The sequence below is a fragment of the Telmatherina bonti genome (genome assembly GCF_933228915.1).
Source record: "Telmatherina bonti genome assembly, chromosome: 23".
Taxonomy (NCBI): Eukaryota; Metazoa; Chordata; class Actinopteri; order Atheriniformes; family Telmatherinidae; genus Telmatherina; species Telmatherina bonti.
Genome location: NC_136632.1, coordinates 5286863 through 5358951, shown reverse-complemented (window position 1 = coordinate 5358951; position 72089 = coordinate 5286863).

Below are 72089 nucleotides of genomic sequence, written 5' to 3'. Positions count from 1 at the left end.
CATGCAGCACAGACACATACAATAAGTCACATGTACCACAGACACATACAATAAGTAACATGTACCACAGACACATACAATAAGTCACATGTACCACAGACACATACAATAAGTCACATGTACCACAGACACATACAATAAGTAACATGTACCACAGACACATACAATAAGTCACATGTACCACAGACACATACAATAATTCACATGTACCACAGACACATACAATAAGTCACATGTACCACAGACACATACAATAATTCACATGTACCACAGACACATACAATAAGTCACATGTACCACAGACACATACAATAATTCACATGTACCACAGACACATACAATAATTCACATGTACCACAGACACATACAATAAGTAACATGTACCACAGACACATACAATAATTCACATGTACCACAGACACATACAATAAGTTCCTATACCATGGACATATACAATAACTGCACAGTGTGAATCATGAACATCATGACGTCATCCTCGTGGACGTGATTTTGGGGATTTTCTGTGGCTTGTTCTCCACATACAAAGCCAAAATGTCTTCTTGTCAGGCTGGGAGACGGATTCTGTAATTGTTGTGGTATCTTTTATTTATTTATTTTTTCTTCCGGTATCTAAAGTGGGTGTGGTTAACATGGAACCGTTTTCAGCAGACAGTTGTTGCGTCTGATGCGATGTGCTGTTGCGAAGTCAAACAGAGAGCTTTAATGAACGTCCGATTCAGGTGGTGAGAAAGTGAGAACATTTAGACAATACCTGGCATATAAAGACACAGACTCATGTTGAGTGCACATCCTGCCCTGCTGCGGATGAAGTTTCTCATTAAACATGAAATAACCAGGTCAGATGTTCAGTGCACATAAAACCATGGAAAATCCTTGGACTAAAACACATTGTGCACTCATAGCTCGCAGGTCAAACACATTGCTCCCACCGTGGGTTCGGGAGGCAGACTCCCTCCACACCTTTAAGATCAAGCTGAAAACCTTCCTTTTCCATGATTCTTATAGTTAGGATATGAGCATCTCCTGAGTTGGAGTCTGCATGTACGGGACCCAACTGTCCAGGTTCTGCTCTTTGCTCTTATAGTTATGGGTAGTCTAGCCAACCATTACTTATGTAGCAATGGGGATGTTACCTGATGCACTGAGAAGTACCTCGCTTTATTTCTCTCATATATCAATGTATAAATATATGACAATACTGCCGTCTCTAACTTATTTCTCCTTTTCTCTGCAAGTCTTCCTGAATAAGTGCAGTTGTACATGTTGATCTGTCTTTCCTGTCCTCTCCACCCCAACCAGTCGAGGCAGATGGCTGCCCTCCCTGAGCCGGGTTCTGCTGGAGGTTTTCTTCCTGTTAAAGGGGAGTTTTTTCCTTCCCACTGTCGCCGCGTGCAGCTCAGGATGGAGGATTGGATCCAAGTCATGACTCGATGCAATCAGTTGGTTTCTCTTATAGGATATGTATGAATTGGCTTGAAATGATGTGTATGTTGATTCGTGTATGTGGCACTATACAAATAAAGTTGAATTGAAATGTTTGCAACCATCGCCTCTGTCAGTGATTCCTTCAGCTTTGTCTTTGCTAATAATGGCCATAATGCATCTCCAGGTTTTCCAACAACTTCTTCAACAGTTTTCGCCTGAATTCCATGCATCTGCAGCAAATTGCCAGCAGACAAAAGCCCAGGTGTGGGTGGAGGGAGTGGCATGGTAAGGTAGCTTCTACTCAGTACAAACTGCATTATACCTTGTGTAGTTTGTGACACCTCAGTGCAGATTTTGCCTTCTTTTTTCTTGACCCAGCATTTTCATTAGCATTGCTGCTTCACACATCAAATCCTCTGTTAAAGTTTAAACTTTGATAAGTGATTGACAGGTGATGTCATCAGGTATGAGTCAGAAAGTGCAAAAAAAAATCCCAGTAAGGAGGTGATATGGGTTTTAGTATGATGGATTTAACTGGAATTTAAATCTTCATTTTAGTTCATAAACATATTGGATTTAATGGGAAATTGTGTCCAAACCTTTGACCGGTACTGGATTTATTTAGTAGATGCTTTATTGGTATTACATGCAGGACTTTTATCATGTTTACATAGATATTACTCTTTTTGTACCCCAAGGTCTTGGGCACCGCCATTTGAGAGCAGTTTAGGTGCATTAAACTGCAGTTAAAGGCACAGTCTGTTGAGGTCACCTCCATCTAGTGGTAAAGATGGACACAAGTATGATTATATGGTGGCCATCAGGGCCCAAAATTCTTTCAGACAAATATGTTTTATCTGCAAGTGGATCTGGGATGACTCCACTACAACATTTTATCAGAATGGTGCTTCAGCTCCAGTCAAACAGAGCTCCATTCCAGTTGTTTGTCCATTCAGAGACACCATAATAAAAATGACGGAATAAATACGGCAGATAATGTGTATGAAGTCATCACAAGTACATATTAGTGTCTCATTGTAAGATAAGAACATAAGAACAGAAATAGATACACAGTTTTATAAAGATGTATAAATTTATTTCTGTCATTGATCTTTGATTTCTTGGCAAACTGCACTGCTGGGAAAGACAGACAGACACAAGAGGAGCCTTTAGGGACTCCATCCCCAGCAGGTGTCAGTAAAACATTCTCTGTGTTTCACGTTTTAAGAAATATTTAATAAAGTTAAATCAAAGAAAGATTGTTTTTTCCTGTTCTTTTTCTAAAAGCAGCGCTGGGAAAAAGGAACTTTTAAAACACAATTTTCCTCTGGCTTCAGAGAGACAAGAGAGACTCTGATCAAACAATGTCCACAGGTTGACAAGGAGCAGGTCTTTCTGGTCAGGTGGGGAGATGATCCACAGACACGCTGCAGGGACTGAGTTCCTGTCCAGGAAACAGCAGGAAAAAAAAGGAAAACATCTAGCAGCTGTTCCAGTTATGTTTTTAACTCATATAAAAAACAAAAGGGTGGATTTTCAGCTTTTATTCAGGTGTTTTTCTGCGTCACCTGAGCAGAAAAGGAAACTTCCAGGCGCTCTCCTTGGTGCTGAAAGCAGTCTGGATCATTTCTGTCTGGAAATTTCAGACAAATCCACTTTTTTAAAACAATAACCAGAAAAATATCTGAATGCTTCATCACATAATATCTGTCAAGGGGCCTTGAAACAAGACCTGCCAGGCTGAGGAAGTGGATTTATCCTGGAAATGCTTTCACTGACTCAGTTTTCTGCTTTTCTTGGTAAATGACGCGCTGCTGCGCGCGCTTTCCTCATTCTGATCCCTCTGATTCTAAAAGGCAAAATAAAGATCATGATGAAGGAAGAACTGCCAGCTCACTTCTTCCAGCCCTCGCTCCTTTTCTCTCGCTCTCTTTGCCTCACCCCCCTCTCCTCCCCCTTCCTCTCGTGCAGCCGCGCGCTGCTCCTCTCCACAGCTTGTCTCCAGAAGCATGTCCTCAGACATGCAGCCGCGGAGCGATGAAGCGGACCAGAAGACGCCGCCAGCACGGCACGAGCGCAGCAGGTAAGCTCGCACCAATATTCCCCCCCTTCAACATGAATAATGGCCGGTGTGAACCCTGATCCATCAACTGAGTCGGTGTTGCTGAAGGAGGTTTATCAGAAGCTCCCAGACCCTGTGACTGAGCGCGTGCTCAGGCAGGGACAGTGGATCTCTTAAGCTGTCTCCCTCAAGGACATTCCGACAGGATGAACTAGTTGCAGGCAGGGCTTGAACCTCCCAGTTTCCACATACTGGGACACCTGTAAGTATGATCCTCTGCGGGCTAAAAAGCCAGAAATGTGAACATGAACCATCACATTCTCAGTCTGACTGGGATTTGTGTCCAGTTCCAAAAACAGTAAGAAGTAGTTTGTGTTGCAAGGATGAGATGCAGAGAAGAACTTTCTGGTCTGTAGGGCAGCAAAATGACTTCATGGTCCAAACAGAAGAGAGGAACATCTGCGGAGATGTCCTGCTGAAGGTTTGCATGATGAACACATCCTGGTCGCCAGCTGCCTGCGCGGCATGGTGTGTGTTTCTGGAAGCAAGGCGAGCACTTAGTTCCAGTTCTGGTGCATTTTGTGGACTTGGAGCTGAAAAGCTCTGGGTGTCACGCATGGAGTTGTGTTTGTCCTAAAACGGCGCGTTAAGCAGCCCTCTCCTCATCCTCAAGCCTTTCCTCACGGAGCTCATCTCACAGTTTTATTTTTATTTTATTTTTAAGATTCCTTCATTTCTATGAGCTGTGGGGACGTTAGTGCGCTTGGAGAAAATGCGTCCTGCGACCAGCATGTTTTTATTTCCCTAAATCTGACACAAAACTCCACATAATCGATGCATAATCAGTTTCATCCATATGTTGACATCTAATCAGATTTTTAATGGAGCTGCTGTGTGCCATGAGGTATATTTGGCAGCGCAGATGCAGATTAAGGTTAGTGTCTCCTTGATTTGGTTGCCCATCTCTGTGCGGATGTTCGACATTAACGCAGAAAATATGCAACTAACTGCGTTTATTTTGTTTTTCTAGTCCGCAAATCGATCATCATAGTTAAAACCAAGGCTTTATATATAAGCAATGGTAGCTGTCGTCCCTCCTAATGGTGACATTAGCAGGTTACTCCGCGTCACAGCCACAGCAGACGTGCGTAAAAGCGCAACGCAGCCGACCTGAGGCTGCAGAATTGTGCAGAAGTCTTTCAGATTGAATTTTTTTTTCTGCGCACCTGAGAGGATCTTCCAAATCCCGTTTAGCGACGCACAATAAAGCCAGCAAAGGACCGAGAGGCGGAACTGAGGTAAAGCAGGTCTTATCTTCCATTTAACTTCTCAGCTTTGCGCTGCCCTGCGCGGTCCACGTTTTTATTTGGTATATTTAGTGTCTTGTGTGCAGTGTGTGTGTGTGTGTGTGTGTGTGTGTGTGTGTGTGTGTGTGTGTGAAGAAGGCAGTTGGAGAGTTAAATCAGTTTACTAGTGCCAGTGTGACTGAAGGGGAACCGTGCGGTTCTGGTTTCTACTCGTCCTGTCTTCAGGCGCGACGAGTTCTGCGTGAGAAGGTTGCAGGTAGGTTCTAGTTTTTGACCATTTCATTCCTTTCATGTTAACGGAAGTAGAGCAAGTGGAGCAGTTTGTAGTTTATTTGTCACTTGGTGCTGAAGATGGGAAAGAAACGAGGAGGCAGATCAGAATTAGGGAAACATGTCTGCTGCGTGTCTCTTGCAGACTTTTCCAACACAGAGATCCAAACTGTCTAGAAGTTGCTATTAAAAACGACACAATGGACTGAAGCATCGCCCCCTCCTCCTCCTCCCCTTTGTCTTGCATGTGAATGAGGCTTTGACTTGACCTTGATTAAGTCTCCATCAGTAATTAGTTGTGTTTGAAGAGGTGGCTGTAAACATAAAGGACTGAAGTTGCCTTGCTGTCCTGCTGACGCAGCGTTCTGCTGGGTCCCAAGGTCGATGCTGCGTTTTGTTTCTTCTGCATTCATTATGAGCCTGATTTGGATGATTCCTCAGAAAGAAAAGAGGGATTTTTCCCAAGTTTCCTCGTGCGCTTTGGTGTCACGTCATTTCTTTGAATCCTGAGTCCAGCTTGCTTTGAAACGGTGTTTGTCATGTGTTCAGAAGAATCCCTGCATCAAGGTAATCACAAGGGCTGTCTATGGGATTCCGTCATGACAGAAAAACAGGCTTTTTTCCTGAAAATGTTCATTTTTGTCATCACACAGCTGCCATTGAGTCGAATCCTCCCCAGAGGAGCATTTCTACTGCAGAATATATATTATCACAGCATGAGATTCACCAGAAAACTTTGCAATGTGCATTTCACACAATCATGGAACCTTTTAAACCAAAGCAAAGGAGGCAATTTGTTCCAATTTAAAACTGTTTAGTTAAACCTGAAGACTGAACAAATCTTTTGCGATGGCAACAGTATAAGAGATTTATTAGAACTTTCAGCAGCTTTAATTGCGACTTTACTGCAGCTTTTGTAACAACTCATGATGTTTTTCACTCTATTGTTCACGTTGTATCACTGCTACATTCCTGCTTAACTGCATCCACAAAACAGAAAAAACACCTTTAAACGATGTCGCATACCTCAACAAATAGCAACATTCTCAGTGTGTTTTTTCCTCTCTGCTACTTTGAAGTGTCATGTTGAACTTGTTGCCTCCTCTTATCATCCTGTCTGACATCCTGATGCGGGTCATCAACATTTCTGAGCTTCACATCTGCAGGAGACTTAGAACTTTTTTCCCTCCAGACGTTTATTGTGCACGCTTGCCCTTTTTCAACCCCACCTGATATTGAACTGATATGCAGTAATGACAGAGTGAGCATCATCTGGTGTCCAAGTGGACACACAGTGATTTGTTGTGCTTGGCTGGCAGTTACCGAGCAATATTGCTTATTGGTGTGTTGCAGATGAAAAGCGACAAATGCAAGAAGCACGATCGTTGGGATATCTGCCAGTAATTAATGATGTTGTATTTTTAGGATTTAAGAAGCAGTCTGAGGTTTCCTCTCTGCAGCGTTGGGTAAAAGCGTCGCATGTTGCCCCCTACGGACAAACCAACACACCGACAGTTGTGGCTCCCGCTTGCTGCTCATTTTAACAGTAAAATGACGCCAATCTAAGCTATCAGTGGGTTTTCGAAAGCTGCATAAGTAAACTATTTGCTTTCTTGCACACACACACATACACACACACACACACACACACACACACACAGAACTGAAGAAGAGGCTTGTTCCCAATCTGCTACCTAGCATGCACACACACTCAGCCCATACTTGCTAAATCTGTGTTTTTGGCAGCAGTGAAAACAGTGTTAGTGACAAGGCTGCTTTTGTAAAAGAAAAGTTAAATTTAGACGCCAAGTTGTGTCATCGCACGGACCTGAGCGTCTCAGCCGTGGAGAGATGCACAAATGCACATTAGTGAATCTGTGTATCTGGCACACACAGAAAGGAATGTCTAATTATCACGCTTTCAACCGCAGTAGGCTCCTCTATTTGCACTGAGCTACTGCTCTAATCGCTTTCTTTTCCCGTCATTATTTATTTTATTTTTATGCAATTAAAATGTTATTTTTTGCACCGTGTGGATGAGCTGGGAAGTCCCTGCAACAGCGGCTGGGTGGTGAAGGAAGGCTTAATTGAGCAGAAGGAGAAGAAGGGTCTGATTAATGGGTGGAGATTTGGTGGGAGAGAAGAAAAGAGTTTCTGTGAAGAGTTTTTAGTGACGACAGAGTCTGCAGGTAGATGTGAAAGGTTGTGATTCACGGCTTAAATGCGCATGCATTTGCAATCAGCATGCAGATTTTCACACGCTGACGCTACACCCACGGCTACAAGGACGAACAGTCAGGGCACCTTTTTGCTGTGCTGCTTATCAGATGCAGAGTGATTGCAAGAGCTTTACAATATGAAGTGGCACTAAACCACTGCATGGAGTGGCATTGATTGGAAAGGATGGAGGGAGTGGGATCCCTCCTTAAGGTCATTATCTAGGAGACAGAGAGAGAGTTTGATGAAACCAACCCGCTGGAATTGCATTTGTAACAAAACCCTGGAAGCAGCAGAGAAACAAGGACTTCCAGCTTTGGGTCAGCACATCTCATCAACATACAAATGTTTCAGCGATGCTGTAACTGCTCATGAAATCTGCTCTGTGAACCCAGTTCAGCAGCTCCTTAAAGGTTCAGGTCTGTGCGAGTTACATCTGACAAACCTGAATGCCAGAGTTTGACATGTTTAAGGAGTGAAAGAGACGTTGTTGTTCGTAGATGCTGAAATCTGCTTCAACAACCAGTCCGAGGAAAAATACGAAGAGGAGGCAGCCGCGGTATGATGACACTCATATGCGAGTCAGGGCTCATTAATCACGACTCTCACATTAATTCAAACCTGCATGAACAGGTTTTTTCTTCCACCTGAGAGCAGCAGAAACAAGCTGTAAACATAATGACCCATTTTAACCTTTTCCATCTAAGAACCTGTTAGCTAATCGATCCGGTGTGCACGCGGCCGCACGTCTCCGGCCACTTGATGAGTTAAGGTCCGATCATTATTTCTTATTAAAGCTCTATAGGAGTCTTCATTACATCTCCAGGTGTGTATTTGGCCTCTAAATGCAACTCTGAGAGCCTTTTCCCAGTGAGTTACACTCAGTTCTCTTTTAAGCAGACCACTTTCTACCGGTTTGCACATAAAACAATGGAGTCAATCAACAGTCTGTAATGGATTAATTCAGTCTGCTGATATGTACTCATTAATGTGATAAACGTGCTCATTCTGTCATAAGGTGATCATTTCCAGCCCCGGTGTTTTGCAGCAGCTGGATTTGAGACCTGACCATGTTAGGCTTTGCGGTGGGATGTGACACTGTGTGCATGGATCTGAGCAACAGCCTGACAATGTGCACGCTCCCTCGATAAGACACTTGTCAATCAAATCTGTTTTTTCCGCTTTTTAAGCCTAAATATTAAAGCAAGTCAAGCAGGTTGTTTGTAAACATGTTTACTTCGGTTAAGAATGAGGATTATTGGGTTCGATTTGCCTTGGGGTCGAGGTTGGAGGGAGCTTACACTTTAGTCCAAAACCAACTTATTTAAGAGTGCAGCCTCTCTGAATGGTTATCAATAGACTTCCTAATAAATCTGGGAGTTTTTCCAGATGTGGGGGTTCATTTGGAGGCTCAGGTTTCCTTCAGGAGTCCAAAATCAAACATGTTGAGTCTCCTGCTGATTCTTCATTTATGATAGGCTTGGATGTGAGCGTACATGATGTTTGCCTCATTCACCAATGATCTACTGTGGCCTTGCTTCCATGATGGCACCGTTTAGCTACAACACATTATAAACCAGGTGAGCATGTGACGAGTTCAGGAGGGTCTGATGCATTTTAAGGGATTTCAGACCAAGAACTGTATGTAACAGACAGACAGAGCCTCCATGACGTCATTCTTAGGTTTGTAAAGAGCCGAATTGAAGCTCATTGGGCGGTCCCCAGCGTCACCATCTTGTCAGCGTCATGCGTGTTGTCTCTCTCAGAAAATACAAAAATGGTGGGAGGGGGGCTGTGAGCGTGGGGGTGGATGATTGACATCTAGCGAACTATAGCCTGCTTGTAACTAAGAGCTAACTGATCTAACAGCAGCTAAGCAGCTGTTAACCGGCTAAAAGGTGCAGTTGTTCTAAATTCTGCCTTTTGCACCGGGACATCAGATACCTGTCAGTCAAAAGGACACGCCCCTAAACTTTGAGATTAAATTACTTGTAAAGGGATGAGTTATAAAAAAAAAAAAAAAACTAACTCCCCCCACAGTTGTCATGAAGGTAAACCTGACATATTGAACCTAAATTTTTGAACCAGGCTGTAAACATGTTTATTTCTGCTGTGAAGTTGGTCTTTTTAACATGGGAGTCTATGAGGATTTGCTCTGTTTTGGAGCCCCTAGTGGATGAAGGGGGAACAGCAATGTTTAGCATTTCAGCATAGGCTTCACTTTTGTCCAACGGAGGTTGCAGCTTGATTCAGACCCATGACTGTAGCTTATTGTAATAAAGTGTAGAGTAAAGTAACTCCACCCACTGCCAGCTTGTGAAAAATGCCAGAAACTGCAGGCGTGGGGGTGTGGTGGGAATATTACGAGCAGAAATTACCAAATAGCAGGAAGGAACTCAGCAGTTGCTAGCAAGTTGCAAAGATCCACAGATTCACAAAGCAGCGACGCCACAGAGTATCTTCGAGGTGGGAAAATTTTCCCTCCAGAATAGCTTCAGCTCCACACCACACGGTGGTGGGAGACCAAGGTGGTCCTGACTCCTGAACCGTATCAGTCTGAGCCGTTAGCATGCTGCGCTGGCTTGGGACATCAGCTCTGCAGGTTCTGGCTCGCGACAGGTTGATCGAGCTGCAGGAAGTTCTGCTGCTGGATGTTTTTACACCCCACAAAAGCCCAAATCCGTCCCATTGCAGCCAGATTTTCTCCAAAGCTCTGTTAGAGTCTGCATCAGATAAGATGTTTACATAGATGCATACGTGTCATAGACGTGCATTCTCGCCTTGTAGACATCTAGAAGAGCACCAGGTTTACCTCTACAGCATGACAAATAAAAGCAGTTTTACCCTGTAAGGGATGCTTTAGTTGTTTCTGACCCAGAAAATACAGATTCTTGACAACATTGAAAAAAAACACCTACAAATGTTTTAATTATGTTTAAGTAATACATGTTTACAGCTCATAAAAAAACACTTCCAGGTGGTTGTCGACTTGCTGCACACCAGCAGAACTTATCCAACCGTCAGAGGTTGGAGCAGATTTGCTTTGAAGCAGATTTTTATCCATGTGGGAACAGGATCCTTCGAATATCTCCGTTATACAGAAAGCTCTTTAAACATTTTTTCCAAAGCTGGAAAAACTTCTGGATCCAGCTCCAGATTTGGCTGCTTGTAATGAAAGTTTATTGTGAAAAATGTCTCCATGATGCATCACAGTCTCAGTTACTGTGATGTCCTGTATCATGATGCACTCTTTCAGGTCTCTTCACGTGCAAACAGCCTTTGCAGATGACTTTCCTGATGAAACGTTTTATAAAACTGCAGACCTGACTGACTCACTGTAAAATTCCTGTCATATGTTTACTTGTGATGGAGAAGGAATGCAGGTTAGTAGATCTCGAGGAGCAGACATGGACTTGGACCCTCCCCAGAACACAAACAGCGGTTCACTGGATCCAGATCATCAACCTGATATTTCACCACACAATATTAGATCCTGAACTCGACTGTTTGTGTGCAGAAAAATGGGAACAGCCGTTGAATTATAAAACCAGAGACAGCAGCAGTTGCAGATCTCTGGAGATTCTTTTTCATGTGCAGCACTCCCAAAAAGTCTCAGGTGCTCCTCGGGCTCGCCGCTCATGCAGCAGTAATGCCGGGCCGCCATTCCCTGCTCTTTATTACTAAAAGTACCAGATAAATCCAGACGGCCACTTCAGCCTCATGCTAACCCAGGAGCATTTGCTCCCTGAAACGTTGAAATTCAGCAGGCCTCTCTGCTCTATGCTGACCTGAACAGAATTGCGTTTCCATTACAGGTTTTTGCAAAATAAAAGTGATATTTGTAAGTTCCGGTTCGCAGGTGTTTCCATTGAACAGTGTTTGGCACATAAGCCTCCATTCTTGTAAAATCTCGTCAGTCGGACGAGATTTTACGAGAACTGCGGTGCGGCTTATGCAAGGTAGCCGTGTAGGGTTATTTTGGGGTTTTCTTTTTGCGGAGAATTTTCTACGACTTTTCAAAGCTTTGCTCCCTCATTTTATTTTGTAAAACTTGAATTTGCTGTTGGTTGTTCCACAACGGGGCATCTTTAACGAAAATAAACCGGTCATGACGTCCAACGTCAAGTCTGAGGACACGTAAATGCAAAAAAAAAAAAAGTGTTTCCATTACACTTTTGTGATATATTTCTACATCAAAACATCTGAAAAAAACATGTCTTGAGAGCATAAAAACTTTTTAGAAATATTTAGGATTTTTTTTTGCAATGTAGGCGTTTTTGTTTTTTTTTGTTTTTTTTATTGCGATATTTAGTTTTTGTGTAGTGCAAGGTGTAATGGAAACACACCTCGACAGAGGCTGATGTACATAAAGGAAGGCCAAATTCCTCTATGTAGGGACATTGTTAGACTCACTATAAAGGTAAATCTGTAAAACATTACAAAGATGATGATGATGATGAGGAGGAGGAGGCAGATATGAAAGAAAAAAAAGGAGCTAAGACAGAGATAGCTTTTTTTTACGAATTGCAGCAGCATGCGTCGCAAGTTCTTGTGAACAGCATGAACATGACAGGACACCCTAATACCTCCCTGAGCTGCTGCTGCTGCTCGTGTGGACATTTTTTAAGTAGCCCTGTGTGACTTTTTTTTCTTGTTACCCAGGAGCGCTAACAAGCAATTAGCCAACAGGACAAGCGGAGGGTATTCCAGGGGACAGAAGCCAAACACGCAGCGTCTTCTCAGGAGGTTTCGGTCGTTCTGGGAAGGAAAAGTCACTGCAGATACAAAAAGCAACTTAAAGTCATTTAGACTGACAAATGAGGCAGAGAGGATTTACAAACAGATTGACTGAATGCTGTAAACAGAAAAACATGAAACCCCCAGATCCCACTGAGAATTTAGCTGATCTGCAGTGGATCACACTGTAGTATTTGTGATGCATTAGCGGTAGCCAGGCATTAATCAATTCACTTTTAAGAGCAAGTCAATAGAGTGTCAAGCTGATGTCTTCTGAATAGGCAATAACAGTCAAACTGTCTTCCTGGAGGTATCACTCTTCTAATTACTGGCCTGCCAGAAGCTGATAAACAGGAATGATCTCCAAATGAAGGCGCCATGCACTTGATGTCAATAATGAATCACAGTGCTCTCAGCCTGGATACAAATCATTCATTCTGGGACTTACCTCAGAGTCTGGTGGATAAATTATCATGAAGCATTCTTAGATTTGGGCTCTCTAGAGAACAATAAAGACTTTTCTGTGATTAGTAAGTCATTGCTTACCAAACCAACTTGGTGTAGTATGCTAGCTACAGTGTGTTGTTGTACATTAAACTATGATCCCTGCTAGCATTAGCCTGATATGCTCAAAGCCCAAAACGGTGCTTTTAAATGCTCTACTTCCAAAATGGCATCACTTCTGGCTCAGTTGCAGCACTGCCAAGTGTCTGCTGGGCCACATGTGGTCCAGATGTCAGCTGCTGGCCTGAACTTGGTTCGCAGTAGGTTGTGTGTCCCAGCTATGAGGAGTTGGCCTGGACATAAAGTGTGTTGTGGGCTTCCTGTGGTGGTCATATGACAGGGTTTTGCTAGCAATGGCTAAAAGTAAAGGTCAAAGATGGGCTAAAAAATAACTTCAGATGTCGCCAAATATGTTTTGCTATCTGGGTTGTAGCCTAGACACAGGCAGGAAATCTGACTACTAACAATAATAATAATCATTTAATTGTAATGATCCCAGTTGGGAAATTACTTATCTCCAATAGATTTACTAAAAAACAGCAGGCTTCCATGTTTTACCTTCAGTTAAGGGTTTAAGTTTTGCTCAGAAGCTGACAGCTTACCTCCTATGTTTAGCATACAAACACAGTTGTAGAAAACCTCATATCTAAATGTGCTGCATGTCCATTAGAAACTTTCATTTAATGCTAACTGCTAGCCCTGTCACAACCCAGCTCATATTTTCCCTCCTCCACGCTGGTTGGGCTGCTCCTGTGGTGTTCCTAGCTGACATTTACCTGCTTCTCCAGGGAAACTTTCATCCCGTTAATGTGTTAGCTTAAACTGCAGCAGATAATTTAGCCTTTTTGGGCTTTGCAGCCTGAGTTAATTTAGCAGATGCAGGACATGAACCAGCCCTTTACTGCAGTACAGATTGATGCTTCGAGATCTCCTGGAGAGCAATGCAGACACTACAACCTCCTGTTGTTGTCCAAGCTGCAGCCAGTCTGCAAAGAATGAGCTTGCTCATTAAAAAGTTAGCTAAATGCTATGAAGGACGGCTACATTAAGGCAACAAATACACAAGGATTCTTGTTGGTGTAACCCATTTACCCAACAATGAATCACCCAATTACATGAGTTCAGCTAAATCTGTTGGTAAAATCGATTCTGCCCTCCAAAAATAGATCTTTTGCTCTCATCTGTCTAAATCATATTATAACTATGGCTATGATCAAATCCTTCAGTATTACCATCTGTTTGTTTTCAAAGAATCTGGAGGGTATAATCGTGGCTACAAAAACACCGGCCTTTCTGAAGTCCTTTAAGAAACACATGAAAGCTTTTCTAAGTTCAGATTTAGCCAAAGGGCCCCTCTTCATTATCATCAACTCACATTTTGCAAACCTGAAACAATAACACTTGTTCACTTCCAGTCACACTAACCAATTAGGTTACAGAACGCAGAAAGTAATCATATTTTTAAGTATATAATTGCAGGGTTGCACCCACAACCGTAATTAGTTCAGTCTGGCAAAACATGCTTTTTTTTTTTGTTTGTTCTTAGAAATAAGCTCACCTGCAACCTCTTTAAGACGGCTCATTTAAAAAAAAAAAAGGTAAAAATGTTAAGCATGTGTCTCTGAGCATCACTGCGATAAAACATTTTTCAAAGCAGCCTCAAAGGTTTGAAGGTTCAAAGAGGAGGAAAAGCAAAGAGAGACAACACTAAAGTGTGTCCAGGCCATTTAGAAACCATCTAAAACGGTGTAAAACAGATACGGCTCTTAGCTTTCCCAGCAAGACCAGACAGCCGTGTGTGAAATCAAAACTGGATTGGAGCCTCTGAGACGGATGACATGACACAAAGCTCAGTATTGTGTACACACTCAACAGATGAACACCGGCTCTGACCCTGGACATTGCCGATAAAATCAAAAGGTAAACATTCGTCTCTCCAGGAGAGAGCAGGGCTTGACAGCTGGTGGTGATGAGTAGTGACTGCTACAGTGTGCTGCTCCTCCACGGGTCAACATTATTAAGTCCAATGACAATCATGGTCTGTTGTTGTTATTGCATTCTGTGTCACGTCTCATTTTATTCCTGCGCTTTTTACAAGTGAAGAGCTGTCTATTACCTCAGGTAAAACCTCGTCCATGCAGTGTGGCTTTTAATACCCGCAGGCATTATAAACTGTAGTTTTTCTTTTATGTGGTCAACCGGTTCAGCTTATTGACTCTGTCTTGTAAAAGTAAACTTGAGACAGAGCCCAGATGATGGTAGTAAAAAAAAATCTGTCTTGTTTGATGGTGTTTGGTGGAGGACTGTCTCTTTTTTTCCCCCTCTGCAAAAAAAAGACAGCTGCTGTGTTTTTTTAGGCGCCTTAGGGACAGTAGAGGCGAATGCAGACACGTGGTATCAGTCCAAGGTGCACAGGAACTAGGGTCATAAGATGCTTCCACAGGATAAACATGACCTGGATGTGGAAGAGACAAAACATAGCCTCAGATTACATGTACACTTATTAAGTGCAGAGTGACCGAGTCATCTGGGACCTGGATCTCTCTGCCCCTCAGGCTTCACTGTAAGAAGACAGCGGACATCGTGCTTTATCCCAAGCTGTGTATATATACATGCTTTAGTTTGACATTCTCAAAGACGATCCCTGAAGGTCTGCGCAGCTCTTTCCAGGTGAATGATCTGACATTTGGAAGAAATGCCAGGAAGAATGAAAGTGGGCACTTTTTAGCTTGTGTGAGCCTGTGCTTGCATGCATGTTGTTGAACGTGTAGTTGCTCTTGTTTGCACTCGGCAGCGGACGTATGCTGAAGTTGGACGCATTCTCTGGCCACTTCTTGAAGCCTCTCCGGCCTCCCATTGAGCTGGTTCACCGTGTCGGAGAGAGAGGCCTGTCTGAAATGCTGTTATATGACTTGACAGGAACAGGACTGCTGACAGAGTCCAGAGACTACGCTGTGTCAGTGGAACACAAACAGACTGTGGGATAGATTCACTGTGTGAGGCACCCGCTGCCCCTATGTTCACACTCTCTGATGGCCGTCTTTGACAGGCCTCTCACAAACAAAGGAGCTTAGAGAAAAGACATGTCTGATCATATGAAACAGCTCAAAGGCAACAGAATCAGACATAAAATTTCACAGTTGTTTCTGTTTGTGGCTGCGCCGCCACAGAATGCGACTGTTTGCCTTTGTGTGGCGACATGTGCTGATCTAAATAAAAATGACTAAAACAGCCACTGCTGCATGCTTCCATTTACCACTTCACTGCCGTAACCGAAAAGTTGATTATTACATTCACTCGCTGGTTCATTCTTTAATCAAGGGGTGCCTGAATCAGGTCAGTATCCTGCAAGCCTCTTCCAACACACCTGAATCAGATGATTGTCTCAGCAACGGCCTCTGCAGAGCTGGATGACATGCACATAAGGGAACTGAGCCATTTGATTCAGGTGTTGAAGAAGGGATGCATTTAAAAGTTGCAGTAAGGTGGATTTCCAGGACCAGACTTGAGCATCTCTGCGTTTTTTTGCTCAGTCAACGATAACTTTCCTATTACCCTTAGAACTGCATAACACTTAAATATCACAATAAAAAACTGGGGATTGAAACAAGTCCGAATGAAATAAAACCTAATTTTTCTGAAAAGTCTGATGGTTTTTCAAACATGTCGACATAGAAGTATATTGCTTTTATTTAATTCTGATTTTAATCACTTTAATATAATTTATGATTTTATTGTGATTTTGCTATTTGTATTTTCTTGTATGCTTTTTTCTGTAATGCTTTTAATGTTTCATGTATCGCACTTGAATTGTCTTGTACATGAAAGGTGCTGTACAAATAAACTTGCCTTGCCTTGCAAAAGTGTAAAGAAAACACATTCCCATGTCACCTAATATTCTGCCCTGGCAGATACGTACTGGTACTGCTTAGACATATAGTTAACAAGAAGACTCAGCAGAGTTGAGTTCGTTTACTGAGATTTTCATAAGTTTGTAAAACTGAAATACAAATAGACATATACAAATATATTAATAAAAAATACAATATAACAAATCTCTGCTCAGTGTCTTTACTCCAGACCACCAAATAGCTATGCTTCCAATGCTTAAGCAACTATGTTTGGCAAATTAACACACACATCATTAAACAGTTATTTTACCTGTTATCAAATAAGTACAAACGAGAAATAAAGATAATAGTATAAAGATTTAAATACAAAACAAAAGGTAGGACGCAGACCAAGCTACTTATAGCTTAACACATGCTAACATTTAGCTCCGATTAGCATTAGCACAATTAGCTCCGTTTTAGAACTATAAATACAAAGTTTCAGAGACCACACTGTGGCTTGCATGTCCATACAGACTTGAATAAACAAAGAACAACTGTACTTACGGACAAATCTACTCCAAGGAAAGAACAAGAAAACGATGTGTAGCACTCAGCCTGCCTGTGCTCTGGATCGTGGTTTCTACAAGATGTAATGACACGAGTCACCACCAGAGGTCTCCTAATATTAACTGAACATTAACAGTAATTAAAATACTAACAAGCTGACAGGAGCCAGAACACCTAATGTGACGTAGAGGGTCACATGACCATTTCTGGAAAAAATGGCATGGTATGTATGGATGGAGGAGAAGGTTTCTGAAATCCTGAATTTGTCATTTACCTGCAAATTCCTCGGTGACAATCCTCATGGAGAAATGCATATTTCGTGCCCGCTCCCGTAAAGTCAAACATTGCCTCTGTTCTGTCACCTGCTGCCTTTGTCTTCAGATGAGGATAACAACGGTGGTGGAAGCTGCGGATAACCCCTGGCTGCAGCCTGGATAGTGGGCGGGGTTGGATGTCAAGTGGGCGTGGGGTTAGGGTTAGTCCAATCAAAATGTTAAGGGTTGAATGTCCAACACGTTTCACTCTAAAACTCTGCTGATGAAATCGGGTGTTGGGCGGAAAGCTCGGTGCACCCTCTCCGCGGCGCATCCACAAGGCATTCATGTTCAGCAGACTTCCAGGGGCGCATCTACCTTGCAGAGGAGCTGATATAACTAAACTTAGCTGGTTTAGTGACTGGTTGGAGCAGCTGCCGGTCAGACTTTTACCTTAAGACACCTGGATTATACAACTCTGCCTGCAAGTCGTAAGTTGACTTTGTTGAAATTTTTTAGATATTTTTGTTGATATTTTAGAAATATCATTTATTTTTCTAAAAGAGTTTAGCTAGAAAACTCAGCAACAGAGCCAAAAGCTAAAATTATTCCTCAACACTGGCGTTGTTAGGTTGGTCAACGTGGTTGGTTAAGGTCAGAGAATCAGGTCAGACAGTCATAAGGCTAACCTGCTTGTTTTTACACCGCTTTATAGCATCTGATGATACTCAGTCTGCCTCTTCACCACATCTCTCACACTTTTTAACCAGATGATCCAACAGCTCAATCAGGCAGCATTGCTATGCAGGTACACTTGTCTTTACTTTGTCAAGCAGGCAATGAGTACAAGAGACAAGGTCGTCCCACCTTTCTACCAGTTTTACAGTTTTGTAGTGCGATCAATACTGCCTGACACAGCTGAACCACAGCTCTCATTGCTGTTGGATGTTTAAGGAGAAAATGTCCCTATTTCACCAGTTAAAGGGTTATTTTAATACTCTTGAGTTTATTCTCTGTCATTAAGTCTGGCAGTGGAAAACTACTTGTTCAAAAGTCATGAATTTATGTTGAAGAAATGGAGAGGAGGAAGGTGTTGGACATGCAAATGAGCATGGAAGACATGAGTAGGAGCAAGAAAATGTGTCTGAATGTGGAAAACACAGATTTAAGGTGAAGAGGAAAGAATTTGCAGTACTACAATGTCTGAACAAGAGAACAAGGAATCTTTCTTACAACTGAATATACATATATTGGGACATAAAGCTATCATGGAAAACTATCAAAATACTGAGAATATGACAAACTGAAACATAAGAAGTCATGACAAACACAAGACTTAAAGGCAAACAAATGAACAAAGGAATCACTAAAGAGACGCAAAAATGCAAAGAGGGTCCATATAAAGTTTTACGTCTCCTAAAAATGACCAAAGTTTGAGTTACGACAGTTACGAATCTGGGAGATTTGCTAACTTCGTGACATCAGTTGCCACCTGAGTGAATCGTTATATCTGAATTTGCTTGTATAGATTTGTCTGTTATTGTTCGCAGATGATGATGATGAAGCTCTTGCTGTGTGTGGAGTTTCATTAGACGTAGGTGCACTGGAAAGGTCAACCAATTTTCTAACATCACAGACTGTGATAAGCTTTCAGAACAGTGTGCTGTCTGCAGGTGTCCAACCACAATAATTACACATAGGTAAGTGTTTTAGATTAGATCCAGAATGTACACAAGAAGATTTAAATGAACCAGCAGTCACAGTAATTTCACCGTGAATGTTGACGGTAGCATTTTAAAGAAGATAAACTCCAGGTTGTTATGAAGCTACTCTGCATGATGTTTAGCAGACTTTTATGTGGAGATTCTAAAGATAAGAGATAAGAGATGCAATTCCTTTATGATTATCATCTGTGGCTGACATGCAGAAAGTGCCATGTGGGTGACTTGTTCATTGCTCATTAATTTGCTTAAAAACAAACAAAAAAAAAAATGTCCTAACTTCACATTTTAGGGTTGTTTAACCCTTTCATACATAGTGGCCATATAGTGGACACCTATTTGGCATATCCATGAATGATGATGGTATCTTTCAAAATAAACCACTTCAGTGGATGTTAATGAGTCATCCAATACGTTTCTACTCACTGGAGAATAAATAAATATATGATGTAAATGGACATAATGTACTTACGCAAGTTTCTCTTTGCAATACAAAGGAAAAGAAAATGATAGAGCAATATTTTATGGAAGATTTACATAATATAATCATGATTATATATTATTTTATAAATATTTCATAGAATACATTAAAATAAACCATGATAAATTCTAAATATCACTAATAAAAGAAAAAGAAAAAAAAAAGATCATTGCATATGTCTGTACAGGTAAAATACTGGATTTAAAAAAAAAAAAGTTGTATTTTTATTTTTTTTTAATTAATTCATGCATGAAAAGGGTTAATGGGTTATTTTTTACATTCATGCTAAAATTTCCAAATTCATTTGCTAAATGTAGGATAAACATGTTTTATAGACTTCCTCATAGACCCAAATCAAAGATGTCTCCCCTTCGTGCTTGGGAAACATCTCCTCTGACAAAATAAGCTAAAATAAACACATGAAAATAAGAAGATGTGAAGTACTCACTGTGTAATTGTGGCTACTTAACTAGAGAGCAGGAAAGAAGAAAAATGAGGGGAAAAATGACGCTCAGAGAGGAATGGTGTTTGGTTTTGAGGAGAATGAAAAGTGGCAAGCAGTAAACAAAGTTAGCAAACAACTGCTAATGACGTTTACCGTGCAGTAAAACGAGAAGCTTGGATGTTTGAGGAGAGAGCAGCTAAATTAGGAATAAATAAAACTAATTTATTATTATTTCTGTCGACCTTGATCTTTTCAGTGTTTCCTGGTGTTGCATGTCATGTCTCTCCATCGCTGTCACCTTGTTTCTGGATGCTTCTGCTGGAGTCGGAGTCTGGTGGTAGCTCAACAAAGCTGCTATCAGCTATCAATCTTACACAGGTCTGCGAGTTTCTGCATCCCATCTGAGACTTCATCAAATCTCCACATTCCAGTTTAACATGAACGCCACACAAAACAGGGGTTTCGGCTTCACGGGGAATGTTTGTCTTCGCCCAGGCGGGGAGACGTGTGGACTCGATGAAGGGAAAGAAAGCATCAACAACAAATTCAGTATGTTAAAAAAAAAAACTGGAAAGCTAAAAACAACAAGAGCAATAAAAACTAATCACTTGTTCTAAAAAAAGGTTTATGGCTGCACTGCTCAAAATCTTGCTTCTTCAAATACGTTTCTGCATTTATTTATGTGATATAAAATATAATGTTTCTGGAAATATTATGCATCTAATTTGTGAAGGAAGCAGCCAACCAGCTGGATGTAAAACGGAACAAAGACCATAGAAGTTGTGCAAGTATTCTACAGACTACTGTTTCTCATATAGGGGGGGTATGCGTACCCCAGGAGGTACTTCAAGGCATTCCAGGAAGTACGTGAATTTTTTAAAAAAAACATATATCTTTTTATATTTTCTTTAAAACATCCTTAAATCAAAATATATAATTCTAATATGGTATAATTATAATAATATTCATTCGTTCATTCATTTTCCAAACCACTTAATCTGATTCAGTCGCAGGTCGCGGCTAAGCTGGAGCCCATCCCAGCTGTCTTTTTGGGTGAAGGCAGGGTACACCCTGGACAGCTTGCCAGTCCATTGCAGGGCCTACAATAATATAATTATTATATTATATTTAATATATTTCAGTAAATGTAAGTGTGCATTTGTAAACTGAATTTACATCTAGATTTACACCTTTTCATTCCTCCTAAAATCCCACATTCTGACGTGAACCCCACAAGCCAAATCATATCCGTCAGTCACTGTCGCCTTGGCAACGCAAACAACGGAGTCCTGGTTGAAGCGTAATAAAAACAAACACAAATGACAAAGTGTTGTATTTCATGTTTTTTCTCAACCAAAAATACGTTGCAGCGGTTCGGGCGTTGCAGCGGCTAGGGTGTTGCAGCGGTTAGGGCGTTGCAGCCGTTAGGGCGTTGCAGCGGTTAGGGCGTTGCAGCCGTTAGGGCATTGCAGAGGTTAGGGCATTGCAGCCGTTAGGGCATTGCAGCGGTTCGGGCGTTGCAGCGGCTAGGGTGTTGCAGCGGTTAGGGCGTTGCAGCCGTTAGGGCGTTGCAGCGGTTAGGGCGTTGCAGCCGTTAGGGCATTGCAGAGGTTAGGGCGTTGCAGCCGTTAGGGCGTTGCAGCCGTTAGGGCGTTGCAGCGGTTCGGGCGTTGCAGCCGTTAGGGCGTTGCAGCCGTTAGGGCGTTGCAGCCGTTCGAGCGTTGCAGCCGTTAGGGCGTTGCAGCCGTTAGGGCGTTGCAGAGGTTAGGGCATTGCAGCCGTTAGGGCATTGCAGCGGTTCGGGCGTTGCAGCCGTTAGGGCGTTGCAGCCGTTAGGGCGTTGCAGCGGTTCGGGCGTTGCAGCCGTTAGGGCGTTGCAGCCGTTAGGGCGTTGCAGCCGTTCGAGCGTTGCAGCCGTTAGGGCGTTGCAGCCGTTAGGGGGTACTTGGCTGGTAGAATATTTTTACAAGGGGTACTTTGTTGCTAAAAGGTTGAGAGCTGCTGCTACAGACGACATAGCTGGCCTCCCATACTGTTAGCTTACCATCTACCCTCCAGCAAATTCATTAAAATGAGTCAGTTTCTGGGAGCGTGCCTGTTTTAGGCATAAATGTTAATTGGTCTGCGTCATTAGGTATCCAGGTCTACCTGCAGGTCTAACTCCTCTTCAAAGATAAGATGGAGGGCAAAGTTGTGTTTTCGTGCTGTCGTGCACTGCAGCGATTACGCAATGTCCAGATAGGACTTTGGTCCTGGTGGAGGGCTGCATTCTCCAGCTTCCATACTAATTTTTTGCTTCTTAGATTGGGGGATTTCTTCCTTGCAGACGAGCACCATCACACGAGTTAAATGATGGTAATGTTTCCTGCAGCCCAGCACATTCATTACAGCAACCATCTTGTCAGATATCAAATTCCTGGAATTAATCCAAAGGAAACTAAATCCCCCTTCCTCCTCCTGCGGTTAATTGCAAATCATGGTGTCACTTTTCATGGTGCTGCAACTGTCCCATGGGTGCAGCTCGTCCAATTATCTGTTGGCCGGAGATTTATTTGGTCACCTCGTTTCTCCCTTGGTCCCCACGCTAGAATCCTTCATTCCCTTTCCCTCAGTCCCTCTGCTTACTTTATCATTCTGCTTATCCCATATCCTTGCTCCTGTCATCTTTCCATCTCCCTTCTGCTCCCCGTGTATGGTCTCCATCTCCAGAGCAGTAATGGTCTGGTTCACCATGCCGAGGCTCAATAATGAAGCCGCTGCCCTAGAAAAGCCACGTTAATGTATACTGCGGGATCGGTTTCTGCTCCAAGACACGCGGCAGCGACAAATGAACACCGTCAGCTTGAGCCAACAGAGGCTAATAAATAACGCATATAGATTCAAGGCTTTGACTGAGCATTGATGCTCTGCAGACAGATTACAGTGTGTGAAAACTAAAAAAAACATCTAATTCTCTCATCAGGGGATTTCTGACTGAGCTGTTAACATGTGCTTGTTGTACATTTCTAACCAGCATGAGCATTTTGGGGCATGTCCAAGTGTAGTGGTACAATGTGTTAATAATCAGGACAGTAGAGCTTTGGCTCCCTGAAGGATTGGCTCATCCATCTGTTTGTCAGCAGCATTGACAAGCTGTCTGCTCGTCCCTGCTCTGTAACTCTGACCTCCTTTGACCTCTTTGGTCCAACCTGACAGGCAGAGATGTGCTCTGTTCAGGAGGAGCTGTGTGTGTGTATCTGTCTGTCTGGCATTGTGCTCAGCTGCATCTACATGTGATGATCGGTCTGCTGATGACCCAAGCTGACGTAGATCGTCTGAAAAGAGGAATTTCCTGCGTCTGCTGTTCCCACGTTCCTCCCGTCAGTCACTTTCCGTCTCGAGCAGCCGCCCCTCCATCGCCGAGAGCCTGTTTGCATGCCCACTCATGTTCCTCTAGCTAAATGTGTAATCAATTCAAGTGCCCTGAAACCAAATTAGGCTGCTTTAAAATGTTCATAAGGCAAACTCTGATAAAGAGCCCTGTCACGATGTTTGAATGCAAAATAAAGCCAGTTTGCAGCCGCTTCATGCATTTTGGATTCAGAGGTTCATGCTGTTTTAAACAACTGTATTTCTCCATGTCATTTCACTTGCAGGACTGAGCTGTGTGTTTTAGTTTAGAGGATATTTACCAAAACAACAGCCAAGCCATTAATGCATGCAATATTAAGCTTTGCTGAATTATTAAGTAGCTGCATATGTTGCTGGTACCAGTCTGTCCAGCCTGAGAATAAGGAACGACGTTACACTCAGTCTGCATGCTATAAATCCTCAGATGGCAACGTTTCCCAAGGCTGTTGTTTCCTCTGACAGGACTCGTGAGCCATGCTGTGTAAGCCCAAACATGTACATTTTTATTTCCCTCAACATTTATTTTTTATCAAAAGCAGAATTATGTGAAAAAGGGAAGTAAAAGGAAACAAGGATTCTCTTCCAGCAGGTCTTCCTCCCTCCTGAGGAGTGTTCTGGTCAAATCAACGGTTCAGTGTTGGATGTAAATGTGACGATTTATGATGTCAGCAGACACCTTAACTAAAACCACATATACTGCATGTGTACATGTGCAGCACATTTTCTAACAGGTGATTCACTTTGAAAAACATATGATTGCACATGTGAATCGTGAAGAACACATGAATCAAATGGGGTTTACACACGTGAGTCATGTGAAGAATATAACCACGTGATTCACGTGTGCAACATGTACATACACATGTGAACCACATTTTCAAACATGTGATTCATGTTTAAAAAACATGTGGTTGGCACATGTGAATCACTTGTGAAGAACATATGAATCAAATGGGGTTTACACACGTGATTCATGTGAAGAATATAACCATGTGTAATTCACATATGTTCAACATGTACATACACATGTGAACCACATTTTCAATCATAATTTTGGAGCATTTTCATGTGATCTTTGTGGAAAATTGTGATTCACATTTAAACAACACGTGGTTTGCACATAAAATACAGTTTATATGTAAATCAAGTATGGCTTACATGCCTGATTCACATGAAGAACATGTAAACAAAATGTAGTTTACACATAAAAACTACAAGTAAGCCACACATATGTGATTCACATTTGGCCCACTTGTAATTCACATGTAATTCAAGTGACATTAAGATGTGTTAAACACATGGGTCACATGAGAACCACATGTAATCCACATTTTCTTCTCAAGAAATCGCCACGTGTCTGCACATGTGGATTACACGGGTTTGCTCTGTACAGGCTTTAATCTCATCACAAAGGTAAACGAAACATTGAAAGTCCACATGATGTTGTTGTAGGACAGGGTGGACAAGCAGCAAAAGCTGAAAACAAGTCAGCAATATTTAGACTCAGAGCCCAGACCAGACTGACTAATGGTAAAAAATGTGTCTTATTAAAAACTCCTCCTGCAGATTTAGGATTCGTCACTAAGCAGCGTCTTCCTGTTTAATTTTAACAAAGCTGGTTCGCAATCATGTGACCTTTGAAAGCCCACATACAGCAAAGGAAGTCGGGGTCAAACACACTGAACTGTACAAGCGAGAAGTGAGACGTAAACCGAACAGAAAACGTGAGGAAATTAATGTTTGGCTGAATTTATTTCCTTTTAATAAAGCCGTTGTCGGAACTGATGAGATTAAAATACGCCTGATATTACAGACTGGAGTTTATCTATGGAAAATGGGATTGATGGGAGGTAGTGGGCTTGCGTGTGCTTTATCTATGAGAAACAGAGTGTGTGAAAGATGATGAATGATTAGGTGTGTGTTTTTAGTTTAATTTGGTTGTCTACTTAATACACAAAAGCCTGTTTTTAATTTTCATTTCCAGTTGGTTATTTTAATTTGATATTTAATTATAGCTGTTACCATGTAAAGCACACTGTGCTGCTCTTTGCTGTGAAAACTGCTTTATAAGTACTATTTCCTTAGATTAGATTAGTCTCCTTTATAGAAAATTAACTTGTAAGGATGTTGTTTCCGTAGAATGAGCAGCACAACCCCAAAATCCCGTCTAACAGAAGCTCCATTCTTATCATATTGTAAAAGGGACTAATTAATCACTTCAATGATAGATAAAAAACACAGTTTAATTTAAGGGGAGAAATAATCCCCCAACCAGCCATTTCTTTCCGTTTGATACCTATAGTTTATTTCCACAGTCTAGCACTGAGTTCATGCACTATACCTTAAAAAAAACGAGTAGATCCAAATTTGTTGTGACAGATTGAAGCTTTGAATTTATACATATTTATTATTTGAGAATGTATGTAGTTTGTTTGGTTTTCCAACATCTAGAGCTATCTGCTGCTCCAGGCGAGTTTCTACATGGTCACACAGATGAAAATATGAAAAATCTTGGAAGTCTATTGTTTTTTTATGTGTGTGTAAGCAACACGGATTAGGACTCTTCATGACAGATCCTTATTATCCCAATAATTGATACATTAATAGCAACGGTGATACGTGCGCTTGATGTAAATAAACCGTGACCAACTGTTTCCATCGTGGCCTAGATTCTTTGTAGGAACCCAGAACACATCATCTTCATCATAAAGATTGTGACAACACCTTAGTGAATAAAGCTGAAACATTAGCTGACATCTTGCTGCTTAGCAACCGCAATCGTGACAAAAACAGGAATGTACCTATCGCGTTTGTCACCCCATGAGCTTCATTTACCCACGACATACAAAGACCAAAACCAAGGAAAGTGAAGTGATCTTCAAACCTTTCACCAAGTAATCAGCAGCTGTGTTTCCATTTCCTCTAGAATTGGGCAAAACCTAAATATGGCAAAAAAAAAAAAGCTGGTAATGGAAATGCCTCATTTAGGAAAAAAATGTTTAAATACCAGTAAAAACTGTTTACGCTCTCATGGGGAGTTTTCCAGATATGTCGACATAGAAGCACAACGCAAACATGGAATAGAAACACTTGTTGCGTTTATGCATCACCAGATGAGACGTCGCAGGTCACGTGAGCAGTTCACTTCAAGTAAGGATGGCCGGAGTGCGGACGAGGCATGGATGGACGAAGGAGGAGATGGAGATGGTTTTACAAATAAATAAAGAGAAAAATGTAACCACCATCCCTCATAGCAAACAACAGGGAAATGAGGGAGAAGGGCTTTGAAAATCTGTGGCAGAATCTACACAGCAAGGGGAAAACCTTTAAAGAATGCTAGGCTACCCGTCATAAGCTGTAATTCTCGTAAAATCTCTTCCCACACACAAGACTTTACCAGAATTGTGGTTTATGGGCGAAACACCATGCAGTTATTGTTCTATCATAAAGTAAAAGATTCTCCAGGCCTTTTTCCAAACATCTCTGGTATAATTCTCTGTTTAGTTTCAGGACTTTAGGAAGAACCATGAAGTAACTTTTGGCAGTTTTACTTTTTGAACACACAAAACAACTCAAATGTAAAGAATTTCCTGCATATCGGAACATCTTCTCCACACATCTTGTCGACTTTAAGCGAGATTCCCTCTCAGTCCTGCTTATGCAACTGTCCGCTGTACGCACCAGATGTGCTCGTGTAGTCACATCTGCTCGGGACTTTGCGCCTGATGATGATGTCACCATTTTCACTCAGATCTGCTTGGGATATGTTTGATTTCATGGCAAGGGAAACTGTTTTCCCCAAACCAATAAAGATCTTTTGAACCTTTTGGAAATAAAACACATTAACGAGCACAACGTGATTGATCATAAATCTCTGCTAGTAAACAACACAACTTAATTACTTCCATTTTTTAGACCTTTATCCTCCTCGATATTTATTTCAGTAATTGAGTCAAGGTTTTGTTTGAGTGTGACCCTGGCTGTCAAGGTTGTCATGGAAACAGGTTGTCATGGTAATAATATGGCTGCTCAACTGATGCATCAGGAAAAAACATTACTTTGGAGTTTATGGATATTAATAACTGGTTCAAATGTGAATAAATTTTGTAAATATGAACTGAATAGGAGTTTCTAACGTCAATCTTAAATAACAGTTTTACTTATTTTTAATTGTGTAATTATTCTATGCCTTTTGAACGGTGGCTTTTCTGCTCTCCAGAGTTTTACAGGTGAGGCTGCCGTCAGTTCCTTTCGATAGGTCGTCCACCAAGATTTACTGTCTTGCTTCAGTGAAAACCTACTTCCATAAATTGTCGGGTCCAACCACAGTCTTCTACAGCGTCTGCCAATGTCCAACCAATCATAGTGTGACATCATAGCACGGGAGCCTGATTTGACTATCTGGTACCTTCACCGTCGTCGATCCAATTCCACACTCTTTTGATGGCACAGTGACATCTATTAGTTGCATTTCTGGAGCTTTTGGTGCTTTGGAACGTCCTGAAGCTGAGAAACTACTATAGCATTTATACGTGTTATAAGTGTAGTTTGGCTTTACGCACTAGCAAACGGATGTAAACACACCAGCTGTTCTGAACATACACTGTGGCTAATTCAGCTAAAAATCCTAGAGACAGAGCATAAGATAAGACAAAAATGACGATAAGACGCCCTTTCACTGGCTAGAGGGAGCTCAGAGCACTGGTAGGATGCAGGACGGTTGCTGGGTTACGGTTGATAGGGGGCGCATCACTGAGAAAATCCACAAAGGTTCTATAATGTCTCTTAAGATGCAGGAAATTTTAGTTTTGAATATGAATTTACCATTTTTAGACCAACAAATGACAGATTTAATAAGATAAATTTATGATATTTATGTGTCAAAAACAACATGTAAATAATAAAACCGCCTTTGTTCAGTAGTTACATCCATTATTTGATGATTTATACATTCACTTTGCTCCTGTGTCTGATAATGATCAGTTCTTACACCTCTCATATGACATGCACGAGTTTAAATCATGTCCAGTCACAACACAAGAACCACAGTAGGGATCCATCTTGGAAAGGAAGCAGCTGATTTTAGCTTTATTCTTGGAAATAGTTCCATCTTTGTTTGCAGCTGTTGCAGGGCAATGGAGCATGAAACCCAGATATGAGGTGCTGCTCATTCCTTGGCATCAACAGCCAGGAAAGCTGCATCCGTCATGCAAAGATCATTCCCACCCTGTCTCTTTGAAGAAATGGCTTGGATCTGCTGGGGCAACACAGCTTCATCCACACAATTTTCCCCACAAAAAGACACGAGTATGAAAAAGGTTCTGCTCCCGTGGAGCTACTTATTGAAAAATGTATCAAACTCTCTATGCAGGAGGGATGTGAAATGTTATGAGACCAGGTGAAACATGGCCAAGTCAATCAATTTCCAATTAAGCCACGCTCCTCAGCCATCCATAATTCTTTCTAAAGATTGATTTTTCAATCTTTTCATACAGGACAGATGCTTAACCTGTGGTCCGTCAGTGTGAAATGTCATTGGATGCAGGAGGAATTCATTAAAACAGGCATGTGTCACATGGATAATGCAGATTTTCCCTTTAAAAAAAAAAAACCTCCGTGTTCAAATGTGAATAGCAGATGCAATGACAGCCATTCCACTCATTTACAGTTCAAACTCCCCGCAGATTTATTACGTCCTTTCACTTTCATAATTCATGAGTCAATCTTTCACACACTAACCAACTGACTCTCGCCGGTGGAATACGCTTCATTTTCCAGACATGTTTTGTCTTTGTTGTCTTGTTTCGGGATGAGGGCTTCAGAGGGAAACATTGCTCCACTCTACTGAGACAAGAAGGCCTGCTTTTCTAAACAAAAGCTGTCAGCCTGTTCAGTCACTGAGCATGCCCTGTGGCCACTTATGTCACAGTCCGCCTTGATGCAGCGATTGATTAAGTTGTCCCGACTGAGATTGCATTGTCCCAAAATACTCCTGTCCGCTCTGTCAGCTATAAACTTCTATTATCACGAGGCATAAGGCAGTTTTAAAACAAAGATGCATCAATTTCATTGGCTTCAACTACTCAGAGGATGATTTGTTAGCGCCATTAATGCCCGGCATCCCTCTGGAAAACGGCGACAGGAGCTCGTGTCTGCAGGGTCGGGTGGTTGCATGGACAGGAAAGAAAATGTGCTTATTGTTTTATTTTAAAGTTTATTTCGGCTACATTAAGCATCTTCATATGGAAGACAGAACAAACAGTCTGCAGGCTGAGAGGAAACAGAGGAAATAGAAGAGCGCATGAGGGTGTGTGGGTTGACCAATAACCTAGCTAGAAAATCAGCATGCAAGCACTTCATCTTTCTCCTCAAGTTGCAGCGTCGCAAACAGGTCCAACAGCGGAAATTCTCATTTCCAAGCATGACTAATTCATCACAAAAGCGTTTGAGTGCATGAACTCTGTTGTTACAACCCAAATATGAAGAAAAGGAGAGAAAGAAAATAGAAGCTGCTGACTGTTTAGGATAATAATGTAAAATTTGCTCACAGTTGAGGTAAAAAAGGGAAAATGCAAAGAATTTTTCCTTACTGTCCGTTTAGCGTGAATGGTTCAATTTGTCTGAAGCTTGCAGCACAATAAGCAGATTGCTGATATGAAATGCTCATTAATCAGTCTGTGTGCCGTCCATTTGCCTTGCAGGAGTTTGCTCTCCTTTTTAAAAACTCAAAGCCGAGCGAGAACAAATATGTGAATCTGTTTGGAGGAAAGCATCACGGCGTGCTCTCAGAAAACCCGCCGCCTGAGCACAATACCCGGTCAAATGTTCCAGTTATCAGTGGAGTGCAGGAGTGAAGGAGCCACTTCACCACTCTGCTTTTCATACCTGCACTGAAGGATTTCACTTCGCCGGCAAAGCCCTCTATGACAGCGCAGAGCCATTCTGCTGGGCTGAGATAAAACATAACGCTAGAAAAAGTTCAATAATCAATTCCGAAGAAATGCCGTGGTAATAATCTAGAGCAGGCCGCGGGATGGTGCCTCCAACGGGGTTGGGAGATGATTTGCAGAGGGGTGTATGAGATGATTCAAAGCCAACAAAAAGACATATATCAATATTTTCCTTTCCTTTTCTTCATATTAATTGATGAATGTGTGGCGCCGACATGCACAGCCTTCAGTTTCTCATAACTAAAACTTCTGCTATCAAACTAAATATTAAAAGATGAGACTATTTGTTATTAATATATGAGTCCTATGAATGTGTGCGCCAACCCGCCGTGCACAACCAGAACAATTTATACAACCTACGCTGGTTTAAACCCATTGACTGACTGGTTTAGCAAACTTTAGATTGTTACCAAACATACTGGATATAGTTTTATTATATTCAGGGCCAATTTATTGCTATTTATTTTATATTTTTACTGGCATTATAACATAAGTTTAGCTGTTCGTATAGCACAGTAAAAAGCTGAGTCATCTGCATACATAGGTACAGTTAAATTTTGTAATGTACATCGTAAATCTCCAGTAAAGACAGAATACAAGCGACGACGCGGCCATGTTTCAGTAAAGAATATGAAATTTATATCCTCCCTGATAAACAACCTTGTTAATAATAATTTTTGTTGTTAAAAGACTGAAAAGGTAAGTGTTTTTTTTTTTTTATGTTATTATTTCCCTCAGAATATCTCTGGTAAGATCTTTCTTTCTCTCAAATCATTGCATCAAACTCAACCCAATGACTGTCTTCATACCTCCTAATTATCTATATTTCCCAAACAATGCACGTTTGACTTTCACAAAGACGTGCAATAAAGCAGACGGCATAAACAACTGCACCTTCAATCCAGTGAAATCCAATCCACTTTTTATCAAGCACATTTTAAACAAAGAGGTGTGTACTGGCAAGAATCTGACGATACAATATGTATCGTAATACTGGCCAACAATACGATACATTGCAATATATCAGGATACTATAAGCAGGACAATAATTGCTTTGTTTTGTTTTTTTTTTACCAGTAGTAAACAGTAAACACTGTTGTAGAATAAATAAAAACACTTTTTGTGTCTCTGAAATTAAAGCTGATCTTCATGTACAAGATAACTAAATCAATAAAGATCAGTTGATAAAATCAATAAGGTGCTTTTGAATATCAGTATAATATTGTCTCACAATTACAATATTTTGATCTACAGATATTTTCTTACACCCTTAAACAGAACTAAACCAATTGCTTTGCTTCCATAAAAACATTAGATTAAGGGAATCAGGAATAAGAATGTAATAAATATACACACAACAATGCAAACAGTCTCAGGTTAAACCCTGACTGACATTTTAATAATAATAATCGGCTTATCACTGATATATTAAAGTTTGGCCCTTTGTAAAAGCTGAAGGAGCAGAACTCTGATTCAGAACTGTGGCATGACGTAAGAGACATTTATCATTTATTTATCATGCATTTAGCTGCCATACAGACTTTGTTTTACTGCATTACAGGCAGCAAAACATGTTTTAGATGGGACTGCAGCGACCCTTTTAGCTTTGTAGCACGCACAGCTCCGTCTTTCATAACCTTCATGTGTCTTCATGAGACGCAAATCTTAAAAAGCAAGTGCAGTTCCAGTAAAACAAACATCTGATGCAGGATTTAAAGATTTGATTTTAGAAGCTGCTAAAATCACATCAATTTAATACTTCTTAAAAAGTGTTCTGTAAATTGGATTATGGTGATTGAGTAGTATCTCCCAGCTGTTCTTAAGGCAAACGAATGTCCCACAGAGTCGTGAAAATATGGAAAAGAAGGACGGCAGAGTAAAGAAAAAGACTAATTAAATCCTTACTTTTGTGCTCCCCTAACGTAATTTTAGATAATACAAATAACTTTGGTTTGTATTGTTCATTTAATGTCAGTTTTAGACATATTCCCTGCAGTTCTTGTAAAAAAAAAAAAAAAAAAAAGTCTTTTTATTTAATTATAGTGCTTTTTGAGCCACTTTACTCAGTTTTTTCCTTCATACTGGTGAAGAAACTAAATATCTCACCAGGCCAGCAAGTGATTGTCAGCTTTATCTCCTGACTGAAGTTTCTGAACACAGTTTGAGACGTCTATGATGGAAACACCCACTGGCTTTTTCTGAAAGGTCCAGAGACTCGTCGCCAGGATTACTGTTAAATGAAAGTACTGTGGAATTCCATCTAATCCCCACGTCGTGGGCTTATTGGCTGAAATGTGCAAAGCTAAACTTTCTGTGATCCCCACCTCGTTCTCTCTGTCCCTGCATAACTCTTTATATCCTTGTCCTGCACATTAAACCCCGTATTTTCCTCATCCTTTTGTAACATTTTAAACCTGGCTAAGAAGATCATTTCTCCTGAAAGGAGGGTGAAAGGTGTGATTTTTCTTTAAGAATTTAAAATCCTGATTGAATGGGTTGCTCTAAACATACAGATGGATGTTTTTGTGAGAATAAATTAGTTTTTTTAATCATTTCTATCTACCTTTCCATCTATTTGGACACCTTCAACAGAAAAGAATCTGAAAAAGAGGCTTTCCATCTCCAGCTTTGGGCTCATGTCACCATTTTGCTCGCAGCACAAGAGGTCTAAAGCAGAAATATACGGTGTGATACTCGCTATAGTTGGTCCTCATCTATACCTTCAGTGACAGACCAATGCAAACAGCAGTAGGAACTGGTGATGCGTACCAGTTCACACTTATTTCGAGCCACCACCCCCCTTTACCTGTTGGGCCACTGAGCTGAGAGGCCCTGCCTCATCCTCCAAATGTACCAAGTCTCATTCCAGAAAATAATATCCAGGTTTACACTGACGTTTTCTTTATTCAGTTGTATTTACACATTAATAACCATAATGAACAATATTGAATACAGTAATGAATGAATAAATAGCAACAGATCAAAAAAACCCGATGAAACAGCTGATCAACCTGACTTTTCAGACACTGCAGCCACAACACATGAAAACCTGCAGATGCTTTCACTAAACACTGTACTCGACTTTTACAAGCTTTTTCTTCTGGTCTCTTCTGCACAGAAAGCTTCAATGTCCTTAAAATCCACATTATAAGGAATGTCAGTGATCATTAGTGTAAGAATTACCGACAGTGTTACCCAGTTTGAGGCTGAAATATGATCTTGAAAGACAGTTTCTGCAGACATGTCATTAGTCCCATTTCTGTCCAGTAAGTCCATACTGGACCAGTCTAAGGCATCCCCCAGAGACCCGTTCAAATGGAAATGAACATATGATTAAAAAGTATCATAAACTGCATGTTTTAAGTGTCAACATGGCAAGATAGAGCTGACTTGATGTAACGTTATGTACAGAACCCCCCCCCCCCCCAGCTGATCCTGACTACTGATGTTTCTATTTGATAAAAACACAGTGGGTTTATGCATGCAGTGGAACTCTTATGCCTGGGTCTACTAAACGTTTGCACAAACTAAAACATATGCAAAGTAATTGCAGACACAACAAAAACAATTACAAGCCGATTTATTAACAGCGCGTATTGAGGATTGTGTATTGGTGCACAAAAACAGCGCGGCTGTTGGTACGTCCAACTTAATGTTTAATAAGAGGCGTTTACAGCCTGTTCTGTGTGTGTTAGGAGGAGAAAATGTAAATATATTCATTTATCACCCACCATGTGATTTATTGAACCTGCGAGCAGTGTTGCTGATAGAAACAGTGTCTATATTTAAGACGTTTCAGAAGGACGAGCAGACAGTCTGTGTGTGTTTGTGCACATGGCTGCCATTACTGTCACAAGAAGGAGACGTGGAAACAAAGCAAAGAGACGTTTTTAGTTAACCTCGTCCGAAAAATGATAGTCCCCTAAACTCCGTGGGCCCCTGGGCTTCAGACCAGGTAAGCCTGTGCATTAAGTCGGCCTTGCCCTAAACAAGCACAAGGTTGTGCACACTGCACATGCACACACAACCACTGGAAAGAGCTGCTGTTGTCACTGTGTGTGTTACGGTTGGAAACCTGCTCGTGGTGGGATTTCTAAACCCAAACATTCCCACGGGTCCTGAGAAATGCAACTTCTGAAGACGATCTTGTCATCATTCATGTGGGATTTGGTTGATGACCTGCACACGGATCCCGGGTCATGTGACCTGGACTACTACAAGCCGCTGCGCATACTGCAGAGGCTTCAATAAGGGCTTGTTTATTAACTATTAAAACACTGCTTGTTATCTACAGGATTGTTAAATAATGCTGATGATGATTTATTAGATAATGTGAATAAAAACATAGAAAGTCAAGCAGAGCTAACATTTTCTACCCGGCACATGTTTTTCACCAGAAGAAAAATAAGATCATGAATTTACTTTTTTAAAATTTATTTATTCATAGTATTTGCCTCATTTATGCACAATGAACTGATTAAATTCAGATTAATCTTAAAGAAGGGCGTAAGATAAAAATAAATAACATTTGCAAAGCGACCATATCATGTTGTTAGGACCAGCTGACCTATAGATAAGTCCCGCCCTCATAGGTAATGAACCAATCAGAGCATCCATCTCCACACACTCGGACATCCTCTGAATGGACATTCTCACATTGAAACACAGACAAAAACAAGTTTGTTTGGTTTTTTAGACTTTTTCGCACCTTTGAGAAATAAGAAAAAGTTAAAGCAGTGTTTATGGGCTAAATGCAACTCAGACACAAGATATCCGGAGAGGTTTATTTCCCTTTCCTAAACCTAACCGACAGCTGCTCTTTTCTACTTCTTTCACGGGCCCCTGATGACGTCTTGGCCCTGCTTGTATGAACACTGTATGCACGTTTATCCGGCAAAGCAAATTAAAATTTATTAGGGGTAAATGTGAAAATTTTTGTAAACTGCTTAAAGAGCAGTGAAGCATGAAACCTATTAACACATCATTATATCTAATACGATCATGCTGGGATGTTCATGAAAATAAACAAACCCAAACAGCATTGAACAGACTCATTTCATAAACTGTAAAAGTGCATTATGAAGTGTGGTTACCAGCCATACTAGAAACTTTCCTTTTTTCCTGTCTTAAATGAAAATAGAAATACCACAGTAAACGTAACTTTATTGAAACGGTTTGTTTCGACTTTGATTCGACCGTGGTGACGAGTTTGTCCACTGCTGTACAGTAAAATGATGTGATGGTTCCAGTTTTGCTTTAAACACAACCCTGAGTTTGAACATCCTATCCTAGTAGAGAGAGTTGATAGGATAAAAGCTGAGGAATTAGCAGGTCTGAATTCCTGGAATGAGCTCGTAACATGAACAGATGATCCTGTCAGCAGGAGCAGTCTGTAGGACTGGATGGAGAAGGAGAGGCAGGACAATATGCATCCTTTCTCAGCTGAAGCAGCTGGTCGAAGTTAAACCTGTTTTAGTTAAAAACAGGATTTTGAGAGACTTGTTAATGCTTTTATGACAAAGTTGAACTAGTTTGTCTCTCTTGCACATCCACGTCAGAGATTAAATACTTCCACTACTTTCATGCATTTATTACAGTGATATAGTTGTTAAAGGGGCTCTATTAAGCTATTTCTAATTTTCTGAGCTTACTGCAGTGTTATTGTGTTGAATACTCATCAGGCATATGAGCAGCACTGTTTTCTATCACCAAAATGCATGTTTGAGTTTTCCAGAGATTTTTTTTTTTTTTTTTTTTTTTTTAATTTCTTATTAAACCACAAACAGAACACAAAAACAAAAGTATGAAAAAAAAAAAAATCTTCCATCCAGGTGGGAGACAAAAAAAAAAAGACAAAAATATAAATCTGTCTGTAGACCCCTACCGACACATATACGACTTTTCATATCCAAAAACCTCCATCTTATATCTAAGGCTACGTCTACATCCAAATCCATATACTTCCTTTTTTTTCCATCTTCCCAAACTCACTAATAAAAGTCTTTGTTTGTAAATTCCCCCAACCTGATTGTTGAGAAGTCAAACATTAAAAACTAAAGATTCATTCATTTTCTGAACTGCTTAATCCAATTCAGGGTCACAGGGAAGCTGTAGACTATCCCTGCTGGCTTTGGGCGAAAGGCAGGGTACACCCTGGACAGCTCGCCACCCCATTACAATATATATATCTATATATCTATCTATCTATCTATCTATCTATATATATATATATATATATATATATATATATATATATATATATATATATATATATATATATATATATATATATATATATATATAGATAGATATATAGATAGATAGATAGATAGATAGATAGATATAAACACACATATACATATAAACATACATTTACATATATGCCTAAATCTACCCGCCAACACATACATGTACATACACACCTACATGCGTATATACATATACATGCACCTATGCCCACATATACACATTCATACACATATATATCATGCTCTATTTATTCATATATTTCATAATTTAGAGGATAAATTCCCCTGTTATTGGTAAAACAAAAGTATCCAAAGTTTTCTAAATGTTTGTATTTGTAGTCCATTTGTGAAAGTAATCTTTTCCATTAGAAAAAATGTTATACATTTCTCTAATCCAATCTTCCATTTTGGGCAAGTCTATTTCCAGTCAATTCTTACTTATTGTTTCTTAGCTGCCTCTGTCGTTGGCAGGGATTCAGTGATTGGTCATCTTCTCTAGGTTGTGCACGTTCACAAGAAGAAACCCACGCCCACCTTCACTGCTCAGTATAACTACTCCTAGCAGTTGACCAATCAGACGCAGCCCTCAGGCAGGACAAAGGGCGGAGCTTTCTCTGTTCGCTTGTTTCTGGAAGATACTGATCTTAGAGGATCAATGCAACACGAATGAAGGGGTTTGTGAAAAATGCTGGATTATTTCTTGCTCTTCTGGATTTGCAGATAAATTGGAAATGTGGATAATAGAGACACTTTGAGTCTTTTCATCCACTAGGGGGCAGTATTGACTTCAGAGTTTGCTTCTGCGTTTTAACACTGGATGGCAGGGTTAATGCTTTCCCAGACGAAGAAGAATAAAAACAATAAAGTCAATAAAGAATAAACCACAAAGTTTAACTTCTGTATTTTCTTCGGGTGCTTTTTTTTTTTTTGTGGTTTCTGCATCGTCTTCTTCCTGTTCCTCATCTTTGTCTGAACAACATTCAGTTCATGTTTTCTTGCAAAGAACAAAGTAATTCAAAAAATGGTTACCAATCGGCCTCTTTCATTCTATTACACCACCACAAGCTCTTTGTTTTCCCCCTCTACACGTCATTTAATTCATCTAAATGTCACCTCTCATTCAGCTGCTTTTGGTGCAGGCATAGCATGTCAACAACAACACGCATGCTAAAGCAATGAATGGATGATACCTCATAGATGGGAGATCTGTTTCTCTCTAAAAGAATCAGTTCTTCCAGCTGCTGAATAGTTTTCGTATCACTCAGATTTAATCCTCGGTCTTTAGGTGGCTTGTATACCTATATGTGTTGCATTAGCATAAGCAACCCCACTTCTTCCTGTCACATATTGGTATGATTTGAAGATTTAGCTCTCTGCACCAAAGAGGATTGTAAGTTTTCATTTAAATCTGCCAAATAAAGGTTTATCCTGCATTTAGGGGATATTATTTTAGAGCCCTGGATATATCATCCACCCCAGCATTGGAGAACGGGTACCCAGTCCCATTAGAAAGGGCATTAGTAGTCTGAATATAAAGGCAGATGGTAAACATTCACTCATACACACACACACCTAAACCCCAATAGGCACATCAGTGGACAATGCATGGTGCAGTGTCTTGCTGAAAGACACTTATGCCTGTAGTCAAAGTCTAGAATTAATCCACCAAGAAAACTCATCGCCAGGAGTATATCAGAGCAGATGACCAAAGATAGATCATGGGCAAATTGGACACTTGCAGCATGGCATTTTGCCAATGCTAGGAGGCTAAGTACCTAATGAAGATTTGAGAAGAGTAAAAGTAACATCACACAACACTACAGCTCCATTACTGGTGGATGCAAGAGCAGACTATAGATTCTCCCAGAATAAGACCCATTAGCCAGCACAGTGATGGACATTCAGCCCAGATTCTGAAGTACAAAGAGCTGGATTTCACCAGAGCCCTGAGCTGATTAGATACAAGTGAGTTGAATGATGATGCTGATTTGTTGCTCCATAACCCTTCCAACTCCAAATGTGGGCTTATTTAATGATTGATACTTCGCCAGCTTGTGCATTTGTCGGAACATCATAAAGGTCCTTTTTACACTACAATGTTGAGATAGTAAAATGGAAAGGCTTGGTAGCGCTCTGGCGTCTTGTAACAGACTTTTGGGAAGATAAAACAGCAAAGATTTAACAAAAGACTCCAGAGTGAAATTTATGCAAGACGAGTCCTGTCTGGGTGGTGGCGGCATCTTTTATGTCATCTTGCACTGAGACACAGACCCGCTTAACCTGCAAAAAGCACAACAATGATGGACCTCCATGTCATGTTTTTGCTTATGCGTCTTATTTATTTATGTTTCATTGAGAGAGGCCTGATGATTGCTGGGATTGGCTTCAGCTTCCCGCAACCCTTAATTAGACCAAGCGGTATATGATTGGATAGATGAATGGATGGATGGTCTGTTGAAGGAAAACCCATGTTGGGTAGAACATTTATGTCATCAGCAAAGACACAGAGGTTCCATGCAGCAGATCAGTTAGCGGTTAGCATGTGGTGCTTCACTACAAAGTTTCACCCCAAACCCCTCACCACCCACCCACCCCCACCCACACACACACACACTTGAGACATGGCGCGTTCACTATGTCATTCCTGGTCTCATTTGTGAAAAAAAGTTTTGTATTGTGAGGAAACATTGAGTAAATGGAGCCTGAGACATCAAGATGATACATATCTATGGATTCTGCAGCCAGAAGATGGCAGGATTTTTCATTAAATTAAGGTCAAACAATATTGACAGAGAATATCCACAGCAATGGCAATATACAGATTAAAGAATATAAATGTTGTTAAACTGGATTACATCTGAAGGATTGTGTTTGACTGGACTGTGGTAAACTGAGTGGCCTAACATGACTTCTTTTTACTGGTGATTTATACAATTAAACACAACAAACATTAACCAGAAATCAGTCCATACAAGACACATTTAAACACATGGGAATATTTCTACTTCTCAGGAAACAAAAGAAAGACATTTGTGCGCATTTTTCATCAGAAATATCACAAATCTAAAATGAGCAATTACTAACACCTTGAAGTTCCTCCTAACTTTCAGTGGTTATCTGAACTGAAGGCTGAAAAATAGACACTGTGGGGGTAAAATCCTTTCTGTAGTGAGTTAAAAAAGCAGATTTAGTTGTGCAAGCTCTGAGTTGTACGATGTGGGGACATACTGTACTGCAGAAAGAAGCCAGGCGACGTTGTTTATGGCTAAACAAACTGTTGTTTAATACCGCATCCTTCTGCCCCGAGGTTAAACAGATCCACTAATCTCTCTCGTTGTTTGCTTTGGGTTTTGCATTCATCCAGGCAGCTCTCAGACCAGTGTGCAGTCAATGTGCCGCCTCCAGCTCAAACATTTGGCTCAACAAACAGGTGCTGAAGCATCCACCCACTGAAAATAAGAGTGATGGTCACATTAATCAAGATACATATTTAATGAATGTGCTTGTCAGCGCACGCTTTTGTAACTTGTTATTTGGGTTTCTTGTTAGGAGAAGACATATACCAGCAGAGCATGTCTCCTGATCCATCATGTATACTGGAACCATAAGTCTCAGACCTTCTGTGGAAGTGCAGGGGTTTGGAGCGCTGATGCATGGACGTGTAAACAGGCTGAAGGCCAGTTGTTCAGACTCTTACATAATCAAGACATTTTATCCAGACACATACTGGGATACTGGCTGAGAGCAAATAATGACAAGCCCGTAGAGATGCCGGGTGAGATCTATGACCTGGCTGAGGCTTAAACAAGCAGCCCCTCCCTCCTTCCATCATAATGCTGATGCTGCAATAAAACAGCCACCCACACTCGAAGTGGGGGTGCTGAGCAGTTGCAACCAGGAGAGAGGAAGAACTAGAAAGACTGGAAGGCTCCTTTTATTGCTTGTGCTTTCGATGAGGTCTCTCCAAAGCGCCTCCGACAGTTCATAGCAGTGTGAACATGTTTTCGTTATAAGATGGTTGAAACCGTGGTCTTCAGGGGATCTTTTAGAGATGCAGAAGTCCTCAGACATAAAACAGCAATTTCACAGAGGGGGTATTCTGAGGTGAAGTTGTGATGAGTGTAAATATGATATGACTTGCTTTCATCTCTGCAGACATCACATCTCGCTCCTCATTTCCATTAACTGCACGTCACATCCTTCTTTTATGCTCAGTTCTGTACTTGATGGAATTTAATTGCATTTTTAAGCATCGCGGTGCCTTTTTGTAACAAAGCAAGAAGAACCACTACCACAAAGGACGTTTGTTCATGTGAGACTTTTTCTATTCAGTTTTATAGTTTGTTTAGTTCATTTGCATTTGCATTATATTCATTTATCTAAAGCAACACTGAGTTTTATATGAATAATACATCCAACCAGTCCTGACCTTTAACACTTGGTATCAGACGTCCTGTAGACGAGACGTGACAAATAAATCAGTCTCCTTTTCAAGTTCCTGCACAGCATACACCAATGGAAGGGCTTGATTTATGATTGATGAATATCGTTCCAATCACACCTGAAGGTTCAGTGACCATTTATTTCTGACTAATCACAAATGTTCTTTACTTTTACTGCGTTGTAGCAGTAGCAGATGATAAAGCAACAGTCCAGTTACATCAGCAAAGGGTCTAGTGAAGAAGTTGGTCCACAGTACGTCTTTTAATCCATAAAAACACATTTTTGTCACAAGGGGGAGGGCTATGAACCCAAAGAACAGACAGAATCTAGATCTGTGTTGTTTTATGGTCGGGGAAGTTTGCTGACAGACTGAAAGGATGGAATGGCAAGCGGGCAGTCCGAAAGGCCATTCAGCTCATCTCGTGAGGGTTGTAGAACCAGGGGTACACTCAACAGAGACAGGGAGGTGATAACATTTTACCCTGGTTGGATCAACAGGTTTTCTGCATATTCTCTGCATAATACAGTAAGTAATGCTAGCAAAACACTTAATACTTGCAAATGTACTAGACCAGATATTCCCCTTGTAAGTTCAACAATGTGGCATCAACTGAAGGAGGGCTTGGAGGAGATAATGAGTTGCAGCTGTGCTGTAGGAGCTTGTCAGAGCAGTATGGGTTCAAGGGGCTAAATGTTTGGTTGGTGTACTTTTTAAAAACAAGCTAAAATCCAGCTCAATGTCCTTATAAAGTCATAATATTCTATCATTAAATATTCTCTAACAGTATGGAAAGGTATTTGGTAAACGCTCTGACTTCTGGTGGTGCAGTATTAGTGGGTTTATGAGTTGGTATCCATGACCTTGGATAATCTAGCCAGCTTTATGTAAAGGCATGGACCCGGACTTAGTGAGATTTTCTCCTGAGAACACATTTAAAGGGGTCTGGACTGTTAGAGGCCAGATTCCATCTTCATTTTAAGACAAGGTGTTTTTGGCATGTCTAAGGTACGTTTAGTCAAGCAGTCCTCATCTCATTTAAGATCAATGCATTTAGCAGTGAGGAGCTCCTAACAATAACCACTGCAACACCTCTACAACACCTCCTCCTCTCAGCTTTCCATTCCAGTTGCTTTCTCAATCTGCCAAGTATTGAGACATTAGAGTCCAAAATATGTCCCTGCAGCCATGTCTCTGTGAAACACGTAACGCAGCATTTTCTGTACTCATTTGGCGTCCATGTTAGCACACTTGGAGTTTGTCTATTTTGCTACTGATCTCGCAGTTCCCAACAAAACTGCTGGAAGATGTGGTTCCCCCTTCTGCCTTGCTCCTGTCCCACATCATCTTCATTCCCTTCTCCATGAGTAGGTTAATGGATTGGGTGAGTTTGCTCATAAATTTGGTTTCTTAGAGCTAAATCAGTTGATCCTGCTCATTAACAACTCTTCTGTTACCATGGATACTCATTATAACAACTGGTGAAACTATCCAGTGTGGGAGGAGAAGCTAATTTAGCCGCACAACCTCCGAACCAGCGTCAAAAGTGGCTTAATAAATGAGTTTGGACAGTGTTCCCACAGAGTCCACTATAAAAAAAAATCATGCCATGAACGAACTACTAGAAATAGCTGCACCCTAGTGACATAGTCTAGTATTGCATGTAATCATTTATAACAATTGGCATTTAGCTGAAGTAGAACATAACCCAAATGAAAATATGTGCTGAGTTATAACTCTGCAGAAAGATTAGTTTGCATGCTCGATCCGTGCAGAACTTTGACATTTGGGTTTTGCAATAAGACATAATTTGCATCAATTTGCAGGTTTAGATTGACCGTTTGCTGCATGTGGAGCCATGAGAATATAGGTGGTTTGAAAACATTTTCTAAGAGAATGTTGTTCTTCCTTGTGGCTGCATCTGTCAAAACACTATTTCAAACCGATTGTTTCATAAAAAAAGGCAGCAGGGTATATGGACTCAAAAATGTGTTTTTAGTCGTGTTATTGGACATAAATGTTATTTAGTTACAGGCCCAGCAAGCACTAAGCCCTCTGATTTGATATGTATCCTGGTGATACATATCTAATGCCACTTTGCATAATAATTGGGATGAATTAAATCAGTCTGAAGATTGCAGCCAAGAGCTATAAAGAGTGCAATATGTATGCAGTTTAAGAAGTCAGTCACGACAATAGATAGCACAAAGACAATAATCATGGCTTCCTGAGCCGGCTGTAGAAAGAGCAGAATGAGCCAGACTGTGAAAACTAATCCCACAGGGGGGTAACTTTCAACACAATGGTTAAAACTTTTATTTAATGTTGTGAAGAACATTTTTAAGCATCACATATCAACCACATAGAGAATAATGTGTCAACACTGTCAGTTTATTGGCTCCCCTGAATGACATTTACACTTAGTTGTTAAAAATCAACATTTAACAAAAGTCAAAACCAAGTGACATTTGGACATTTGATCAACAGAGTTCTCATTGTGGATGTCACAGACAAAATGTGTTCGTTTTCCTGCTGATGACTTATGTTTTATTTCCTCTAGCCATCCAACCCACCAGAAGATTTTCCCCTTTTATTTTATCTGCATTTGTAAAAAGCAATAAAGAGCTTTAAAGCCACACAAAGCTGCTGAAGTTTCGGCTGAACCTTGTTCCTTTAGGATATTTTCATCCGTTCTGTTCGTGAAGGTCAAGTTTCGTAACATCCATGGAGTTTGGTTCGAAGCTCTGGAGCAAACATTTACGTTGCATTCACATCAGGATAGTCAGCGAACTCGGTCTGACTGGGGACTCGGCTCAGATGTAGGGGGTGTATCCACGCGGACCGAGATTGCATTCTCGCTGCACTTTGGTGAAACGAGCCAAACCATTAGAATAAAATATCTACATTCCCACCAAAGGTGGCGCTGCACTAGTATTTAGCAAAAGAGAGGACAAGACCCATGTGAAGAAGAAAACTTTGTTTTAGGTTTTTTATTGTGTCTTTTGCAAGTATACTGCAGAAATCCACTGCAACAATGGACGCAGTATGAACACCAGACGAGGCAGAGGACCCTTAATGCCATCGCTATGGATTTACCCACAATGCAATGCTACGCCACATGCAGGAAGGGACTTTTTTTGTAGTTTCATTCCTGTATTTAATCCGCTTGAAACAAACTGAGACCAGCGTTTATAGGCAGATCGAGTTGGCTTCTTTGATCCAAATCAGAATTCGTTTGGCACATTCACATTTCCCCAAACGAAGCTGACTTTCCAATCAAACGAACTCGAATTCAGATCATTGACTGATGTGAATGTGCACTTCATGCCTTACAGCAGGGATCCCCAATCCTGGTCCTCAAGGACCGGTGTCCTGCAGGTTTTCCAAGTTTCCTTGCTGCAACACACCTGATTCAAATCAATGTAGCATGCATGTGCAGAGCATGTCTGAGTCGGGCTTGTTCCAGCAGGAACGCTTGGAAAACCTGCAGGACAGGGTTGGGGATCCCTGCCTTATAGGACTGAATCATCAGCGGAGATTGGCCTATTGATGACAAAGTGTTTTCTCCCTCAGAAGCTCCCCTAACTGGAGATCAAGGTGATGAGGCTGAGAATAAAGGCAGGCACACGGGCTGGACTGGTCAACGAATCCTCTGATTTCAGGAGTGAAGAAACTTACTAAGTCTTGCTACGTCACGGACGATCTGTCTGAAGCATCTCTGTTGAACACTTTAAGCCTTGCAGCACATTTATCCAGAATTCTTGGACTTGTTCATGAGGGAATTTACAGTTTGGTAGCAAGAGCAATTTCCACCCAAAGCTGCCTATTAGATATTTTAAGCTCTTATCATCATCTGACAATTTTATGAATAATTTTCATCATCTTGCAGCAGAATTGCTAGCAGCTTTCAAAGCATCCTCCTACATGATTAGACACTGAAGTATACTGGGTCTATGCAACGTCTGATCAGACTGCCGGCTCCCCCTATTTGCATAATAAATGAATTGGGGCACCAGAGACAAAGATCATTAGGCAAATTTCCTCCACGGGGAAATCATTTGGACAGTGTATCGTCTCAAGATGTGAGACTAAAGCAAAGCAACTTACAGCCTGAACATATTTCACCCTCCAGCTTTCCCCCCAAATCTTTCTCTTGCCACAGTCTTGCTGGTGATTGCCTTCTGCTGCAACAGCCTCCATTCCCGCAAGGCGTCTTTGTCTTTTTTTGTTTAAAACATGGAAGCACTGCAATTTATTAACACTGAATGCCATTCTGCACCGTAATAGGGTGTGCATACAGGTGTCCATGAAGCAAGCTGCCATAAAGCAAGTTGCTATGATGACCCATCTTTTCCCCAGCACACACCAGCTTCCTGTGGCCTCAGGGTCAGGATTTATCCCATTATCACTTACTCCTGTCTTTCCCTCAGCTGCTTCAGCTCAAATGATTTCTCAGCCTCAGCTCAAAGGCAGGTGCAACACTGGTTTGTTCTTGCTCCTCGTGCGCTGTAGACACAAGCAGCAGCTTGTTAGGAGTTGTTTTTAATAAGTGAACGAGGCTTGGCTGAAGATTTTCCTTTAGTTCCTGCAAGGCTTTTTGACTGAAATTTCCATTTAAACCTGAGGTGTTCCCACGAGAGGCTCGCATGGCAACTTGACAGAATGTTGCAACACTCTGGGATAATGGCCTCAGAGGGCCACGGCTCCCGTATGGGGGGTGCACATATAGCGAACCCAGGCCACAGTCATTTACATCAGAGGCGGTCACAGCCACCATCATTTCTTTTGAGTTTCTCTGGAGGAGCTCGTCATGAGTAATAGGAAATGAATTTTAAAAACCGAGGCCAAATCCATGAGACTTTTTTACCCTTGAAACAGAGTCAATCTCCAGAGCAATGATGGCCATGGGAGGAGTTCTGGAAATAATTTAGTCATGGGTGGTTTACATTATCATCACAATCAATGGGGAGAGGACACTGAATATTTTGGAAAAAAGGCAGCATTTGGAAGTGATGTGTGCATAATGAGGCTGCATGACTTAGATCTGCAGCCTCAGTAGGTTCCATTCGAATGTTATGTTGACAGACAGACAGAGGTCAGTTCATCCACTAGGGGGCAGTGCTGAGTTCAGAGGCTACTTCCAAGTTTGATGGCGGTTGGTAGCGGTAACGCACCGTTATAAAGTTGCTCACAACTGTCCAGAGACACTAGAAGACGTTTAACTTCTTCTGTGTCTTCTACTGGTGCTTTTTATTTGGTTTTGTCATCCTATTCCCATTCATCTTCTTCATACATCTCAGTACTACCCCCACTGTTTTCCAACAGCAAAGCTATTGTCTGTGTCAAATTACCAATAGTTTAGTACCTTAAAAACAAAATTATGCAAGTAACTGATGCAGGAGATGTCTGGACCTGTCCGTTCACCATCATATCAGTTTCTCTTCTGCATTGAACATGAATGGACGTTAAGTCATGCTCACACCAACTTTTGGTTCAGTTGTGCTGAAACTCCTCATGCAGGAGCAGGAAATCTGGCCACAGAACAACAAGCATCCAAGTTGTTCATCTTTCACTTGTTTGGTTAACTCTTCTTTTTAAACACAGACTGCTTCAGACAGTTGCAGTGTATTTTAATAAGCATACTTGAGTATAAGTATACCAAGTATACTACAGAAATCATAATAGTAGTGTACTAGAGAGTATACTAACTTAGTACTTCTTCGGGCTAAATTGGAAGATTTTTAGTTCATAAAAGTATAGTTCAAGTGTGCTTCATAAGGTATTTTTAAGGTTACAGAGGTACACCTCAAGTATAAAACAAGTACACTTCATATCCAACTAGTCCATTTTTTAGTTTATTGAAGTATATATATATGAGCAAACTATAAGTAAACCACAAGTACAGTCCTCTATATACTGCCATTGTACTGTTATATACTTCTAGTCCATATTTCAGTTTATTAAATTATACTTTAAGTATTCATTCATTTATTCATTCATTCATCCTAACCACTTAATCCAATGAAGGGTCACGGGGAAGCTGGAGCCTATCCCTACTTTAACTATACTTTTATGAATTTAAAAGGACAAAAAAACCCAACAATTTTATGCTATTACACTTATTTATTTATGACACTTTTTTTAAGTTTACATGTAAGCATATTACTTCTAGTATTCTATTTAAATACTTATGTACTTGTATACCTAAAGTACTTTTAAAGTGAACTCATACTGCATGTACACTAGACGGAATCACAAAAAAGATTATATATTTATATAAAATGTTTAAACACACCAAAAAATGTATTTACAAATACCTGCTTCAAAGAAGTAAATGCACATTAAAGATGTGTGTTTAAAAAAGAAAGACATTTTGTGAAATCAAGTCCTTTAAAAATTTAAGCATAAGAGTTTTTACAAGTTCAAGTCTGTCTTTGCCTAAACTAGTGAATAAAGACATGCAAATGATTGGAAAAATATAAACAAAACGGTTTTCAAAACTGGGAACTGAAGTAATTACCAGAACTAGTCTTAAGGTACCTAAATGAAGTGTAACACATCAACAATATTCTTAGACTTTTAGCCATACTTTTCAATATAAGCCAAAATGTACTTTTACTATACTACCCTGAAGTATATACAATATAGTACATATAAGTAAACTTCAAGTATACTGTATCAGTTTTAGTATAAAATAATTATACTTATAGAATACTTGAATAAACTACTTTTAGCTAAAGACAGTAGTGGATATGAGGCGAGGTCACTTCCACTGGCCCCATACGTTTGGATCCAGTGGAAGTACACAAGTTTAGTGTATTTCAGCATATTGTATTTTTGTCATCAGCAGCTGTTTGACTTTATCTCACAACTCAAATGTGTTTGTTTATGATTCTTTGTGTAAGATTTCAGCTGAGGGAACATTTAGTTTTAGTTTTTCTGTGGACGTTTAGCTTGTGTTGTGTCTGCTGTTTGCTTAGACAACGACATCAGTCATGTTTGATTCCAGACAGAATGGGGATTAAAAACACGAATCCTCAGCAAATGAAAAGCCTGAAAAAGTGCAAAGCCTTGTAAAAGGGAGTCATTGCACAAAACTTCACGAACTTCAGCAATATAATCTACTGTTTAAACATTTGTATGTTTTTTAGAGAGCAAACGGGTTCATTCAGGAAAGTCTCCATCTGGCAAATCCATCATATTGAAGCCCATCTACTTAACTCAGGCTGATTTTTGCACTTTTGTCCCCCAAATGGAGGCAAAATCCGCATCTGTTTTTTTGCATCCTCTTTCTTCAGCCAGTAAAAGTCAGTCCAATGTTGACCCCTGTTCAATCTCTTTCTGACATTTTCTCTCTTTCTCTATTCATATCTCACCATAAATGTTCAAGTTGCTCACCATAAATCTAAATGCAACGTGAAACGTGATGCAGTTGGAGAGGAAAGAAGTTGTGAAGTTCGTTTCCTCAGTGTTGGGAAGCTGCAGGGCAACAGCAGCTCGAGGAGTGTATTTAATAAATGTCAGTGTGCTTTTAAAATGAGTGAGCAGACAGGAAGGTTAAGTGTCTAAGCTTGGAAAGTTACTTAGTGGTGCTGTCCAGAAAAACAGAAACAGTTTTGTCTTTTATTTGTCTGACTCTCTGGGATGTGCTGCCACTGAGCGCACTAAATACGAAGTCCTTCCAAAACCTAACGCAGTCAACCTGAAAATGGCGGTTAGCTCTCATGTCAGCCATCTGAAGCTTCAGCTGACCCATCGGTCTTTCTTTAACCTCCTGCTCAGAGTCTGAGTCATAACAACTAACCAGTCAGGGGGATGTTCTTAAGCTGGATGAAGCATCTGATAAGCTAGTGGGGAAAAACAACAACGAACAAAGCGGAGTGGAAAATCAGAAGCCGGCTCCCATCAGCAACATGAACATCTTTTTAAACAAGGTGATCGTTGTTATTTTACAGCTGAATGCAAATGAAACCGAAATCGATTTGTTTGCTCAGACAGGAAAAAACAAGTTTGAATTGCTCAAAGTGATGAGATTACTTTGAAAATGTGGAATAATTTTCTTTTTATCAAGGCTCCTTGGGGGGGTTTAATAACCGGCGCTTGAACAAAAATCTGCATCATACCGATGTTCACACTTCCACACATAAGATGCTGCTAATGTCGTCTCAGGTCCAAACAACAGCATAGTTTTTCACGTTTGTGGGGAAAATGGTTTAATACAGTGTAATATAACACCACAAGTCCTGTGTGTGTTGCTCATCATTACAGTATATGAAGTCTGGCCGATAACGGGTCCGTTCTGCACTGAGAAGTGTATTAACACAGATGCAGTCGACACGCAGAGTAAATAGTTTAATAAGAAATAAACTGGTAATATCTGATCTAAATGATGATCCTAAATGAAGCTGGTTGTAAAGAAGCTTTTTGTACTCTGTGTTCCAGATGAGGATTTCATGGGTTTTAGTTTTCCTGTGTTAGATTTCGCTCGTGTTGTTTTTTCCATCTCTTTAGATTTGGCCAAGGACTGGACTTTGGTACCCTGAAAGCAGGGGCGTCCTGAGGACCAGGGTTTAAAAAACCGTGTCATGGAGAAAACAAATCTGGACCAATGGAATTTTAATAATTATCAGATATGTTTTCTTCAGTGGTAGTTTTTGTTCAATAAAATCCAGGTTATTATAAAACCTTACATAATTAGTGATGATTAAAAAAACGGTATTCATTACACACATTCATGTTTATTATGTTGTGAAAATAAACAGAACCAGCACAATAAAAACATGTATAATAATTAGGAACAGAAAGAAAACACTATCAACTTCAAAGTAAAGTGAATTAACACACACAGACTGTTAAACTTTATGTTCAACTGAGTAAAATGTTAATAAGTAGTTTTTAGGTGTGCCAGTTGATGCATTTTGAGGCATTCGGACCCCACTGTTTCAGCATTTTATCTCCATTTTTTCTGCTTTTGGTAAGATAAACCTACCATGCCCGTGCTGTTACATATTCAAAGGACGGATAAAAGAGTGGCAACAACCTTCTGATCTAAATCTGAGCAGGAACCGATATAAAGCAAGCACTTTAGGACTTGTGTCCATTGCTTATTCTGTTTTATCTCTCTTCTTTCTGCACAGTGGCCATGGCTACTAACCATGAAGCTGGAGCCCAATCCGCCCATCGCTTCCCTCTGTCAAAGAAAGTCTCTGGTGCTACACTGAGCGCACAGTCTTTGAATGTGCCAATCAAGCACGAGAAAGCCAGACGGACTGCTTAACGCTCTCTGTAAGTACACACTCCCTGCAGTAAGAGTTTACTCATAAAAATGCGACCGTGTCAAACCCAACAAGAGACAAACACATCCTCAGCTTTGATTTCTAAAGACATAATGTGCAAATTCTGTCCATTCTTCAAAAAACTGTAAGAGAGAGGCACCGCATCCACTTTGTATATTGATGGCACATTGATTGAACTGTTTTTTTTTTTTTTTTTTATGCTGTCCGTCAATATTGAAATCTTGAGACGTTATTTACATTTAACTCCTCTAAAGATGAATCAGTTCAAGCCTGTCAGGTAGCGCAGATTCCTTTTAATTCATTCACCATTCAGGCAGATGTCTGCTTTAGACCTTCACATACATTAAATACTTTGTCAACCTGCTACATTTATATGTTCTTGTTCTGAAGCTCTTAATGCTAATGATGTCCTTGAACCTTAATATAGCACACATGTGTGACATTTTTCAAACACTTCAAAGGTGCTACTAGAGCTGCCCCTGCATCAGTAGATACAAATGAGCTCTTCAGCAGCAGTTAGAGCAGCAAACCCTGACATGTTGTGAGTATTGTGCTAGAGTCACACTGCAAATTTAAAAGGGATGGGTAGGTGGGGTTAATGGCATAATATCCAGATTTTGCAAAATAAAAAGTCATTGTTTTGTAATGTGTGCTAAACTACATGGCTAGCATATGTCATGCACAATTGAATAGAAAATGCTTTTTAGTTCTTTCACCATGTTGAAGAATGACCCAACTAGTAACTGGCTTTTAACGAAATACTAGCTTCTAGCACACAGTCATCTCTTTAGTCTGGTTGCTTTTTGTACAATAAGTAGTCCAAATATTATTAACTCAAGATTCATGAGCAAAATAAACTATTATTGTAAATCCTTTTTAATTTCCCTGTGATTAAATGTATTGCAATTGTGCCACAATATCAGTACTTGGCTTGTAAATTAGCTTCAGCTGCATACTGTTAGCTTTGCGGCTAATTTTACACAAATAAAATGACAAAATAGCAAAAATACTTAGTGTGTTTCTAACAGGCGGCAATCTCCGGCAGTTATAAATTAAGCTAATGTGGAGGTGCAAAAGACAAATCCCCATAGAGTCCCATGTTAAACATTTTAGGTTTGATAGGTCAGGTTTACCTTCATGACAACTGTGGGGAAAGTGAATCTTTTTTCTTTATATAACTCTATTTTGTAGTAAATTAATCTAGATATTCTGCATATTTAGAGGCATGTCCTTTTGAATGACAGATACTCATTATCCCGCTTTAAGAAAGTGAATGTAGAACAACTGCAATTTTTAGCCAGTTCACAGTCTGATTTAGCTTCAGCCTGCTTATGTCTGTTAGCAGGTTAGCTCCTGTTAGCGCAAATAGCTCTTAGCTTCTAACAGGTTGTAGATCGGGGCGGCTGTAGCTCAGGAGGAAGAGCAGTCGTCTTTCGATTGGAAAGTTAGGAGAGCAATTCCAGGCTTCTCCTGAATATGTGCCGAAGTGTTTTTGGGCAAGACACTGTACCCCAAGTTGCCCCCGATGTGCCTAAAAGCATCGGCTAATTGACTGTAGAATAGAATAGAATAGAATAGATGGCTGGATTTCAATAATCCACCACTGTGCTCACAGTTTGTTTTGTATTTGATCAATGTTGGCTGGAGAGGCAGGTAATAAGACAAGAAGTGCAGGGGGAAGAAGGGGACAGAATAGATGGAAGACATAGACAAGAGGACATGAAAGAGTGAGCAGTGTGTGAAACATAAATTGCTTCCATTTAAAATAAATTTTAGGGGTTTTTTTTGTATCTGAGGTGTATGGGTGGTCATGGGTGCTGGGCCACAGTATCTCTAAAACCCTGGGTACGACCCTGCATGGGGACACAGTTTTAATTAAAAAGAAACAAAAACAAAACAATATTAAGGAGCTCAAATGTAATTCAACAAACTAAAATGGGAAGTGGCTCATCATCCTCTTACACATTCTTCAGATTAATTGAAAGCAGCAGTCGGCTTTACTAATTCTTATTTATCCCTCTTTACAGTCTAAGGAGAATTCAACCATCTGAATTCATTCTTTTAGTTTTATGACCTCTAACTTTCCGACGTCGAGGCAGTGTCCTTGTTCTTATCTAACCGTCCGTACATTACTTATACCACTGACAGACGTAGCAACGAGCCAGTGGATAGAGCAGGTCATTAAACAGATAAAGAGCCAAACATTTTCCAATAGAGAGAACAACCTAAACATCCCCTAATGTTGGTGAATGTTGTAACTATAATTATGTCTTTTTTCTGTTGTAAAACCTGTTAGTGTTTGTTTATTTGGTCAATAAAACAGCCATAATTGCACAGCAACTGAATAGAAAAGCAAAATTTGCAAGAGAAATAATAGAACTTCAAAAAAAAAAAAAACCTATTATTAGAAGAAGCAAACGTAATTTAAAAAGTTAATGAGCAGAAAATTTAATTTGCAATCAAAATTAAACAAAGATTTATGCCAAAAATAATTAGTGCATGTAATTTAAAAATTGTTCTCGTGAACAAAATTGTGATCTCTATCTCACCAAGCAATATTGGAATATATATGAAATTATAAACCTACAATACATATTTAATTGACAGCATGCTAAACAACAGAGTAACAGAAGTATTTTAACTTAGACTAACACAGTGATTTTTTTTTTACATTGCCAGGAATGTTTCCAGATGTGCAGTTATTTAATCATTTTCTTTTTCTTTTTTTTTTATCAAACTGTAATCAGTTTGATATGTTTAATAAAAGCGACTTGGAAATATTTCTTTGATTAGAGTTTGATATCAGAGTTAATATCAAGAAATCAATATGGGAAAGAAATACAGTGATGTTGTTAATAGCCAAGTCAGACATACGTATAATAAATTAACTGGTCCCAGTATAGAACCCTGTGGGATCCCACAATTCAAAATGTCTGAGTCTAATGGTAATTCATTTTCAATACAAAGTGCTATGGATTATAAATCATTTCAAGGCCATTGGTCATTCCTGTAAAACCCAGTGTAGCAACCTCTGAAGTAAACTGTCAAATTTACAATCTCCCGAGGAAGATCATTCTCATCCTGTATGTGTCTTTTACTGCTCCTGACGTATTGCTGTATGTTGCATGTTCATGATGCAAAGACATCAATAGCGAACTAATCATAACCAAATCAAAATAAATGCATAATGAAATGATGAAATAAATAAAATGCAGAAGTGAGAAACTGTTGAGTTAAATCCCAGAAGCAATCATTAAACAGGTTTCCAAGCTTAAATTAGAGATTATTTGCATCATCCTCTTCGTCCTTCTGTCTAAAACTCTACTCTGTTGCTGCTTTCTCTTTAAAGTATGCCAAAAGTCATGTGGTGAGGCAAGGACGGGGTCAGGGGGCATGACGGAACAGAACTACAGGCCACTAAGGAACCTAAAGAGTTTCCATTGTGTTACAGTGAGACCAATGGAGAACTTCTCTTTACAGCTAAAATTACATGATAAATTAGTCAAATTGGTTCGAACATAAATCCGGCAATTGAGCAACTCTGCTTTACCCCTCCTGCGATGAACTAGCAAGCTGTCCAGGGTGTACCCTGCATTTCGCCCAAAAGACTGCTGGGATAGGCTCCAGCTTCCCCACGACCCTTCATTGGACTAAGCGGTTTCAGAAAAGGTATGACTGAATGAATGCTTTACCCCTCCTGCATCACTTATGTAGTGCAAGCACATAACAAGAAGAACATGCCACATAGTGAGACATCATAGCAGCCCTGAAAACGTTTTTCTGTCTTCTCTAAATGGGCAAAAATGACAGCATAATCCTTGTTGTTGATCCTTTGGGTACAAAGTGCCAAACTGCCCAATATGAAAGCACTTTGCAAGGAGTTTCATGCTGATGTAATGTTGTAAAGGATGACAGATATGGAATTTTAGGCCACTGAGGTTCAGTGGACTGGTGTGGACATTGGTTTTCATAGCTTTGTTGACGTGTAGCATGCACAGACAGCAAGACCCAACAATGAGTTCAACAACTAATACAGCAGCCACCTTGCATCCTGCCTTTAGCTGCTGTGTGATCTCTTCAGCCAGTAATATACAGTCACCTCTTCTTCTGATGTCTTCTTGTGTTCCTTTGCTGAGTCAGCAATCTACATCAAACAAGTTTGGAACAAAGCGTTTTGAGGTCAGAAAAAAAATTGTGAAAAAAAACCCTAAAAGCAGAACCCTTATAAAGGGTTAACACCATTCATCTACAGCATTTTCAGTCTCTAGTTACATTTGACTGCTTCTGACTGTCTCCATGTCAGTCTTAGATTGTATGAACTTCATTCTTTTAGTCTATGTAATTAGTTACCGTCGATAGTGATAGGCCTTTTACTCTTTGATAGGCCTTTTATCAAACTTATTTACATATTTGACAAGGCAGGACCACGTTTCCGAGGTGCTGCATCACTCTGTGATGTTTCAAAAGCTGTCAGATCAGATGTCAGTCTGTGGGGCCAGACAGAAACAACACCATGTATAGCTATGTGGGAGCGCTTGATAACAACCACCTCGGCTCTCAGTCGAGGACTCTGTGTGGACATTATCAGCAGATGTGGCATCTGCATGTACGCACATGCACACAGACACACACTCCACTGTTTGATGCTGTTCCATCAACAACATTGTCAAGAGCTCCCCCTCTTCATCATACTGATGCTGTCCAGAACCATATCTCAAATGGAGTCACTGCTCTTTGAACAGAGATTTGGTGTAGATGTGTGTGCGTGGGTGCACATTCTCATTGCGTATCTGTGTCTTACTTGCATTTGAGCTGAAAGCCTTTCAGTTTACGTGTCCTTGTGTTTAAGCGAGCAGATATTTGTCTGTTTGTCTGTGTGTTCGCAGCAGCCAAAAGGTCTGTCAGGTCAGTTCTGTATCAAATGGGCCAAAATCTCTGGCACAGACTAACGCGAGAGGGCAGCGGCAGCCTTTAAGGGCAAGAGTAGGGGGGAGCAGTCACATCTGACCACACGGCCCTACAGTACTTTGGCTAGTTCAAAAGAACAGAAGAAGAGGGGACACACATGCTTATACAGATGCACACCCGCTCATAACTCGCTTCCTAATACATGTGCATCGCAGATCCAAACATCAACCATTAACAGCAACAGAGGCTTGAGTGCACTGCTAAAAGTGTCAAATATTCATGAGGAAGTAGAGGTCTGTGCTTTTTAATCCACATGGCAATTAATACAACAGTTCCCTGGGCCAAGCATTTAGATCCATACGTCAATTCTCTCTCTCTGGGAGCTTCTTGAATTTTTTACATGGGTTAATTTACAGATGCATTGGCCAGAGGCTTGCTTTTATGGATCGGATCTGTCTGGGAGCAGACAGCTGGCCATACGTTGAGGTTTCTTTGCAGTGATGTATGAAGCTTTAGGACAACACAGAAAATGCTGCAAAAAAACTAAAAAATAAGAGGAAATCTCTCCGAAGTGATGAGCTTGATCTGCTAATGGAGCTGTCGCTAATTACTTCATTATGAAAAGCACTGGAATGCAATAATAATACATCTGACCAGTGAGAACCGATGCAAAGTGATTACCTGAGGCTCAGCGCATGTGACATTTTCAGCAAACACATTCACAGACTTGATTGCTGGGGGAAAGTCAATCCTGTTTTCTCCGTGCTGCCGTTCCTGCAGAGCATTGTCGTCCGCGGTGTATTGTAAAGCATTTAATTCTCTCTCGCTTTCTGTTGTTGCCATTGCAGATGTTTTCTGGCCTACAGTCACGTATTGATCGAAATGTTCAGCCCCAGAATGAGGAGAGGGGGGTAGTGGGGCTGATACTCAGGGCTGTTCGGTTGGTGGGGAAGCAGTATTGATTGCACTTAAAGTGACAAGATTGAGGAGGCCCACTTTGACACGTTATCCCTATTGCCGCCAACAGACAAAGTGTGGGCCGGAGGAGCAGCTTCCATTGATTTCTATGATCACGAACGTTCTGAGATCCATGAATCAGCCGCCCGAGCTGCACTGCTTGAAAATAAGACAACAATATTTTACGGTGCTGTGGTAAGAACTGACAGCCTATTTGATTTAAAAGGACAAGTAAATACTTCGGTAATGAATAGGCCTCATGCACATTCTGACAAGCTCCAAAGTCCTCACAGTCCCTGGCAGTTACAGCCAGCATGTAAAGCACGCCGAGTGGCCGTATATTTGAGAGGGCGAGCGTAGCAGGCAGCCAGTTCAGGCATCCAGGAGATTTTGTTGTGCATAATTCACTGGTGAGGCATGAAGCTGATATAGCCTCTCCCAGTCTTATGATCATCCATCAGGTAAAATTGCTTTCTTCTAACATTAGGCTGTCAAAGAGGAATAACAAATGTAGCCATGCAGAGCAACGCATGATTACAGGGTAATAATGCCCTGAGGTCAGAGGACTGTGACCTCTTCCAAAGCAGCTTGTACATAATGTTCATGTTTTGTACCTTTATAGTATAGTCCAGGTCAGTTTCGATACAATTACACCATAGATGGAGAGAGAGAGGGTTAGTCATGCAGCAAACGGCCCCAGGTGGACAATCAACAACAAAGATAATCATAGGGTGGTGCTGCGCTAGAAGTCGTCTCAAGACAAAACATGAAATAATAAAATAATTTTATAAACTAGGACCTGCAGTTTTCCTTTGAGGGGTAGAAGTGTCATCTCTTGCTTTTCTTTCTCCTTGTGTGAAATGAAGAGCAACAGATTGCACATCTGCTTTGCTACCTGCTCTTCTTCATCAGTCATCTTCATCAGCGGGGCTGGAATCTGAGTTTTCGTCATATACCCCTCCTCTTCTTGGAAGATCAGACCAAGGGTCTGTGGCACGGTTTGTCAGACCCTCAAACAGCAGCTCATGTATCTTTACGTTTTAGTCCCCCTGAAATGCAATTGTTTTATTACATGTCCAATTTGTGTCACAGCACCCTCTGACATCTGGGTGACTACCGTTCAGTTTGTGCACCACATGTCATCACTCTTCTTCTGTTATGCTTGACACAGACGACTGATACGCAGCTGGACGAACAGTTTTGGCCATTTCCTGTGTCTGTTATGCTTGTAAGTTAGTCCGTTATCAAGGGACTTAACTATCCATCACTAAACGCAAAAAAATGGAGCGATTACACCAGAAATCATGGGGCAGTGTTAAGCTGTACAGCTGACATGCAATAGGAACAAACCAAAGAAGAAGAAAAGGAACAGAAATAAATAACATAGAAACCACCAAATAGAAAGCACCTTAAGAAGATGCAGAACAAGTTAAGTACAGTAAAATCTTTGTGGCTTCATTCTTCTATTTCATCTGGTGTTTCTGGACAGTTGTAAACTACTTTATAGTGGCGCATTACCGCTACAACGAAACTCTGAACTCAGCACTGCCCCCTAGTGGACGAATGAACTTACCAACCATGGCAGCGCAAAAGACACATGGAGGAAAGCAAATCTTTTACCAAAAAGTGATACAAAATGTGGCAGAAACTGTGTATCATGCATGTTACAATGGACACTTTTGGGTTAATTCCCCTTTATATACCAGCACATACCTGTAAATTATCAAAACAGATAAAATTGGATTTGAACAGTACAGAAGGCTTAAAGGTGCAGCAGAAATACTTGTAACTTACATCTTCATTCAAGGTGATAGGTGCTGATCATGCATTTCTGTTTTGAGCCATGCATGTCTCATTTAGTTAAAAATGTACAACTTTGACTGGGATATTAGTAAAGAAACTCTTTTAAAGAGCAACAGAAATGATGGGGTCTTGAGCATGAAATGATGGGGTTTTTGAGCAAGACTCAAAAACATATCTCGCCTGTGGTGGAGGGCTATTTAGAGACCCACATTTGCTCTGATTAATATTGGATAAATCCATCACTATAATCTTCCAGGAAATAGCACGGGCATTTCTAGAGGTGTAATGGAGCTGTGGGTGCTCTCTCAGGCTGAGGAGGGGTTTAAATAAGTAGGGGAATTAGATGGAGGAAAGACCTGCTACCCAAGTATATATATATATATGTATATGTATATGTATATATATATATATATATATATATATATATATATATATATATATGTATATATAGTTGCAGTAGCTGAATACATAAGAAGAGATTACATGCTTTAATTGAATGGAGGAAAGAGGCAAATGTTTGACTTGATTCAGTGATTGCAGCTCTTTCCATCCCTTTGTTGTCCTTCTTCTGCGTTCCCTGCAGGTCTGCATGTGCTGCACAGCCAATTACCCGTGAAAATAAGATAGGGAAAACCAGTTGCAAATGATAGACACTCACAAAACAAACACCTTGGTCGCAGAATGGCGCTGCACACAAACAGACAAATGTGGCTGAATTTATACAAGTAGTAAATGCTTTTTTATAGCGTCGAATGTGTGAAAGGAGTGCAAGAGCAACACTAACCGAAGGAGCTGCTTTGATGAATGATATTTTCTCTTTGGTGAACACATAGATAGCTAAAACAGAGGGCATGCAAGCTAATGCAGCATGGTTTATCATATCAGATGCACTGCTTGCACATGTGGCTAGGGGGGGACTGACTATATTTAGAGGTTTAAATGTTTGCCGGCAAGGCCTCAAAAGATGCTTCTCTTATAAATGCAGCTTGTAGAATGGATGAGTACTCTCAACAGAGGGAGGAATATAATGTGTTTCTCTGATAGAAACCACGTTAAACACTAACATTTAGCTGTTAGCTGCAGCAAAAGAAGTTTACAAATATTAAGGTTGTTCAGACTTCATCTTAAATAAAGGAGTTTTTATATATTTACACTGCAAGTCTGAACTACACTGTCCTACTACTTCAGTCAGTTTTCGGTTATATGCTAGTTATAACCAAAGTGACCAATAAACCTTAGCATGTATATCTGTGGGATGTGTGATAGAAAAACATAGTAATTGGCACAAATAAGGCCCTTGTCTGTGTTTTTTTTTGGCCCATATTTGGCCTTGACTTACAGTGTTAACTTCATGTGGCTGCTTAAACTCAGCATCACAACCACCTTATGTGGAAAGCTCTGTATTCTACGTCCTTATATGCCTCCTTATATTTGGACCACTTTTGCCCCAAATGAAGCTTGCCATAAGCCAAGCTAGGAACTGACACTTGGACCACATATGACCCACACAGCAATTACAAATTCAGTGACTGAGTTACAATAGGCAAATATAGACTGGATTAGGCACCAATTTGTCTGGTATCTGGGTTTGGAGTGAGTGCTTTATTGCTCACAGAAAGAAGATAAGGCCCTTTGCAAAGTAAAGGAGTAGATCAGGAAAAATGCTAACTAGTCAACTGTTTTTGACCCAAAAATGACATGTCCAAACATGCAGAACTTCAGCCAACCCAGGTAAAGGTGCTACATTGTCTGGTTTTAAACAACGGTTCCTGTTTTACGGATGGACCATGATTGTGGAACAAATCATGTTCCATCCAAACAAATCATTTGTACCAAACAAATGATTGGTTCCCAACCATTGTTTATGTTTGGTGTCCTAAGAAATGCATTGCAGTGAGTTGGTGATAAAACATGATTAATAGCAATATCATGTTTTGGCTGGGTCCGGTCTCTCTGTAGGCAAGCATTAGTAAATCCTGTTTGATACAGGCAGCCATGGCTATCCACTTGAGTTCAATGAGTAATGGAGTGACATTTGTTCTGTATGGTTGACCAAATCCCAGATGCACCACCACATTCTAGATCAGCAAAGTAGAGCCAGCCAGAAATTTTGGAAGAAAGACTCCCCTTTGTTTTGGCTTTACAGCTTTGCAGCAACTTTTAAATATGAATTTGGAATCCAATAAAACATTGTCTAACTTCTTTGACTATGATCTGTGAACTGATTTAGACATGTTTGGGCAAAAATGCTGTTTTACTTCAGATTGAAACAAGCCAAATGAACAGTGTCATTCAGTCTCTTTGCACTTCGAAGTCCTTCACCGCAGAGAGCTCAGCTTATGTCCAACGTTGACAGCAAACTGAAACAAGTGTCTCAGAGGCAAGCCCAAATTTGATGACTTAGATGTGACAGCAGATTATTCAGCCTTGGGACATTTAATATGTGCTGGTGAACATATAGTGCAATGATGTGCAAATATGTTTGTCTGATATCTTTGTTCTGGTTATAATTTTGTCTCTAATGCATTTCATTAACTATATATGTATATATATATTTCCTTCCCTGGTTCTAAGAAGAAGTCAGAAGGACTTGGGAATTAATGTGCATACCTCCCAGATATCACAGGTATGAATTTCTCTGACATGGAAATATATTTTAATCATCTAGGGATTTTAGTGAGTCAAATGAACAGGTTTTCCAACTGGGTGGGATTAGTGATGCTTGGCTAAATGTGTGCAGCGTGGCTAACTGCTGGGTAAGATTGTGTGTGCATGTGCTTTTATACTTGTGTTTATTTTACTGTGTAATGAGCATCTGACCCTGTGTGGCTCATTTCCCTTCTTGCCTTTAATTAGGTTGCAAATGTCAACATATGAAGCATTCTCTTCCGCCACGTGAAACGTGTGGGCAGTGTCTGCTGACTGCCTCACTGCCCGATGGACTGCTGTTCATCTCTCGTCACATGTTGACAATTAGAGGATGCGAACGGCCGAAAGGCAGGGCCAAATATAGCTACCTGAGGCGTTTCTCATTTCCCGACAGCCATGGCTTCAAACATGCATCTAATCCGAAGGGGTGAAACATGTCCTGGCAACCACCAATTAAGGCAACATATCCTCAATACAAAGGTGATTGCTTAATCAAAGCTCTGAAAATAATTAGCTGTCAAAAACTGCAATTACTGCTGATTACAGCTATTTCTCTCGCTGGTTGTGTGAGGATTTCTTAGAGAGGCAATACCTCTAAATATCAACTTAATACAACTGGCATGTGGTGGTCTTGCAATGGAATCCATCCAGTTTAAAAGTTTCATCTGGCATTATTCATTGTGATTTCAGCTGCATACATGTTGTCTAATCCTGATGCATTCTGCCGCTGTGACTGATGATGCCTAATTGAAAGAAAACTTAAAGTATTCAAAAACATCGATTTATGTTGGGCTCATATCAGCTGTGTGAGGCTGTGATCACAGTAAGAAGAAATGAGAAGACATAAAGGTACCCAGCGGCTGTATATTACTCATATGTTGAACCTTTTTTACGCTGGGTCCCAACTTTTCTGTCCAAACTGGTGACCCGTTCAAACATTAACAACGTACTTGATTAAGTGATTTCGCTTGTTTTTATTTGTATTCAGCCAAATCCACTTGCAGTTAAATAAGCTAAATTCTTGTCAAATATGGCATGATTAAAGTGTTTATATATTATTTATGTGAACCTGAAGTAAGATGCCCATTAGGCTGATAAGTTATGGGCTTGTAAACTCAAAAACAAAATCTAACACTACAAAAGTAAAATGGAAGAAATCTAAACAGGTAAAATTGTGCTTATGAAATTAATTCAAAATAATAAAAAAGGTTTAAATGAAACACACAGCAAATTACCAGAATTTATTTAGATATTCAAATACACAACATTTAACTGAACAATTTATTTATTTGCTAGACTTTGACAAAGCGTTGCCAGATGTTTTCTGCATCTTTTCTTGTTTGTTAAAACGTCCGCTGTCTTTCCCAATGTTTGGTTTCTGAATGCTGCTTTAGTGTTGAATACTTCAGACCTTCAGATGGAAAGTGTTATCTAGAATGAGCTAGCGTTAGCTAGCATTAGCTAGCTCACACTCCATTCACACATCTCAGCTCTGCCTTGATACAAAACCAGACATAGAGTTGGATTGTTCTTGTGTAATATTTATGCTTTTTAAGAGGGTTTTTGGAAAAATGTTTGTCTTCATTTTTATTTATTTTTATTTGAAATACTTACACGCTAACAGCTTGCGGGTAGCTGACTGTCCTCTCCTACTCATTGCTGTATGTTGAACAACTCGCTGACACATTACTGTCACTAAGAGTTGCATTATAACCAAGCTTCTCATGAATAATAGTAATGTTTCTAGTGCTGTGTTGATAGATTATTTTTTTCTGCCCTCTCGGTGGGACTTGAGACCCAAGCATCTTTAAAAATCACTAGTCATGAGGAAAAAAATGCAACCCAGCCTCACTTTGCTAACCCTTTGATGCATAATATTACAACACCCATTCAAAAAACAGTTGGAAATGGTCTAAAATGAGAATAAAAACACAACGCAATATTTTGCAAGTCTTATTAACCCGTATTTTATTCCAAACAGAACATAAACTTTGAAACTCTTATATTTGACCATTTTATGGAAATCTTTAGCTTATTATGAATTTGATGGCGGCCTCTGCATTTTTTTTTATTATTAAAAGACATTTTTTCACATAGTGTGTAAAGGACATTGTCAAAGAGCTGCGCATAAAAGACAATAAGAGCCTGTGCAGTCTATCAGTCTGCTCCCTATTCTGCTACTGTAATAACAAAAGGTATTTTGCTCTGACACCTTTGCCTTCAGGGGAGGTAAAAGCCATCATAATGTCTGAATGGTTGTCTGAGCATTAGCAGTAGGAGTACAATAAGTTACTGCCTCAAATCATTACCATTCATTGAGGCTGTTATCACTTCAACAGATAAACTCAAACACTCACCCTCAGTGTGCACACATTATTTCAAATACATTACATTTTATCAACCTTTTATTACAAACTGTTTGACATTTCGTCCAAATTAGTGCCAAACTGATTCTTAGGTAGCTGAATTTGCCTCCGTTTTGCAGCCAGTGTGTGGCTAACATGAAAAATACAATTTTCTGCATGAATTGCCACTCTTCAGGAATTCAATTGTGTGAAAGAGAAAGTGCAAGCTGGCAGTAATTACACTGCTGCCAACAAATTTCATGATTTTAATTGCTGGTGCTAATGGTTTGAAGTTCCCTCTGAGTAGGGTCAAAACTCAGGGTAGCAGATACTCATATTGTGGCTCAGAGGGCAAGAAGTAAAAGTTGTTTGATATTAGAATAGAGAAAGAAGGAAAAAGTAAAGGCCTACAGAAACAGCAGGAAAAAGGTATTTTTACAGAAGGCTTGTCTTTTAAGCCTTTGGCATTTCAGTGGGTTGCAGGTGGGATGCTTTCATTATCCTGCAGGATTGCAGGGATGTAAGACTTTAATATGTATCTGTGAAATAATAAGGTGATTTTTTTTTTTTTTTTAATAAAAACATCAGATTTACTTTTTGTTAAAATGTAGTAATCTCTCAGAGATTATAACTCAAATATTCCTTCAACTGTAGGAATTTCAGTTCCTAGGTACTAAAAGCCAATGCATGTTTAGTGATATTCACAATAACAAAGAACATCAATACGTCAACAATCAGACTACAATGTTTTGCCATCGGCCAAGCCAGTTCTTTGTTTTCTGATAGTTACTCTTTTTGAGGGAAAACTTTTTGGAAATTGGAGAACAACGGCCTCTAACATGTGGTAAATGTTTTTGAAGGGGTTGATTTTTATTGAAAAGAAGCAGACTCATGAAGGATACAAACCCCCAAACCTGTGTCCTGTGTGAGAATTCCAACATATTAAAACTGCATAACAACCTGTAAAATAGAGTTGTCTTAGTGCTTAAAAATAAGACTGTGACCAGTTTTTTCTAGAATCAGTTATACAATATGAAGCATTTTATGGGTGTAGATAATATATGATGATGTTATTGTAACATATGTGGCTTTTCCCAGGATGCTTACATTTCTAAGATGACCCTGTTTGTAATCTTTACTCAACTTTTTGGGGCATCTGTGGTGTCGAAATGCTGGATGTGCTACTGCTGGATATCAGTTGTAAGTTCAAGCTGATGGGTGCAAATGAGACCACAAACACAATCAATGGGAGACAAAGCAAAAGTGGGAGTTAAGTGTGTTGTTCTGTGACTCCCTCTAAATAAAACAATACTCTGGCACTTCCCTTTGTCGGTAAAGGTAGGAAAATAGCTGGACCATTTCTAACGCTGACAGTAGAGGAGAAGTGAAGGGAATTGTTCCAGGGTCACATCTGGCACCCTTGGATTTTGTATCCAGATATTCATCCATCTGAAAAATTCAAGTCCTCCAAAGAGTTCATGATCATTTCCATGAATAAAAATACTTTCTGCTACAGAATAACATCCTTTCATCATTGACAGTCTTTTTTTTGTCAATTTACGCTGTACACAGACAAACCTTTGGCTGCTCACATTAGATCAGTGTTTTGACATGAATACAAACCCACTGAGAGTTTCAGTCAGCCACAAAGTGTCCAAGGTGTTAAATATGTGACAGCTCTCCCTCCTGTGAGGGTTTGGACTCAACACATCAATAGCAGCCAGTAATTTCCAAGCAGAATGAATGACTGGCCAGTGGGGAGTCTCCAACAAGAGACAACAAAGTCAGACACAAGAAACCTTTTATTTTTTCCATCTGCATTTTCTGACAGGATTATTCCAGGCACAGCGCCACAGTAAGTGTTACATTCTCTTCTTTTCTTTGCTCTCAGAGAGGGAAGCCTCTAAAAGCACTTCTGAAACACATTTGTGAAAATAAAATTATAATGAAGCAGCTGAGGCACTTTTAACAGAGTGCTTTTTGGATTTTTACTGTACAGTGTCTCCACTTTCAGCATGTTGTTCTTTTAATAAGAGCCAGCATGCACAGGTTTCAGTCTGAAGACAGAGAGCTGCAGCAGGACAATGAGCAGACACAGGGAAGAAAAGGATGGATGTCTCAGTTCTCAATGTGAGGTGTCAGCATTTGATTAATGCCTGACATCACTGCACATTTCAACTTGAGCAGGCTGATAAACAGAGAAATTTCTGATGGATGGCCACCTTCTCCCAAGATAAGGCCCATTTCTCTCCTTGGCATGTTCGCAGTACAGAAACTAGCGATTTCTCTTCTGACATTAAAGACCTTTTTTGTATCACATTGTGGATCTTATTACCTTTTGGTCCATTGCAGCAAACTGGCGTCCACTTTATTGACTCTCTCAAGAAATGCCATGGCCACCAGTTGAGTGGCACAACTAATGCCGGGAGGACACTGTGCGATCTTAGAAATCTGACTGTCGGGGAAATGCTCCCACTGCACGACCGGGTTTGTTCCTCGTACTCTATCTGACCCGACGACATGTGTACTCATACTGTACGACTGCTGTCAGCCACGATTATTGACAACCACGACTAGTTGTCGGCGTCAGTCGGCGTGTGACGGCACGAAGTGCTGGAGTGTGAACAACGAAAAACAAAGGTTCCTAGTTCCTATGACAACCACAGCGTGCCTGACAACAAGATTGCGAGCAGGCAGCAAGTTGTTGCGGTCTTGTGCGCTGAAACGAAAAACAAAAGAAAACCTCGTGTTCTCTCCATAGCTCTACTAATCTCTCCTCTAGCTGCTGTGTCCACTGCACACGTCTGAAGTTGGGGTTGCCCGTCATTGTTTAAAGCTCCACCGGTGTCTTCTGCGGAGGTGCGAACGTAGAATCGTGACGTAACACCACTCACACTGTACGAGCGACGGCGAAAATTTCTGACATGCCAGAAGTTTGATCAGGAGGTCGCAGCATCATCGTTAGAACGTAGCAGCAATTAATCCTTCCTCGTGAGTGTTCTCACACTGTACGGTGTACGACCTCCCGACCGGACATCCCGACGCTACCATGTTTCCACGATGACGCAGCGTGGTCTGCAACAGCAAAATCGTGGTGAAATCGCCTCGAAATCGCACAGTGTTCGCCCGGCATAAACACACAAAGCTTTTAGACTCAGATGGCATTTGTTGTAAATGAGGAAGATGGTGAATAGCAGTATCTAAACAGTTCCTAATGCAGTCCATTCATTTTATGCACTGCTTAGTGCAGTGTAAGTTTTTTGGAAAGCTGGAGTCGATGCCAGCAATTAGCATGCAAGAGGCAGGATACACCCTGGACAAGTCCCCAGTCAATAGCAGGGCCAACTAAGATTAAAATGAAGTTTTTAATGATAAAATGTAAATCACATACGACTGTTGTCGAGTTGGTCAAGGCGAGATTCAAACCGAACCAAATTAAATCAAGAACGAAACAAAGTTTTTTAGAGAATGAGGTGGAACGGCAGATTCTCATCATGATGAGGTGTAACGGGAGATTCTCATCATGATGAGGTGGAACGGGAGATTCTCATGGTGATGAGGTGGAACGGGAGATTCTCATCATGATGAGGTGGAACGGGAGATTCTCATGGTGATGAGGTGGAACGGGAGATTCTCATGGTGATGAGGTGGAACGGGAGATTCTCATGGTGATGAGGTGGAACGGGAGATTCTCATGGTGATGAGGTGGAACGGGAGATTCTCATGGTGATGAGGTGGAACGGGAGATTCTCATGGTGATGAGGTGGAACGGGAGATTCTCATGGTGATGAGGTGGAACGGGAGATTCTCATCATGATGAGGTGGAACGGGAGATTCTCATCATGATGAGGTGGAACAGGAGATTCTCATGGTGATGAGGTGGAACGGGAGATTCTCATGGTGATGAGGTGGAACGGGAGATTCTCATCATGATGAGGTGGAACGGGAGATTCTCATCATGATGAGGTGGAACGGGAGATTCTCATCATAATGAGGTGGAACGGGAGATTCTCATGGTGATGAGGTGGAACGGGAGATTCTCATGGTGATGAGGTGGAACGGGAGATTCTCATCATGATGAGGTGGAACGGGAGATTCTCATGGTGATGAGGTGGAACGGGAGATTCTCATCATGATGAGGTGGAACGGGAGATTCTCATCATGATGAGGTGGAACAGGAGATTCTCATGGTGATGAGGTGGAACGGGAGATTCTCATCATGATGAGGTGGAACGGGAGATTCTCATCATGATGAGGTGGAACGGGAGATTCTCATCATGATGAGGTGGAACGGGAGATTCTCATCATGATGAGGTGGAACGGGAGATTCTCATCATGATGAGGTGGAACGGGAGATTCTCATGGTGATGAGGTGGAACGGGAGATTCTCATGGTGATGAGGTGGAACGGGAGATTCTCATGGTGATGAGGTGGAACGGGAGATTCTCATGGTGATGAGGTGGAACGGGAGATTCTCATGGTTATGAGGTGGAACGGGAGATTCTCATCGTGATGAGGTGGAACGGGAGATTCTCATGGTGATGAGGTGGAACGGGAGATTCTCATCATGATGTGGTGGAACGGGAGATTCTCATCATGATGAGGTGGAACGGGAGATTCTCATCATGATGAGGTGGAACGGGAGATTCTCATGGTGATGAGGTGGAACGGGAGATTCTCATGGTGATGAGGTGGAACGGGAGATTCTCATGGTGATGACGTGGAACGGGAGATTCTCATCGTGATGAGGTGGAACGGGAGATTCTCATCATGATGAGGTGGAACGGGAGATTCTCATGGTGATGAGGTGGAACGGGAGATTCTCATGGTGATGAGGTGGAACGGGAGATTCTCATGGTGATGTGCAGCTGTTTAAAAGAGCTCAAGATTGCAGAAACCTAACGTGTCGTAAATGACTTCTCACACACTAATTCCAAAACTTGTCCAATCCAACCCCTAGAATTCATGAAGAGAATTAGCATTTTCAGCTTTTATAATAAACATATATAATATAGCTGCTGCCTGTTTCTCTCAATAGGATATAATGTCACTTTCGTACACCCTCAGAGCATGTCTGTTAAAATGATTTACCATCTTCCAGGTTCCCATTGGAGCAGAACGAATGAAATGTCAACATCCATGTGGCATGTGATGAGAATTAATACCAACACACAAACAGGGAGTGAGGCAGAGAGGGGGTTAAAGCAGAGGCTGGTTGACTGTCATGTTTGGTAAGAGAACAAGTCAGTCACCCACATAATGTCTTGGCACTTTATGTGCAAACCTCCAAGTAGCTAAAGGTTACTAAAATGACTTCATCCAGATTGCAGAACAATTTTTAACAGAATGTCATTGATATAATTTAGAAAGGGCAATTCTTTTCTTTAAAATTATTTTAACCTCATAAGCCTCACCATCAGGTATTACTGTGCCATGCTGTATTTTTTAATCATTACAATCCCCATTTCTTTGGTTTTATAGCCCAAAAATCTTTGGTTCTGGATCAGTAGTCGAAACGTAATTTTCACTTACTGCAAAAGAGTAACAGAGGATGAAGTTTTACCCCCAGTGCCCAGTGTCAAAGTTAGCAAATGGCTCGTGCACAAAGTGGAGCATTTAGCAGATAAAAACACAGCAATTTTCTCTAAAGCGAGGCTGAGTATTGGATACTTGTCAGGTGGAATAAACAATAGCAAATCAAAGCACATACAGAAAATTGTTTTCAGACAAATGGCCTTCGTCTGCCTCCCGAAGAGACACAAAGTCTGCTACTTTTTCTTATTCTCATGGGGAGTTGAGAGAGAAACTAATATTGGTAAATAGTACTTTTAAAAAAGAAAAAAAAAAAGCTGATGATAGTCAAACTTTCTGCTGTTTTAACTGCTTGTTCAGGCTTGTTCCGGCTTTCTTAGGAACAGTCTGCATTATGGAGGCTGAAAATAAGCTCCGGTAGGTGTTCTGTGCCAGGGGAGGAAGGGAAGGGGGGGGGGGGGGGGGGGCTGCTGTGTGTAGCTCAGCTGAGTTCACCTTCTCTAATCTCTGTCATACACCTTTCTCATCTTGTCACTGTAAATTAGGAGCCACATTCAGCGCAGATGATTTGGTGTCTCTAGTAATCGTATTAAGTAATCCCACTACTGCAACAGGACAATGTTCAGTAACTTTCCCAAAGTAGCTTAGACTGGCAACATGCCAGACATGACTCCATCCAATCGTTTTAATATCCCTTTTTTTTTATCTGACTGTCAGTTCACCTTGATCTGGTCTGTGGGAGCTGTCAGCTTGAGTCATACTTTGTAGATATTTTGAGTCCGGTACATGGGGCTAAAACAATGAACTCTTTTGTGTTGGGATGTACTTGTTTCTGTTTACTGTTACTGCTGCTTGCTGCAGAGAAGATTCTTTACAACTGCAACCTTCACTAATGCAGATTTTTTTTTCTTCATTATGTAATTGAAGATAAATTCACATTTCCATGTTTGCATTGTAGAGACTGAAAGGCTACATGAATCTGTTTAAAACAGTGTCACACAGTGTGATTTCCCAGACTGTACTAACCTTTTCCTCGCTGCTATAACTAGTGGAGACAGTTCACCCTTTTGTGTCTGGACTGCAGAAGCAGTTGAAAGTTTATTCATAAGACTGCTTTTATAAACTCTTTTTGAAAAATTATTTCTAATGCAAAATCATAAATATACATATTTTTTAATTATAATGTGCAACCCCACTTCCAAACAGGTTGGGCTGCTGTGTCAAATGATTTGCAAATCTCATCATACTTTATTCCTTATCAAACATAAACTACATGTCAGATGTTGAAACTGACACATTTTATCATATAATGGAAAATATGAACCTGATATTTGTAAAAAGTTGTTCCAGGATGATGTTTAGCATCGTTAGCATCTCCTCTTCTTCTAACATCTGTAAACATCTGGGAAGTGAGGAGAGCGGCTGCTGGAGTTTTAGGAGAGGAATGTCGTCCCGTTCTGGTCTGATGCAGGATTCCAGCTGCTCTACTGGACCTTGTTGCTGGATTTCTGCTTCCATGATGCTCCAGATGTTTTGTACTGGTGAAAGGTGTGGACTGCAGCAGACCAGTTCTCCTGTTCCACCATGCTGCTGTGATGATGCAGGATGTGGTCCAGCATGGTGGAACCTGCAAGGTCTTCCCTGAAAGAGACGTTGTCTGGATGGGAGCAGATGTTTCAGCATTGATGGAGCTTCCCAGATGTGGAAGCTGCCCACGCCATCGGCACTAATGCAACCCCATCCCATCAGAGATGCAGGCTGATAACAAGCTGGATGCTCCCTCTCCTCTTTAGTCTGCAGGACACGCCGTCCATGCCAGTGTGTGGGATGTATTCATACATATATATATATATATATATATATATATATATATATATATATATATATATATATATATATATATATATATATATATATATAAATATATAAATATAGATATATATAGATATTTGTAAGATTGCATACCCCTCTAATTACTCTGTCCCACCACTTTGTATCTGTATTTCATTTAATTATTGTTGTTTTCTCCATGTTTTACTGTACAGTGACTTTGAGTGACTTGAAAGACACTTTTTTAAATAAAATGCATTATTATTATTATTATTATTATTATTATTATTATTATTATTATTATTATTATTATTATTATTATTATTATTGTTATTAATATTATTGAAAGTGCAGTATGTTCAACACCAGTCACAAGTGTGGACCTCCTTACACATTAACATGCATCTCATGTCCACTAGAGTGGACACCTATTTAAAGGCTCTTTTCAAGTATATTCATAAGTGAGGATGGAATATTTGCAATTTTGTCATTTCAGTGGACATTAAAAAGTCATCCAACAAACTGTGACTTATTGAAAAATAAACTAGAATAGTCTAAGATTTCATCTTTATACAAACACATAATTACTAAGTTTACCTCAGTGATAAACTCAACAGGTAAATGATACTAGTCAGTTTTTATAGAATAATTCCACGATAAGAATATGACCATATTTATTTTTGTAAATATTTCTTTTAAATAGATAACATAAATAAGTAAAATTTTAAATAATATTAAAAACAAACACTGTCTTTGTACATGTCTGTAGAAGTAAGATATTGCATGTGAACAAATGTGGCATGGATTTTTTTAAATAATTCATGCATCAGATGGTAAATCCAACAGGTAAGCATGTCTAACCTTTCGACAAGACATGTAGTTAAATATTTGAGGACAATAATGTAATAATATTACAAACATAATATATTCAGTGGTTGCTTTCACGCTTTCGATATGTTTTTCTTTTTTATTCATCACAGACTCTCTGCAGCCCAGTTCCACTGTAAGGTTTCATCTTCATAAATGCTCATTTTATTTTTATTTTTATTTATTTATATTTGCTTTTTTATGATGTCATTTCAGTACCGGCTACATTTACGGTAAATTACTGTAAAAACTTTGCATCTCATTTAAACAAGGTTTTATGTACATGAGTGTTTAAACCATGAGACATAATCACTTTGCTATGTTTAAATCTCTTGGTGTCCACTTTGATTTTGACTTTGATGCTTAGGGAGGTTGTTACGGTTGTTCCGATGCAGTCGGGACTGAGAGAACACACATACTGGAATAATTGGATGTGATCAACATTGTCCAGTTTGGTCATTTCTCACATGCCCTCTTCCCGTCTCTTCTCTCCGGCATAATGGAGAATTACTGTTTCCCTGGCCATTACCAGTTCCATTCATCTCAGCCAATTTGAGTCAGTATGGAGGAGAATCTTCTATCTGATCAATATTCCAAGGGAACACAGTTGTCAAATATAGACATTTCAGACAGGCACGGGTTTGTCGTATTCTACAAACAAATTCCACGAATTCCACCTTTAATTATCATTCATATATGTAATTTAAGGGATTTTATTAAGTTTATTTCGGACTCTAAAATGGAGGCCAAAAGCTTTTCCAGTTGTCATCCAACAGCTTCCTTATCAGCCACATTGATTACGCTCCTGTCAACAGGCCAATACGAGAGCTCTGTTTGTGTCACCAGCAGCTCAGACAATGAGCACTTCGCTGCCAGTCGGCTGAGGTGCGCAACTTCAGCGCTTCTTTTCTACTTTCTTCACAGATGTATTTTAGCTTTCTGGGAGAAGTTCAAATGACAAGCTGATAAGTGACTTCAGTCATACCCCTGCTGTTAAATGAGTATCAAAGGCCACAAAATAACAGCATA